Genomic DNA, 72,089 nt, shown 5'->3' on the forward strand with positions numbered 1-72,089 from the left:
ATTTAATGTGTATTTTTGAGCATTTCACTGCTCTCGAAAATGGCGGAACTCCTCAAGCTAACGTTTCTACACGGATGCTTTAGAGAGAAACACGAGAGCGGGCGCGCTGCTGCATCTATGGCTGCATCTATGGAAACGATGATGGAAACAGAGACGAGCTGGCCTGGAAACAAACAGTTACAGCTTGCGACAGCTGCTAATATTCAGAATTTATTTAAATTAGACCCTTTTTACATTTTAGTCGGAAAAATTTATGAAGAACAAAAATGTATTCCAGAACGGTTCCTAATCACATTTATATTGGGATTAAGTATCAGACATATTGGTATGTTGGATTGTTAGGGGTGGAAACACTGGTGACTGGACATGCAGACAGAAATATTGACATTCAGAAAATATTTGTGGTAACTTTTTATAAAGTGCTATCATAAATTCTAATGATACTTTATTTACCTGCACAATCCTAAAGCACATCTTTTAAAACTATTGTTCAAATACAGAACTGAGCTAAAAAAAAAAAAAAAAAAACATTATATTATAATGGGATGTCATAAAATATTAATATTTTGCTTTGACAAAATTACAAAAAAACACTTCTATATGGTAGCATATGTGCGATTGTGACAAGGGTTGCGAGAAAAGTTGGTGGATGTTTGTTAATTGTGTTGGGAATTATCTAAAATATCATGTGTGTCATAGTCTACAGAGGGCAGAAAAAGAAAGAAAAAAAATCACACTGTGCACACCTCAGCCACTGTCTCCAGCTGCTAATTAACAAAGTCTTTAATGAGCACTGTGAAAGATGCCACATGTAACAGAGAAAACAGATTGTTTGTCGAGGCATGTTTACTCAATTTAGGTTTATTATGAAGCAATTAATAATTTTTTTTGTTTGACATTTCAGATGTATAAGGCACAATAACAGATGTTTGTTTTCTTGTTTTACTGATGCATGTAATTCGTTTGTGTAATTCTACTTCTAGGGCAGGAAAAGTTGTGCTGTTGTAGTGTCTTAAAGGTTGTAGAGAAGTATTACAGAATGCTTATCATTAGGTTTCACTAATTTTTGCTTCCCTTTATATAAATAAAAAGGCTATTTTTATATATTCAATATATGGAGGATGTCACTTAGAAAAGAAATTTAACAGAATTATAAATATATTTTTAAACACTGTTGCTAATACTTCTTGACTGCTGTTGTTATTTACAGACTCTGTAGGTGTTAACGAGAAAAGATTTTGACTGGCGTACATCTAACAACACTCAAATATTACTTTAATTACTTATTGCAAACAAAGCAAACAAACTTTACCATGACATTGTGCAACTGTTCTAACGTATAATTATTTGTGCTAATTACTGTTAGAAGTTGGGAAGAATTAAACAAAGTAATTAGCAAATGGCATTCTGATTAGTTTCTGCCTTGTTCTTGTGTATTGCGTGTGATGCATAAATCCATGAAGCACTCAGTGATCAAACGAGCAAACGCATCTCTTTGAGTTCCTAAGGTCATTCATATATTAAACCTGATTATCTTTGGTTTAATAAGGAAGTTCTTCATGAACTTCTGTAGAAAAAAACATAATCCTAAGCAGTGTTGGGGATATAACGCATTAAAAGTAATGTGAGCTAAAATGTAAGCTTGAACTACAACAAAAAAATCTTAGTACTAATTTCCCCTAGCTTTTTCTTGTTGACTCAACTTTTGTAAATAACATTTATATGAACTGAAAATGTGTTATCTGTGATACAAAAAAAAAACGTTTAGTTGAGTCAACTTCACATTATTTGTTTTCTGGAGAACTGCAACTATTCTGTAACAAATCTTTTGTAGTTCAGCCAATTCAACATTTTTTGTCTATTGGAAATCATTTGGTCATCACCATTTTGGTGCTGATTTTAAAATAAATTATAAGGGAAAAATGTATTTTGACGCAAATACAGACATCAAGAATCAGGATAAGAATCTCAACAATGGTGATATGCTTCATGCCGCAATGCATGCTGGGAGCCACCATAGAGTATTAAAGGAGAACTCCGGTCAATTTTAACATTGAGCTCATTTTTTTGTAAATTTGGAGTGCTGTCAATACAGAGAACAACGACAAAAATCGGTGTTGCCTACACCGTGTTATCCTCTTTTTAAAATTTGCACCCTGTTGACTTCAATGGGGCAAGTTTTAAACCTGCTTTTAGCCTCTTAACATCCTTGATGTGTCATTACAAGTGCACAGCCATGTGAGTGATTCCTTCGGAGTGAACACGGTCAATCTGACTGCAGTAGATGTGAAAGATATGAATAAAAATGATATTTATTTAGCCAGTGCTCATACCTGTATTTACATCCTGTTTTCGGTCGAAGTCCATATCGATTGTCGAGTTCACGCGCATTGGTTTAGTACCTATGATCATGCGAGTGAATTCGACAATCGATTACTATGGACTTTGACCGAAAACAGGATGTAAATACAGGTATGTGCGCTGGCTAAATAAATATCATTTTTATTCATATCTTTCACATCTACTGCAGTCAGATTGACCGTGTTCACTCCGAAGGAATCACTCACATGGCTGTGCACTTGTAATAGACAAAAAATGTTGAATTGGCTCAACTACAAAAGATTTGTTACAGAATAATTGCACCTCTCCAGAAAACAAATAATGTCAAGTTGACTCAACTATCCGTTTTTTTGTGTCACAGACAACTTATTTTCAGTTCGTATAACTGTTATTTACAAAAGTTGAGTCAACAAGAAAAGGCTATGGGAAATTAGTACTAAGAGTTTTTTTGTTGTACGAGATTTTTACAGTGTGGATTTTTGCTGAACCAACACAACAAAATCAGTCATTTCAACTTTTTTCAAGTTGTGTTTTTTATAGTGTAATCAGATTACTTTTTTCAAGTAACTAGTAAAGTAACACATTACTTTTAAATTTCCAACAAAATATCTGAGCTCGTTTTTTCAAATATGTTACACGTTACATTGCTTTCCCATACTGACGGGCAGCTCCCATGTTGAGAAAATTGTGAATTGGTGCAGAGGTTGTGTTAACATGATGGTTATTGTTGTTCTAAATGTGAGCATTAACTCATCTCACTCGCACAATAATTAAATATGTTAAACAACACAAATATGAGAAGATGACGCCCGCAGTTGAATCATCCATCCATCCATTTTCCAAACCGCTGGTCCAATGTGGGTACAGCGTAATATCATACAGGTATGAATTCCTTTTTAATTGATTATTAAATTGTTTAATTAAGGTTTATAGTTTCACTGACAGAGTTCAAGATAAATATTTTCATGACAAGAGCAGCCAGTTTGCTAAGTTTCAAATGATTATTAAACATCAAGCACAAACATGCAAAAGTGACAGCCCTTCCAGCGCACTCAGTGTCCGAATTCACTCACTCGTTTTCAGAACTTTTTTGTTATTAAAAACAACAACAAGTGAGCCCAGCCCGGGGGCTCGTTCTTCGTACGTCGCTAACTCAGTTAGCTGGATTTGATTGTTGACGATTTGGCATGATCTTGGATTGTTTGGTTCTTCGACGCTCATCCTGGACTTGCTGTCATAGCAACAGGTGCGCAAACTTAAACCTGCTCGGGAGCAGGCTTATTTCATGTAAACAGGATTAGATCGCGGCTTCATAAGCGGAGCTGATACGGGAAGTCTAGGGCAGCGCGATAGTGCACTTTCTGAGATATATATTTTTTCTCGTGACTCGTGAGATTGTCGTTTACATTATTAATTTGTTGGAAACGCACATTTATTTTCGACTTGTCGGAGTCGGGCTTTAACTACAGCACAAACTGTACCCTAAGATTATTTGCGAGTGGCTCTTTCCTTTACACTATTGGAGATGTGGAGAACTTGATGGAAAGTGCTGTCTGTCGTGTCGTTCGGAGTTTACCTGGCGCTTTTAGGTTTAAAAAACAGTTTTAAGTTTTTTTAAAGCATTTTTTTTTTTTATGCTATAATAATTTTTTTATGAGGATCATGCAATCATGACCATGCCGATTACAGTAGCCTATATGCCACTCAGGCTTAAAGGGATATATACTCCACTTTAAAAATCTGTCATCATATAGCCCTACTCACCCTCATGTTGTTTCAAACCTGTATGAATTTCTTACTTCTGCTGAACAGGAAGGAAGATATTTAGAAGAATATCAGTAACTAACCAGACAGTTTCTGGTTTCATTGACTTCCATAGTAGGAAAAAATATATACTATGGAAGTCAATGAGACCAGAAACTGTCTGGTTACTGATATTCTTCTAAATATCTTCCTTTGTTCAGCAGAAGAAAGAAATTCATAAAGGATTGAAACAACATGAGGGTATATGATGACAGAATTTTCATTTTAAAGTGGAGGCTGCCATCAAGGCCTCAATGAAGGGGATTGTGTGAACAGAAAGGGGGTTCACAATGTAAATGTGCAGCCCAGTTACTATTGTGATTCTTAATATTCCAGATTATATCAAATAAAAAAAGGCATTTGACTAAAATCTTTCATATCACAATTGTGAAAGAAAAATGGCCAGGATCTGTGCATGACTTAAGAATTTTCAGAGATTCACATTTATGCACATTATTTGAAAGTGGTAAGAAAAGTTCCACAATTAAATATCAAGCTCACTGTATTACATACACTTATGCTGATCCTATTAGAACTGCATTTTTTCATAGGTGATTATGACATGTTCCTGCAGACAGGTGTTTTATGACCCCATTCCCTGACCCAAACCAATGCAGCTCTAGCAGGACAAGGGCACACAATGAAATGAACTTTGGCTAAAGGGAGGATTTCAGTGTCTGAAGAAGTCTGAGGGTTGCACACCTGCAGGGCCTGTGACATTGCTGCATGTGCCATATTAAAAAAACACTTTTCATTAAATGTTTAATAAAATACACATATGCTTAGTTCCTTGAGTTTTATTTCAATTGTTCTTTGTAAAGAAAAGCCAGTGATCAAGTGCCTGCAACAACAGATATTAGACACATGCCTCATGCAACAAATAAAAAGGAAAAGTTGTCTATACACTGCCCACCTGTAGGCCTATGTCTCCTCTGTCTGTGCAGACTCTTCTGTAGGCCTTTCTGTAGATGTGGAATCCTGCAACTTATATTGCAGCCATAAAGCATACAAGTATAAATTAAGTAAAGTTATTTATGCACTTGCAGGTAGGCTAGTTCCTCCATATGACAGTTATCTGAGAGGGTTTATTCGCAGTGCAATGGAAACAAATGGACATTACAAAGTCTTATACTTTCTTTCCTTTGGAAAGTTATAAAATGTCCACTTACTGCACATATTTCAGCCACTATACTTTCTTGGGAACAGATACAAGTGTTGGTGTATCATGTAAAAGTGCACAAAAGAGGAAAACACAATGTCATTACAATGAACTACACTCGGGAAAAATGTGATCAATAACTCATGGCAAAATATTTTTACATAAACATAAGTTTATCAGTTTTCACTTTCACAAGTCAAAGCAATTCATCATTACTCAAGATTTAACAGTTGAAATTACTATACAGCCTTAATTTAATGCAGCAAAAATTATTTTACAGTGTAAGATTAAGATCTTTTCTTTTTTTCTCAGCCTTTTTCTTGGTTGCTTTTATAAACAGACAACCATTTATTTAACAGTGCCTTTTATAAAAGAGACTATAATATTAAATTTCCATAATGTAGAATATTTTTGTACTTCACTTTTATTGTTCCCATGTTCTAGTGTGGTGACTCTGACATTACAATGAACAAAGTAATTATGCAATTATTAAAATACAAAAATATAGGTGATATTAAGTAATAAAAACATCTATGGCCACTTCTAACGGATTTCAATTGTCTGCTACTTTTTGCCAGCCCTCTCTCCTGGCTTTTGCAGACTTTGAGGTGTTCCCTGGCGTTTTGATTAAACATTAAAATTCCGAATAAACTTCGACTATTAGTTCTTGCTCTGCTGAGGAGAAAAACTGAGCGCGCTCTTTGGCCACGCTGAGCAGCCAATAGCAGCGTTGCTGATCAATGTTTCTACTATCGATACATATCCCCTTTTAAACCAGCGCATGAACGCGTAATTATCTCAGATAACTCAATCCAGCTATACTAATCATAAACAACAGGTGAGTTCGAAGAACCCAATTAGCCGGATCATGATTAGCACGATGATATCATCTTGGATGTGTCATTTGATCTCGGATGTAATAAGCAACGTACGAAGAACGAGCCCCGGGTGAGGAAATGTAACGCAAAAGTAACGTAATGCATTACTTTCCAAAAAAAGTAACTAAGTAACACAATTAGTTACTTTTTAGGGAGTAACACAATATGACACATAACTTTTAAAAGTAACTTTCCTCAACACTGGTCCTAGACAATGCTAACTGGTAATATAGACTTCTCCTACTGTAGAAGTCTAAAATTGTGGTTGAGCTTCATGGTTAGAGCAGATCAGTTTTGAATTGTTCGTATTTTGCAAGCCATGAAATGAAATTGACAAATAATTTCAGCCAGTTGATGTTGAAGCCAGAGATTATGAGTGATCAGTTTGTTCACTGACCCAGAGTTGAATTTCACCCTGAAATTTGGCTCTAGCAAACTGGCTGTTCCTGCTGTGTCCATAACTCTAGAGATTTATTCTTTAAAACTGTGGGCCAAAGAAGCTGTAGGTTACCTCGAAAAGTTGTTAAATGCTCAAAATAAAGAACATTTTGGTTTATGGGAAAATATGACAACCTCATAAACAGGCTTCCCAGAATCCACTACTTTCAAAATCTTTTTGAAAAGTAAAGGTTCTTTATTGGCATTGATGGTTCAGTGACGAACCTTTAATGGAAACTTTATAGTCTTATATTATTTCTTTATAGTCTTATAGTGTTTTAAAATGTTCTTTACACATTTTTTTTGTTCTTTTAAGACCTGTTCACTTAAAGGTTCTTTGGAGAACCAAAAATGGTTTTGCAAAAACTCCTCTATTTTTAATTCCTTCCTTGCCAGCGTTTCTTAAAAAAGTTGCCAGCCAGTGCCAGCATTTTTTATGCTGTTTTCACAAAACTTTCATGGACCCCATATTTCATTGTAGCCTCTGTCTTTATTAAAAAATAAAAATAAAAAAACTTTTTATTTTAGCTTTATGTCTCCCAGTAAATACAGAATGTTTCCCTAACATTATTAGGTTCCCGTTTGATTATTTTTTTGAGAACCAATAACATTCTAGGAATGTTCCTTTAAGGGTTTTTTTGTTCCCTAATGGTTATTTTTAGGTTATTATTTTGCAACCATAAAATAATGTTCCCAGAACATTGCAGGGTATTGAAAATGAAAAATAATCAAATTAAATTAATGTAAAACTAATCCATATATATATACTGAGCGGTTTAGATCGCTTTATATGATGAACAGATTGAATTTAGGCTTTTATTTCATATAAACATTCATCAACTCATACATCAGTTGTGGTAAACGGAAGCTCAAGCATGTTCGCTTGACGTGCGAGAACCAATAATGTTCATTCTTGTGTTACGCAGCACGTTTGAACTTCAACAAGAACCAATGAGGTTCATTCTTGTTTGATACGCAGCACGTTTGAGCTTCTGCAAGAACCAGTGAGGTTCATTCTCGTGTTACTCAGCACGTTTGAGCTTCAACAAGAACCAATGAGGTTCATTCTCGTGTTACACAGCACGTTTGAGCTTCAACAAGAACCAATGAGGTTCATTCTCGTGTTACACAGCACGTTTGAGCTTCAACAAGAACCAATGAGGTTCATTCTCGTGTTACACAGCACGTTTGAGCTTCAACAAGAACCAATGAGGTTCATTCTCGTGTTACACAGCACGTTTGAGCTTCAACAAGAACCAATGAGGTTCATTCTCGTGTTACACAGCACGTTTGAGCTTCAACAAGAACCAATGAGGTTCATTCTCGTGTTACGCAGCACGTTTGAGCTTCAACAAGAACCAATGATTTTCATTCTCGTGTTACGCAGCACGTTTGAGCTTCCGCAAGAACCAATGAGGTTCATTCTAGTGTTACGCAGCACGTTTGAGCTTCAACAAGAACCAATGAGGTTCATTCTCATGTTACGCAGCACGTTTGAGCTTCAACAAGAACCAATGAGGTTCATTCTCGTACACAGCACGTTTGAGCTTCCGCAAGAACCAATGAGGTTCATTCTCGTGTTACGCAGCACGTTTGAGCTTCAACAAGAACCAATGAGGTTCATTCTCATGTTACGCAGCACGTTTGAGCTTCAACAAGATCCAATGAGGTTCATTCTCGTCTTACGCAGCACGTTTGAGCTTCAACAAGAACCAATGAGGTTCATTCTCGTGTTACACAGCACGTTTGAGCTTCCGCAAGAACCAATGAGGTTCATTCTCGTGTTACGCAGCACGTTCAACAAGAACCAATGAGGTTCATTCTCGTGTTACACAGCACGTTTGAGCTTCAACAAGAACCAATGAGGTTCATTCTCGTGTTACACAGCACGTTTGAGCTTCCGCAAGAACCAATGAGGTTTATTCTCGTGTTATGCAGCACGTTTGAGCTTCAACAAGAACCAATGAGGTTCATTCTCGTGTTACGCAGCACGTTTGAGCTTCAGCAAGAACCAATGAGGTTCATTCTCGTGTTACGCAGCACGTTTGAGCTTCAACAAGAACCAATGAGGTTCATTCTCGTGTTACGCAGCACGTTTGAGCTTCAGCAAGAACCAATGAGGTTCATTCTCGTGTTACGCAGCACGTTTGAGCTTCAACAAGAACCAATGAGGTTCATTCTCGTGTTACACAGCACGTTTGAGCTTCCGCAAGAACCAATGAGGTTCATTCTCGTGTTACGCAGCACGTTTGAGCTTCAACAAGATCCAATGAGGTTCATTCTCGTCTTACGCAGCACGTTTGAGCTTCAACAAGAACCAATGAGGTTCATTCTCGTGTTACGCAGCACGTTTGAGCTTCAACAAGAACCAATGAGGTTCATTCTCGTGTTACGCAGCACGTTTGAGCTTCAGCAAGAACCAATGAGGTTCATTCTCGTGTTACGCAGCACGTTTGAGCTTCCGCAAGAACCAATGAGGTTCATTCTCGTGTTACGCAGCACGTTTGAGCTTCCGCAAGAACCAATGAGGTTCATTCTCGTGTTACACAGCACGTTTGAGCTTCAACAAGAACCAATGAGGTTCATTCTCGTGTTACGCAGCACGTTTGAGCTTCAACAAGAACCAATGAGGTTCATTCTCGTGTTACACAGCACGTTTGAGCTTCAACAAGAACCAATGAGGTTCATTCTCGTGTTACGCAGCACGTTTGAGCTTCAACAAGAACCAATGAGGTTCATTCTCGTGTTACGCAGCACGTTTGAGCTTCCGCAAGAACCAATGAGGTTCATTCTCGTGTTACACAGCACGTTTGAGCTTCAGCAAGAACCAATGAGGTTCATTCTCGTGTTACGCAGCACGTTTGAGCTTCAACAAGAACCAATGAGGTTCATTCTCGTGTTACGCAGCACGTTTGAGCTTCAACAAGAACCAATGAGGTTCATTCTCGTGTTACGCAGCACGTTTGAGCTTCAGCAAGAACCAATGAGGTTCATTCTCGTGTTACGCAGCACGTTTGAGCTTCCGCAAGAACCAATGAGGTTCATTCTCGTGTTACGCAGCACGTTTGAGCTTCCGCAAGAACCAATGAGGTTCATTCTCGTGTTACACAGCACGTTTGAGCTTCAACAAGAACCAATGAGGTTCATTCTCGTGTTACGCAGCACGTTTGAGCTTCAACAAGAACCAATGAGGTTCATTCTCGTGTTACACAGCACGTTTGAGCTTCAACAAGAACCAATGAGGTTCATTCTCGTGTTACGCAGCACGTTTGAGCTTCCGCAAGAACCAATGAGGTTCATTCTCGTGTTACGCAGCACGTTTGAGCTTCCGCAAGAACCAATGAGGTTCATTCTCGTGTTACGCAGCACGTTTGAGCTTCAACAAGAACCAATGAGGTTCATTCTCGTGTTACGCAGCACGTTTGAGCTTCCGCAAGAACCAATGAGGTTCATTCTCGTGTTACACAGCACGTTTGAGCTTCAACAAGAACCAATGAGGTTCATTCTCGTGTTACGCAGCACGTTTGAGCTTCCGCAAGAACCAATGAGGTTCATTCTCGTGTTACGCAGCACGTTTGAGCTTCCGCAAGAACCAATGAGGTTCATTCTCGTGTTACGCAGCACGTTTGAGCTTCCGCAAGAACCAATGAGGTTCATTCTCGTGTTACGCAGCACGTTTGAGCTTCCGCAAGAACCAATGAGGTTCATTCTCGTGTTACACAGCACGTTTGAGCTTCAACAAGAACCAATGAGGTTCATTCTCGTGTTACGCAGCACGTTTGAGCTTCAACAAGAACCAATGAGGTTCATTCTCGTGTTACGCAGCACGTTTGAGCTTCAACAAGAACCAATGAGGTTCATTCTCGTGTTACGCAGCACGTTTGAGCTTCCGCAAGAACCAATGAGGTTCATTCTCATGTTACACAGCACGTTTGAGCTTCAGCAAGAACCAATGAGGTTCATTCTCGTGTTACGCAGCACGTTTGAGCTTCAACAAGAACCAATGAGGTTCATTCTCATGTTACGCAGCACGTTTGAGCTTCAACAAGAACCAATGAGGTTCATTCTCGTGTTACACAGCACGTTTGAGCTTCCGCAAGAACCAATGAGGTTCATTCTCGTGTTACGCAGCACGTTTGAGCTTCAACAAGAACCAATGAGGTTCATTCTCGTGTTACACAGCACGTTTGAGCTTCCGCAAGAACCAATGAGGTTCATTCTCGTGTTACACAGCACGTTTGAGCTTCCGCAAGAACCAATGAGGTTTATTCTCGTGTTATGCAGCACGTTTGAGCTTCAACAAGAACCAATGAGGTTCATTCTCGTGTTACACAGCACGTTTGAGCTTCAACAAGAACCAATGAGGTTCATTCTCGTGTTACACAGCACGTTTGAGCTTCCGCAAGAACCAATGAGGTTTATTCTCGTGTTATGCAGCACGTTTGAGCTTCAACAAGAACCAATGAGGTTCATTCTCGTGTTACGCAGCACGTTTGAGCTTCAGCAAGAACCAATGAGGTTCATTCTCGTGTTACGCAGCACGTTTGAGCTTCAACAAGAACCAATGAGGTTCATTCTCGTGTTACGCAGCACGTTTGAGCTTCAGCAAGAACCAATGAGGTTCATTCTCGTGTTACGCAGCACGTTTGAGCTTCCGCAAGAACCAATGAGGTTCATTCTCGTGTTACGCAGCACGTTTGAGCTTCAACAAGAACCAATGAGGTTCATTCTCATGTTACGCAGCACGTTTGAGCTTCAACAAGATCCAATGAGGTTCATTCTCGTCTTACGCAGCACGTTTGAGCTTCAACAAGAACCAATGAGGTTCATTCTCGTGTTACGCAGCACGTTTGAGCTTCAACAAGAACCAATGAGGTTCATTCTCGTGTTACGCAGCACGTTTGAGCTTCAGCAAGAACCAATGAGGTTCATTCTCGTGTTACGCAGCACGTTTGAGCTTCCGCAAGAACCAATGAGGTTCATTCTCGTGTTACGCAGCACGTTTGAGCTTCCGCAAGAACCAATGAGGTTCATTCTCGTGTTACACAGCACGTTTGAGCTTCAACAAGAACCAATGAGGTTCATTCTCGTGTTACGCAGCACGTTTGAGCTTCAACAAGAACCAATGAGGTTCATTCTCGTGTTACACAGCACGTTTGAGCTTCAACAAGAACCAATGAGGTTCATTCTCGTGTTACGCAGCACGTTTGAGCTTCAACAAGAACCAATGAGGTTCATTCTCGTGTTACGCAGCACGTTTGAGCTTCCGCAAGAACCAATGAGGTTCATTCTCGTGTTACACAGCACATTTGAGCTTCAGCAAGAACCAATGAGGTTCATTCTCGTGTTACGCAGCACGTTTGAGCTTCAACAAGAACCAATGAGGTTCATTCTCGTGTTACGCAGCACGTTTGAGCTTCAACAAGAACCAATGAGGTTCATTCTCGTGTTACGCAGCACGTTTGAGCTTCAGCAAGAACCAATGAGGTTCATTCTCGTGTTACGCAGCACGTTTGAGCTTCCGCAAGAACCAATGAGGTTCATTCTCGTGTTACGCAGCACGTTTGAGCTTCCGCAAGAACCAATGAGGTTCATTCTCGTGTTACACAGCACGTTTGAGCTTCAACAAGAACCAATGAGGTTCATTCTCGTGTTACGCAGCACGTTTGAGCTTCAACAAGAACCAATGAGGTTCATTCTCGTGTTACACAGCACGTTTGAGCTTCAACAAGAACCAATGAGGTTCATTCTCGTGTTACGCAGCACGTTTGAGCTTCCGCAAGAACCAATGAGGTTCATTCTCGTGTTACGCAGCACGTTTGAGCTTCCGCAAGAACCAATGAGGTTCATTCTCGTGTTACGCAGCACGTTTGAGCTTCAACAAGAACCAATGAGGTTCATTCTCGTGTTACGCAGCACGTTTGAGCTTCCGCAAGAACCAATGAGGTTCATTCTCGTGTTACACAGCACGTTTGAGCTTCAACAAGAACCAATGAGGTTCATTCTCGTGTTACGCAGCACGTTTGAGCTTCCGCAAGAACCAATGAGGTTCATTCTCGTGTTACGCAGCACGTTTGAGCTTCCGCAAGAACCAATGAGGTTCATTCTCGTGTTACGCAGCACGTTTGAGCTTCCGCAAGAACCAATGAGGTTCATTCTCGTGTTACGCAGCACGTTTGAGCTTCCGCAAGAACCAATGAGGTTCATTCTCGTGTTACACAGCACGTTTGAGCTTCAACAAGAACCAATGAGGTTCATTCTCGTGTTACGCAGCACGTTTGAGCTTCAACAAGAACCAATGAGGTTCATTCTCGTGTTACGCAGCACGTTTGAGCTTCAACAAGAACCAATGAGGTTCATTCTCGTGTTACGCAGCACGTTTGAGCTTCCGCAAGAACCAATGAGGTTCATTCTCATGTTACACAGCACGTTTGAGCTTCAGCAAGAACCAATGAGGTTCATTCTCGTGTTACGCAGCACGTTTGAGCTTCAACAAGAACCAATGAGGTTCATTCTCATGTTACGCAGCACGTTTGAGCTTCAACAAGAACCAATGAGGTTCATTCTCGTGTTACACAGCACGTTTGAGCTTCCGCAAGAACCAATGAGGTTCATTCTCGTGTTACGCAGCACGTTTGAGCTTCAACAAGAACCAATGAGGTTCATTCTCGTGTTACACAGCACGTTTGAGCTTCCGCAAGAACCAATGAGGTTCATTCTCGTGTTACACAGCACGTTTGAGCTTCCGCAAGAACCAATGAGGTTTATTCTCGTGTTATGCAGCACGTTTGAGCTTCAACAAGAACCAATGAGGTTCATTCTCATGTTACACAGCACGTTTGAGCTTCAACAAGAACCAATGAGGTTCATTCTCGTGTTACACAGCACGTTTGAGCTTCCGCAAGAACCAATGAGGTTTATTCTCGTGTTATGCAGCACGTTTGAGCTTCAACAAGAACCAATGAGGTTCATTCTCGTGTTACGCAGCACGTTTGAGCTTCAGCAAGAACCAATGAGGTTCATTCTCGTGTTACGCAGCACGTTTGAGCTTCAACAAGAACCAATGAGGTTCATTCTCGTGTTACGCAGCACGTTTGAGCTTCAACAAGAACCAATGAGGTTCATTCTCGTGTTACGCAGCACGTTTGAGCTTCAACAAGAACCAATGAGGTTCATTCTCATGTTACGCAGCACGTTTGAGCTTCAACAAGAACCAATGAGGTTCATTCTTGTGTTACACAGCACGTTTGAGCTTCAACAAGAACCAATGAGGTTCATTCTCGTGTTACACAGCACGTTTGAGCTTCAACAAGAACCAATGAGGTTCATTCTCGTGTTACACAGCACATTTGAGCTTCCGCAAGAACCAATGAGGTTCATTCTCATGTTACGCAGCACGTTTGAGCTTCTGCAAGAACCAATGAGGTTCATTCTCGTGTTATGCAGCACATTTGAGCTTTGAGGTTTGTTCTCACGCATCAAGCAGGTTCGGTTGAGCTTCTGTTTATGTTTGCTGATCAATGTTTGTATGTGAATAAAAGCCTAAATTCAATCTGTTCATCATATAAATGATGTTTCATTAAACAAAGTTCGAGAGGAGCACGTTCAAATAATCAATCCAATCAACTCGTCATCAAAAATTACCATGTCTATCCCATCAGCATGAGAGAAAGCATATTCACTCAGTCGACTCACCTACATTCCTCGACAGTTTTTCAGCATCCCTCCACCACCCTGACTCCTCACTCTTGGCTTGTTCCTTCCACAGCCAGGAATACAGGGGTACTCTGGGTTCGGGCCGAATACCGAGCCCAAAGACCTCTCCTCGGACAGCACGCCAAATACGCATACCATTTATGCTCTCTGACTTATTTGCAAGTGTGAACTCGTAAAAGCGATTGAGTCTCTTCAGACAATTTTTGACTAAACCGCTCAATTCATATTTACGTTCTCTTTGTGAACTTTTTGAAGCATCAAAGTGGTACAGTAGTTGCATAGCTGCCAATGGAGGGACAGAAAGCTCTCAGATTTCATCAAAAAAATCTTCATTAGTGTTCCGAAGATGAACGAAAGTCTAGGGTGAGTTAAATGACAGAATTATCAACTACCTCTTCAAGAGTGTAGGAACTAAACAGAAAGGAGTCATCAGTTACAGATCAATGTGACCCTCACACACACTCTGAACATATTCATCTTCACCAGATAGTGCGTGGGTAGCTGGACTCTTGCAATGCCCTAATTAAATGGCCCTAATTAAATGAGATGAAGGCTAATCTTTTGTTTGTAATAACAGGTTGAAGATAGAGTTTACACCATTGACCCAGCTGAGGTCAAACAGTTTTAATTAAAGATAAGGATACAAGAAATGAACTGAATATGCCATTACTCTGTCATCAGTATAATCAGAAATGAACTAATTTGACATTCAAACCAAGTTTAATATTGTTAATGATAAAAGATTGTTAACGACTTATAAAGAGAAAACCAATAAATAATTTGCATTACTTGAAATAAAATAAAAATAAACTGACATTAAATATATAAAACTTAAACTAACTAAAACAACTAAAACTAAAATAACTAAAAAAACACACAAAAAAATATACAAAATAAAAAGGGGTTATACTAAAACAATATTTTATGATTGCTGGTATTGAACATTTCAGTGATTTATAATTATATAGCATATTTGAATAATAGTTGAGCATAATAGCCTCAACTGCATATCTCATAAAACTGAGTATCAACAGTACAGCTACAATAAAAACATGTGTTTTCGGGGAGTTGCCTGCATCTCCAAATTCCTTGTGAACCTCTTTGAAACAGTCACACACCAACACCTTTATACTGGTGCCATTGTTCCGCTACAAAATGTTTACAGTCCATAAAACCTTTTATTTACTTCAACTGTGACACACAAACCAGATCATATCAGCAGTTCAAGGCTTAGGTTCCTCGTCTGGTCATTAGTATGAAAATTATCCCTGTTTGTTTGCAAAGCATTCCAGTGGCTATCAGGGAAGTTTTTGAATTCCGTGTGTGTGTATGTGTGCTTGTACTCATCATTTCCATAGGTGAGGCTCTACGCTGCCCCCTGAAGGGTGCATTGAAACACCCTTTCTTCTCCATGAGTACCAACCACTTGTAATTCAAGTAGAGCGGGCAGCTTTGTCCCTCGGTTCACCAATTGTTCCCGGTCGACACGGATGCCCCCTAAATCAGTCTGAACGGAGCGCCCCCACCAACACAAGGGCAAAGACGTGAGAAAGAAAGGAAGGGAAAAGAAGATCCAGGAGAAGAAAGGGAAATACAGTCTCTATGTCTTGGCCATGACATCCTGGTAGGAGAGAGGTATTCAAGGCCTTGAATGGCTGCCAAGCTTTAGGGTTGCCGTCTCAGTCTACATGGGGGGCCCTTTGGTTCATTCTGGCTGTTAAATCAAACACGGTTTACTTTCAGGGAGGGAAGTGGTCCCGGATAATGAATGTTGTTGTGGATGCGTGTCGCACCTGAGATGACACGGAGGTACCGCGGCGGAACGCAGCGCTGAAAGGAGTTCAAGTGAATGATGACGGATTAAAGAGTTATATCTCAGCACGACACGCACTGTACTCACAAGGCCTCGCCGGTTAATGCAAATCTACCACAATGGCATCCCCCGCGAAAGGGGCTTTGACCGACAGTAGTTTGGCAGGGAGCCACAAGCGAGGCAGCACCCCTGCCAACCGTCATTATCCTTGAGGTGAATTCCCCACCAGTGGGCCGCCCAACCGACCCAATGCTCTGTGCTCTCCTGGAGGAGGTAAGCTCCGTCCAGAAGCACTCAGCGCTCGTATTTGTTTTTCAATGGGAATGCCGACCACATGGGGAAAGCAGTCAAAGAGCTTTAGAAAGCACAGACATTTGGGAGTATTCGTACTGTTTAGAAACTCTACCAAAGAAAGGGTGTTTTCTATTCAATTAAGAGCAAGTGGAAACCACATAATCCTTTTCCTCTCCAACTCGTTTTCACTTAATTGAGTTTGAATCGAGAAGTGGACACAATTATTTTGATTTTTTTTTACATTTTCATGCATACAACTGATTTGGTGTCATGGGAAGAGCTTTTCTATTATTAACAACTATTAACTATTAACAACTAAACTCACTGTAAAAAGTTATTTCCATGATTTGTTATCACAATTTTTTTTCTTTTGTCAAATCAGCTTAGATAATTAATGTGTTTTTTAGATAACATAACATTTTGAGACTCCTTCATTGTATTAACTCAAATTTTTTTATTGCAATGAACTCAAAAATTTAAAGCAACCAGGTAACTTACCTTAAGTTAATCCAACAATATTTTTTAAAGTGAGTAGGAGCACATTTTAGTCAATGTGGTGATGTCCACATATGGTATATACATTTAAATAAATATTAAACAATATATATATATTAGGGCTGTCAAACGATTAATCGCGATTAATCGCATCCAAAATAAAAGTTTGTGTTTACATAATATATGTGTGTGTATGGAGTATAACTATTTTCTATATATAAATACACACACATGCATATATATTTAAGAAAAATGTGTTATTTATACATAAAATATTTATATATAATATAAATTATATATAATATAAATATATATACACAGTATATACATGCAAATATTTCTTAAATATATACATGCATGTGTGTATTTATATATAGAAAATAATTATACACTGTACACACACATATATTATGTAAAAACAAACTTTTATTTTGGATGCGATTAATCGCGATTAATCGTTTGACAGCCCTAATATATATATATGCCTATTATACAGTATAATAATATAAAAATAGACATGAATAAGTATACTAGTGCTGGGCAACGATTAATCCCGATTAAATGAATTCTAAACAAAAGTTTGTGTTTACATAATATATGTGTCTGTCTGTACTGTGTATAAATATTTTGTATATATAAATACACACACATGTATGTATATATTTATCTAAAATATTTAAATTTATATATAATATAAATTGTGTATAAATATATATATATATACCGTATATGCAAATATATCTTAAATATATACATATGCATATGTGTGTCTATATATACAAAATAATTATACACAGTGCACACACATATTAAATATAATATAAATTATGTATAAATATATATACAGTATATACATACAAATATTTCTTAAATATAAACATGCATGTGTGTATTTATATATACAAAACAATAATACACTGTACACACACATATATTATGTAAACACAAACTTTAATTTTGGATGCGATTAATCGGGATTAATTGTTGCCCAGCACTAGTAAATATACATATACATATACAACATCTTATCATGTTATCATCTTAACACACACACACACACACACATATGACAGCACCATATATATTTAAATCAAGGTCTTCAAATATTATGTAGCCTAAATATTATTAATTTTTGTATATGTATTTATTGTGTGTGTGTGTGTGTCCTATAGCTATAGACTGAAATGTGCTCCAATTTCTTTTATAAAAAACATTACATTTTAATGCTTTAAAGAAGAAAACATATTAGTCAAGCTTTTGATGAGATACTGTACATGCATTATTTCGCATTCTCTCCCGTGCTAGTGATCTTATATTGAGTTGTTCCTCTCCAAATGGGTTGTGCAAGAGATCATGTGCTATTTATCCTGGCCCAGGAGACGCCCCAAAAATGGTGCCATCTTACAGCCATGTTTATTTATGAGTCCTTTGCTGGGTGCCAAGTTTTACGGGCCGGAACTTCTGTGCTGCAGCTGTGTTTCCTTGGCTGGCTTTCATGGCGACACGCACGGCTGTTCTCTGAGCGCCCCGACACAGAGCGTGGTTGGCACGGCCCAGCGTAACTTTGCGCTCTGGCTCTTTGCTGGATCAGCAAGCTTTACCTAGCGAAATCTGCTGCTAGCGCAATGGGCTTTGACTGATAATCAATCTTGCGTGCCTGCTCGACAGTTGTCACTGGGACAGAGAGGCGGAGCAGGTGGCAGATGGGGCCTGTCTGCTGAGAGAGGAGACGCTAGGTGAGCCCAGGCCTGGCCCAGTGCAGAGAGGTTAACCCACCACACAGATTTAGCTCTCTACTCCACAGAGGTTCAGAGGGGAAAACTGGGAACGGTATAGGTGTTGATAACCTGGGTTTAGAGCTAGTCTAACACTAAATCCAACAGAGGCCTTGTGTGAATGATCTATTTCGATTTTGGCCTTTAAAGTTGTTTCAGAACTTATATAGGGGAGAACGGTGCGACATCACACAGGGCAATAAAACCAGGCATACATTAAATCAAGGATTAGCCTATAGGCTATGATAAAGTATGAAGATTTTAACCAAAAGTTTGAAGTGTGTTGGGGCAAGTTTTCAAATGTGTTTTAAATGTTATAAATTTATAACATTCGTTGGCCAAAACAATGATGTGTTTAATAATTGCCCTATAATAGGGTGTTTAATGAAATTATATTGTGACAACTTACCCCACACTGACCACAGCATATTTAACTGGTCTTCTCTGCCTTTATATCCTACTTAATGCAGGCTGCTATATTTATGCATTAATTCTTTTTCAGGCTTTTAATAAACACAGGCACTTTTTTGCCACTGTACTGTCAAAAATAATTTGTCCTTCAGATTTAATCATTTTTAAAATAAAAAATCTCCGTATTTATTGCTCTATAAAACAAAGCAGGTTAGCCCGCATTCTGCGCACGAATAAAAACACACTTCAATACTTTCTCATGAACCACGTGGGAAGAAAACACAAGCGAGCCCACCACAGGTGCGATGTGTGAGAAAAGGCCGAGCTGTCAGTCTGCGTTTTCCACTGTTTGCTCACGGAGCTGATGTGTTGTGACGGGCTGTGATTGACACTGGGAGGTGTGACTGGCACGAGTCTGTTTTTTGGGCGGAAGAGAACAGGTTTATATCCTTCTAATTGCTGACTCCTCTAGACGGAGCGCGGGAAACTGAGGCGGAGACAGGTAGCGCGCTAACACTCCTCCTTGCGTCAAGCACGGGCTCGCGTGTAATTGCGCTGTCATTTTCTGTACTTCACGACGAGTCGGAGTTGTTGTTAAATGAACCACGGGGGAAACGGGAATGTTCCCACCCGCACAGTTCGACATGCATGTTCGGTGAGAGAAAGGCGAAGCACTCCTGTGAGGCGTGATTAAAAACACACATCAATGCACTTCACTTACAAGGCCTTTTCTTTAACAGAAGGTGCGATAAAATAAAAAAAGCTTATTTTGGTTTAAGTAGGCTAAGTATTTAAGTAAGTTTAATCACTTACTCAAATTGAGTAGTAGGCTAATTAAACAAAGATGCAAGAAAAACAAAAGAGTATGCTGAACACTTTACATTTTTATAGGCTAACACTGAATGGCTTTGGTTCATTTTATGGGATAGTTGAAAGGAAAGAAAAGACTTCAGACTTGAACCCTTTAAACCAACAGCTCCTTAGCATGTGCACATCCAACTGCACCACTTGATAGTTATTCAATTTTATGTCTAGGCAGGTCACCTCATGGTGGCCGCCATGATGAGATCACATGACCAGTCAATACTTGCTATCTCTGAATCTCTGAACAGAAAATAACTGAGTGCTCTTTTAAACTGGTAGCTGACATACTATGACTACACTGTCAAAAATGATATGATCAATAAGTTATGAAAACATTTTTTACATTGCTTTAACTCATCAAAAGTTAAGCAATTTTAAACTTTTTTTTATAAGTAATACAAGATTCAACTCATTTTTTAAGTCAGTTTAATGTAATTTAAGTTGAAGTGACTTAAACATCCAAGTTGATTGCAGCAACTTTTAGTCACAATCTTGGATTTTCACCTTTTTAATAACCTTTTAAACAACCTTTTAATAACCTTCACTCTTTTTGTTTTAAATGGCACGCCAGATTTTTTGTAGTGCAAATATTCTCGCAGTTATGTAATTATATAATTTTTTAATTGATAATATTTTTTTAAAATGTAATTATTAAAGAATAAGCAAAATGCTGCTGTGTAAAATAGTTTTAGATTCTGTATAACAGGTCACACCACAGGAAATGTCAACCCAAATACTGATTTTGAAATTTTGCCACTTTTGTGACAGATGTGAACAGATGTAGGGTTCATTACCCTAATAGAACCATAACGCATCTATATCAGTGGATTTAGTGTAGGTCACGGAATCAATAGTGTATGCAGGTTTGTACTGTAAAAGTAAATGAGTGTCATCATCTGAGAATAGGGCCTGTTTTGCATGGGACAGGTTGGGCAGAATCTGTTTAGGAATGTGCAGGAGTGTGTGTGTGGGGGTTTCTCGTCTCTGTGGAGCCTTGTCTCTGAGCTCTGACAAGCTGACTGGCACAGCTAATGGACTGATCATAATGCCTGTCTGAGGGCACTGTCTGTCACATGACACCAATGCCAAGTCATTAGATACAGCCTGGAGGCCATCAATAACACATACTACATATTAAAAGTCTTGTTGAAGCATATGCACTTTAGACCTAGATAAATAAAAGTAAATGGGGTTTGTCTTTTCATTTTTAATGTGTGTTTAATACTATTTTAACACACTGTACAAACCAAACCTAGTGCAATCTGAAATTCTACTTGACAAACGTGATTGCAAAATGGATTGCTCTGGACTATAGGCCAGTGATGGACTTATAGAAAGTATAAAAAGCAATATGTTAACTTCTTAAACCACATTTTGTAATGTCTATTCAGTATTTTTGTTAGCCACAATAATGTAATGTCTTGGAATGTGGATGCTTTTCTCAGCAAGTATTGATGCAGTATTTGATTAATTTAATCTGTATATCTTGTAATTGACTAGAATGGAACAAGGATGTAAAAAAAATGACCGACAGCCCTTTTTTTAGGGATTTACAATGATATTGGATATTTAATTACTTTTGTTATCTACCATATCAATATCAGCCAGAATTCTAATATTGGTTCGTAGCTACAGTTTTTTTTCTTCCACCAGTAGAGCATTTCTGAAGAGCATTGAGTCTTTGAACAACACAAAAACCATTGCTCCAATGTTGCTTCAGAATTGTCTTACTTGAAGCGTTTAAAAGAAGCTGGCCTTTGAGAGAATAAATGTTCAAAGAAATGACACTGGTCATTCCGAAGGGGTTAGAATCACAGTGCGTTGGTTATTACAGGGAAGACCATAGAGAGATACATCAGGAGTCATTACACATACACAGCTTAACTCCCTACTGTGTTGTTGATCATCTGTTCATATGATGTTAAAAGGTGGGAAACTGTGTTCATGCGAAGTGTCTTGAACAAACTAGCGCAGGAAAGGTCAGCAGGGCAGATGCCGGGAGCCCCGTAAGAAAACCGATATTGAATCAGAAGGAAATAATCAGTTGATAAGTGGCAGAGCCGTGCTAAGGTGAATTTTAATTATGGCTAAATTGTGAAATTATTCCCACATGCTCTCAGCATCTGTTCCCTTCAGGAGCTCTGATTTATGGTTTCTATCAGCCCAAGCAACCTGCTCCCCATACCTATGATACACAGGAGCGAGATGACCATTCAGTGCAGGCAGAAGGCCAGTCTCATAAAGGCTTGTCTGTTGAGTATTACCTATTACCCAAATATTATTAGTGTTCCGGAGAGGTTGCCAGTTGATTGGACAACCAATATACTACAACTTGGAACTACTGGCCTATAAGCTAAACCTCATACTATATGGACAATAAATCTAGTAATTATTTCCACAAGAAATCCTCCGCACCATGATTATTACTGTATATTCTTGGCCAAGAGGTATTAAATATGTGCGGAACAGATTTTGCTCATTTTGCGGGCCTTGGTGTTTGACTTTTTCACACCATTTACCCAGCCTTTGCTACACAGTAAAAAACGTTGGGTTATTTGTGTAACCCAACCGTTGGGTTACACATATTGGGTCAATATGTTGGGTTATTTTCCAAAAATATTGGGTCATTTTTAAAATCGTTGGGTAATTTCTAGAAATAACCCGACTGTTGGGTTAAATAGCCTACGGTTTCTGCAGCGACGGTTCAAATTTTAACGGTCCAGTGACAGACAGTCAACGCAGGAGCTGCTGCTGCATCCTGATTATGAAAGGTAAGTCATATCGTTTTTATGTATATATAACATTAAGTATTGTGTACTGAGACGTTGAATATAATTATTCTAAATATGAATTTTATATTTTTTAAAAACGAAGTTCCCTTTAGACCGTTTTAATGATCTCCGGGAAGTGAGATCGATTGGAAATTAATCCTAGCTATCGCCGTTAGGTCGCTAGCAGTAATAAAGTAATTAATTATAACATTATACTAGCGAAACCGTTTACTACCAGTTACCTACTACAATAAACTAAGTAGGCCTTAGTCTGAAATCACTAGCATTACGCCTGTTTTACGGATAGCAATTGTTTATTCGTGATAGCAAATGTCTTAAAGGGACTTTAAGCTGTCACAGCTGAAGCAGTGCTCCAGACTGGTAACGTACTTTTTTTGTACAGGTGCGACTACAATTGTCACTAAATGCGGAACGAAAGAGCTCTACTCATATGAACCGTAGTGCACGGACCATTTATCAGCTCGGTCCAGCGGCGCGAGCTCAGACATCGGTCACGCGACACCACAACAGCGCTGTGAGGTGCAGTGAGAAGCGTTTGAATTCGCTGAAATCTCCCGAGATGAAAGAAAGATGAAAAAGTGCAGATATTCCCAACAACATTGAAATGGGAAACATTGTGCAACAAATAAACGATTAGTTCATGATTAGTTAAAGAAAGTTGATGTTTTCCAATACACAGATTACCTTGATTTACTGTAGTAACAAGTTTTTAAGGACTAAGTTAGTTTACTTTTCTGAAAATATTATTTTTTTTCTGCTTCATTCCAACACAGAAAGGAGTAAATGAAAGTATTATGCTGCTGGATGACAATGGTTCTCAACTCTGGTCCTGGACAGTGTACAGTACACATTTTGGATGTCTTCCTTATCTGGCACCGGTCTTGGAGTCCCTCTACTAACAAGTTGGTAAGTTGAATAATGATTAGAGATACGAAATGTGCAGTGCTGGGGCTACTACAGATCCAGGTACAGATAATTACTTATGTTTTTTATTTATTTATTTTTTTTAGCTGTCTTCCGTAATTTCAATACAGTATTTTTTTATTTCAATATAGTCTGAGCTGTTTGATGACTGACAATGATTGAGTGGCAAAAGAAAGCAAGAAGTCCTCACAGCCAAGTCGAGGAGTTCGTGAGACACACACCACCTCAACAAACTGCAAGAACTGCTGAAGAAATCATTAGAGAATATCCCAGACTTCACAGTTTTCTTGGAATGGTGAGTTTAATATGTATGCACGTGACGTAGTAGTGGGAAGTTCGGATCATTTTACTAACTTGGATCTTTGCATCTCATTCATAAAAATTAATAAATATTTTTTCAAGTCATTTCGTTAATTTCAGCAGAATGTATTTAAATGTTACATGTCAATAGCCAAATTCCCCAAACACATCAAATGTTGATCACATTTAGAATAAGAAAAAAAATGCAATGCAAGGAAGAGGCCAAATTATGAGAAACAGAAACGATTAATTTATTTATCTGGGTCTTCAGGCTATGCAGTCTGTTAGTTTACCCAATCTAAGCCGTTCGTTCATCCCGTGACATCCTCATAAACTGAGCTTTGCAGTCTGTAATACCGGATAGAGAATTGATTAGTTCACGTTTCGAGTCTATCGACTTCGGGTTCGAGTCATTTCTTTCAACACGTGACTACATAAGCTGAGCTATGCAATCGGTACCGGATACAGAATTGATTAGTTTATCTCTCGGGTTCGAGTCGTTTAGTTTTATGTCACGGAACTGTTGTTATTAGACTATATATATATATATAATATATATCTTTATCAAAGTGGTTTGCCCCATCATAGATAAAGTTTAAAGCATTACCAACTCTTTAGTACCTCATCCATATGGAAAAGATCCATCATAACAGAAATTCTTAAATTATAAATTTAAAGAAATTAAAAAGCTATAATTTGAGACCAAAAATGTAGCATGTTACTGTTAAAAAATTAGTAACTCATTTATGTGTCCAGCGCTGTCATGTGACAAAAGAATGAAAGACTCAGAGAGAAGAATCAGACCCGAAGACTCGAGAGATGAACTAATCATTTCTCTTTCCGGTACTGACAGCATAGCCTCTATGGGACTGACAGGAAGAACAAAAGACTCGGACTCGAACCCGAAGACTCAAGAGATGAACTAATAATTTCTGTTTCCAGTACAGACTCAGTAGTCCCGAGTCATATTAAAGATTCGTTCAAAATAAACGAATCATTCATGACCGACCTATCACTACAGTACAGAGAAGCAAATGGAGCACATAATTGGATGTTTTTAAATAAACATTGACAAAAAACTATAAAAGTTTTAGGGCTGGACGATATAATATATATAACATTGATAGAAGTGATCACCCGGACTTATATTGTCGTTATATAAAGCGTTCACAGGCAAATTAGTGTTTTTTTTTTTTTTTTTTTTTTTGGTGTCTAAATCAGGCTCATATAAATATCAGGAAACAGGATTCCTGGCTGCATGTCAATATCCACAGATCACTGGATCTTTGTTAAGTTGTAAGGAACACTATATCGAGTCCAACCTTTAGTTTAAACTGATAATCGTTTGTTTTACTCACGTTTTCGCAGTTTCCCCTATTAAATCCAGTCACGCAACAGCTCTTCGGCGGGAAAGTGACGTCAGTGCTTACCCTCTACTGTATATGGAAGGGGTGTCTTATTTTGGAAAATTGTTTTGGCTGTGTCTAAGTGCATATGAAATTAGGTTCACACATGTGTGGTATAGTTGAAAACTGTTTTTTTCTTGTCTTTCAAAGATGATCCTGGAGAAATGGCCTGACATCCTTCCATCATCGCCATACCTCACAAATGGAAAAATGGTGTGTCCAACATATGCTGAAATGAAGCGCAGCTTAAATGACATTTGGCCTGTAAGTAAAAGCAACACTATCAAGTCAATTTTGATAAATTACACTGCTCTTCAGCTCATGTTCATCCAATAAAAGAAAATTCTGTCATGATTAACTCACCCTCATGTCGTTCCAAACCTGTAAGACTTTCGCTCATCTTCAGAACACAAAAGAAGATCTTTTAGATGAAATCTGAGAGATTTCTGTCCCTCCATTGACAGTATACACAACTACCACTTTCAAGCCCCAGAAAGGTAGTAAAGACTTCATTAAAGTAATCCATGTTTAACCTCAATTTTATGAACTGACGCGAGTGCTTTGTGCAAAAATACATAATTGTTGCTTTCACGCTCTTGTCGTCTGCTCGCGCATTAACACAACATGTTAATGTCGAGGTGCTCTCGTGAACATGCGTTTGAGTTTAATATGTTGTAAATAAAGTGATAAATTATGGTTAAGGGATAGAATATACTCATGTCACTTCATAAAATTGAGGTTGAACCACTGGAGTAACATGTATTACCTTTATGATGTGTTTGCTACCTTTCTGGGGATTAAAAGTGATAGTTGTGTAGCTGTCAATGGAGGGACAGAAATCTGTAAGACTCATCAAAAAGATCTTTATTTGTGTTCCGAAGATGAACGAAAGTCTTACAGGTTTGGAAAGACATGAGGGCGAGTAATTATTGACCGATTTTACATTTTTGGGTGAACTAACCATTTAACAGCAGGTGTAATGACTAATTAGAGTGACCATAATTTAATTCAATACAGCTCTGCTTTGATATAACTTTTTCATAATTTAACACTGTTGATGTTGTCACAGTGCATGCCCAACTGAACATTATTTATTCTTTTAAGGTTGGAGACAAGTGAGAAACAGTGAGACAAGCCCGGATCCACATGACTTGATGTGTTTCAAAAATGTTTTACATCTATGACATAAACTATTTCAAGACCTCTGCACCCATTTTGGGAGTTTTTGTAGCATGCAAATTTTAATATATCTGGAGGAGGTCCTGCCTCATTAAGAACTTTGATCATCATCATCATTAGGTCCAGTAGTCAACATATGTATTTGTAGTTTTATTACTCAAGGTATGTTTACACTAACACATCAATGCATTCAGTGTACAGTGAAGACCTTTTAATAAAGTTGTGATTAGGATTTATTGTTATTAATTTGTGTATTCTGTCCATATTTGTATAGGTTATTGAATTAAATGTATAGGTTATTAATGTGTAGTTCTAAATTTAGTGTTCATTTAGAATTTTTGTGTGCTGTATGCTGTACAATTGTATGTATGCTATGTGCATTTTTGTGTAGGTTTTGAATGTGTACTGTTTGTACATATTTGCATAGGTTTTGAATTTATTATGTGTGTTGTATACACTTGTGCATTTTGAATTTATGTACACAATTATGTATATTTACATTAAATGCTAGACTCCCCAATATATAGTTTGTAATTGAAAAATATATTTGTTGAAACATATGTATTGTTTATACAAATAAACAATCTGTATTTGAAAACAATTTGTATTTTATTTATTAAAATAAGGTCATAAATAAAAATAAATATTTAACTCAACTGTTGGGTTATTTTAACCCAACTGGAGTTTAACCCAATGCATTGGGTTAAAATAACCCACAGTTGGGAAGGTGCTATACCAATCCACAGTTGGGTTATTCGTTGGGTTATTTTTAACCCAACATTTTTAAGTGAGTAGTCAATTTTCAGGTCCTTTCTACCGCAATCCCTCAGAGAGCTTCTCCAAACACCTTTTGTGAAGAATCCCCAGCAGCATGCTTTAAAACTGAACAGAAAATCCCCCTCCAACGCGTTTCTGTTGAACGCGACTATGTGGCATGCTACATTCCTTCTGCAAGACTAGACTGTTTTTATTCTTGTGAGATGGTTTGATGGAATGTGATGCACACGGTTAGCTATTTCACTGCTCTCGTGATATGTAATTCCCTCTTTCAACCTTATATGAATTTCAAAAGATCATTGAAGTGTTTTTTATACCCTAATGCACAGACTGAATTCAGTGTTACAAGGAGTGCAGAGCTTTCAGAAGACAGGGATACTACAACTGATGCTAGCCTGTCATCTGCATCTCCATTGGGAAAGCTGAAACACATATCAATTGTTATATTGCAATAGAAACTCAATATTTCAGTCTTTCTCATGGTAACTTTTTGTCTGGTTACGGTTTCATGCACAACCACTACTGTTTGAGCTAAACAGAACAGTAGCAGAAATAATGGTCATAATCTAAAATGGTCATTTTTTTTCGAGTGGGCAAGTAAGACTTATTATAGATTTGTTTCCTAAATCTCATATTATGGTATTTTATGCCTTAGTACAGTCAAAAAAAATTACATACAGCACCTTCAAGGGAATTAGAGCAATGATCTTATAACTGGCTTTAGTTTTACACCTTCCAGCTAACAGCATAGAACGCCAATGCATAACTTTGCCACAAATGTTTTGAATGTTTCAAATAACCATGACAATATTAGCCTTCCTCTATGCATTCTATCTATCTGGATGATCTCAGCAGGGTCCAATCAGATTAGCCCTTGTCTTGATAGGTATGTTTGTGTGATATGGTATACTGTAGTGACAGGCAATGCAGAAGAGAAGACAGGGTAGACAGTTTCCACATGCTAACATGCTCGCCTCCCGCACTATTTCTTCCCTGCGGAATGGCAGCCTGCTTCTTCTTGGTGCTGGCACCTGGAGTGTAAGTGGATGCTGCTGAGGGGAATGACGGGCTTCACCCGCCGGTGCCAGGTCCTCAGAGCCACCATAATGTGACTTGGCATGTAATAACGTGAAGTGACTGACAACCCTTCATTCCTCTTTGTGTCAAAGATGTCAGTCTAATCACACAGAGATTAGTATAAGATCTATGAATCATGGTGCATCTTCTTAAAGGTTGTGTATCACAAAATGTACATATTGGGTGTAATTTGCATGTTTCGTAAAGATAATTTGAAGGTCTATGAGTTGTGAGAAAATTGTTTAAACCTTAGAAAATAAAGATTGTATATTGTATATAATCAATGTCAGTAATTGCAAGTCTTGCTATCCCTTTAACAATTTCGACGTTGGACCCATTTTCTTAGAAAGGTACATTTAGGTGAGATAAGCAACTATCGCATGATATCTTCTAATAATGCTTTAAAGGAATATTCTGGGTTTAATAAGAGTTACAGTCTATATACCACTGATCAAATATACCACAAAAAAAAAATCATTCCCTGTTTGGAAGAACAAACAGTTTTAAACTTACAGTGGAAATCCATTGGGCGAGCATATAACATTTTCCTCAGATGACCTGTAACCTGTAATATTCCTTTAACAAATTCCTTTAACAAATGCATATGCATATGCAAATTAATAATACATATATTTCAATTTTAAACAGTGTTAAATGCTAATTTCACCACAGCGTCCTGGTAAGGGCAGGCCCCATCCGTGGTAACTCATAAGCAGAAGATCTCCTCTCCGACACCTTTGCAGTGATTGCTTGGAGCACTGGGGACCAGTCTGTCACTAACCTTTACTGTGGAGAACAACACTGTAGCCAAGTGTGATTGTGGTTACCAAACCCACACTTGCGAGCATACGCACACTTCAGCACCTCTGAACCTCCTTTGACTGTCACCTGCTTTGGTCCTAAGTGTAATTCAATATTTTTTCCCTTTCTTTCCAGGCATACTTGGTTCCCAAAAAAGACAAGTCAAAGGACTCTAGTTTTATTGACACTTGGAAGTACAAAGCAGAGCCAAATTCTGTATTCTTATACAGACGCTAGCTTCACAGGACTGTTTCTGTCTCTACTGAATAATCTTATCTTGGTGGAATCAAACACAAAGCAACAAGTCGCAGCATAGCTCCCAGTTTGTACAGTAGAATGCATTATTTATGAGGTAACCTGTGCTGTGTGCATCCAAAATCAAATAAGCCTTCTTGTATTACAGCACTGTTCTGTTAACCCTCCACCCACCCCGTCACCCACCCCATTGCCAGTCAGCAGCATGCGCGTTTGAGTGGATTTGTAAAGAGTAAAGGATATAAATATGTTGGGAAAAGACCCACACATCCCATACAATTTGGGTCCCATTGGAGTTCAGGGAGCGTGTGATCGGCGGAGTGCCTCTGAATGTCCTCCTTTAGGGCCCATGCTGCTTGGAGGCTGGGCCCCAACATGTCTTTCCCCCCTTCCCTCTATCTACACAGCAAACCTCCTTCACTCTCAATTTAACCCGAAATCTGATGAACCCTCTCTGCCTCGTCTCCCCCATGCACGCATACACAGACACTAACACCGGATTTCATGGAAGAAAGAGTAGATACAGTTGCGAGTTGATCAATCAGCAGGCGTGAACTGAGGCAGAAAGGCATTAACAATTCACATCGTTCTCAGTCCACTCGCCCAAGCAGAAGATTCCGGCAGCATATCTAATGCACAGCTACCTCACTTTATATAAGGGCAGCCATGACTCACAAGCTATTCTGTAAAAGTGTGCATTGATTTAGGGGGAGGGAAAGGATGAGGAACTCTCAATTGCCTTGCCACCATCCATATTAGCGTTGCACCTTATCCAGGCAATTAAAACATCGCTCAGGATCTTGGAAGTACCTGTCTTCAGAGCTGGGGCAGCCTCTTTTGAACAGATTTTTCATATGGCCGTGGTGAAGATGTCCCATGTAAATACTTTGCTGGCCACCCCCTCAGGTGAGCGCTGTCAATTTAATGGGATCACTGCAGAGCAAAGCAGCTGTGAGAGATTTTGCTTAAAGTTCATCAGTGGTGCACTTGTCACTCTCCTCAGTACCGTGGTGAGCCAAATTCAGAGAGGCATAGATATTTAGAAGAAGAAGGGTTTAAATCAGGCCCCTGAGGGACAGAGCAAGCCTCGACAGCCAGGCCAAGTGTTGACACTTGGAAGGACAGCTGTCATATACTGTAGGACCAACTAAAAATGTGTGTGGGGTGTAGAGTCAAAAAGTTGGGTGTGGGGTAGGGTCCTCTTTAAACAACTTGTCCACAACCGCATGTAACACACATCTTGTGTGCTGTAACGTTAGTGGTTCTTGTACTGTATTAACAATCTGCATCTCATTTACAGCAAAGGCTGGCATCAGGCATACAGCCATTGCTTGTCAAAACTTGCAAATTAAATGTATGTGTGACTGATGAGTGCTGCAAGTCTTCCATAGAGAGAAACACACACCTCATTATTTTTTTTATTTTTTTGTTGTTTACATTTTAACACCGACCAAAGCTGTTGTAGATGAGCTTGGCAGGGCGTTAACTTGGCGGAAACATGCTCACTTCGCCCTATGGTTGGTTAGTGTGAAGCACTGTTGTTAAGCATCATGGTTCACTGTTACCTTTCGGGGAATCTCAATAACTTGTGAGGCTGACATAATCTTGCTTTTCACTCACATTTATTCATTACCTCTCTCTCCCTTCTTTCTCTCTTTCTCCACCTCTCTCTTTTCTTCCTCTCCACTCACCTTTCTTCCTCACCCACTCGGGGTTGACAGAAGGCCCCTTGTTCAGATGCACACCGGGCTTCACACAGTTTTTCATTCCCCAACAATGAAAGGAGCTTTCAGCAAGGCTGGTTCCAATTCATCTGTGATAAATGAGAAGATAAGGCAATCAGAGCACACCATGACACGGTGTGCAGCTAGTTAGGCACACTTCGAGCCCATTCAGGTGTGCCTGTGAGTCCTGACGTTGGGGGGGCCCTCTATATATACGTACACAGTCCTGATGGTGGCCAACACTCGGGCAGGAGCTGGATGTTGGGTTCTTAGTGTAGATTCTTTCTGTTGACAGGTCAGGTTTTGCGACGTGAAATGGATCAGAATACATGAAGTATGGGAGAGAGAAGATGCTCTTATCGCATGTCTCAGGAATGCATGGACAGTTGAGGAGGTCAGTATTTTCACTGGAGGCATTTATGGAGGCCTCTGAAATGTGAGGGGTTCACAAAGGCCCTTTGAAGAGGGTCTCTTGGGACACCAGGCACACCTGAGACAGGTAAGTGAATGGTTTGGGCTAAGGGGCATTGGCACAGTTTTACTTTAAATTGACAACCAAGTAATTAAGTATTGTTTAATTCCTTTAGACTGATGTATGTCAGTTTAGATATGGTTCACTGGCTTGACAGGTGTCTTTTTCTACTTTCTTGCCTCCCTGCAATCACACTCACCGATTATTAACGTTTTCTTCCCACACAAATAGAAAGCAGCTAAATGAATTTCAAGTTTGCAACCTAAAGGAATTCCTTAACTGTCTATTGGAATTCCTGCCGTTGACTGACATGTCTAAACTGTTATCAGCTTTCTCACGTGATGGGAAGGGCCAGGTTCACTCGAAGTTTAGAAGAACTTAAGATGGACGTCATGTTAAACTAATCAGCAATTCTGAGATTTAAATATTCTTTTGCCCAAACGGTCTTTTGATTTCTAAACGAGTTTGGTAATTACATGTGTGGGTGCTTGAGAATGAGTGTCAGCCAAGTTTGGAAATCTTTTACGTATTCAGATGGCAAAACTGTTCTTTCTAATATAATTGAAATGTTTGTGTATATGTTTGGTTTTTAATGTAGTAGTATGTAGTGGCCTTATCTATACTTTTTCTGACTTTTACGTTTCACTTCTGTTTTTTTACTGGTATACCTCAGACTCGCCTCTTACCATCATTGCATGCTGTCTTCCAAAACCAGATTTTTACCTCAAGTTCACTACTCCATTCCTGTCAGATTCATCATGTATCTTTCTTTTGTGTTTGCACATGAGTATTAGACATAATCATGCATTTAGAAGGGAAGTTCAGTTACCCTATCTGGTTGACGGGTGTGTCCTGTCAAATTAACAATAGCTTTAGAATGGTGATGCTGAGTACATGTGACTGACCAAGCATATTTGTGTGTGTGCTTATACAAGTGTGTGCATTGCGGGGTGGGGTGAAGAAGGACAGAATATTATTGTGGGGGTTGCTAGTCAGTGTTTGTAGACAAACAGGCCTGCAGCTTGGTGATGGTTCTCAGACTGAATGGTGGAGGCCAGCGCTACTAGCTCTCCGATCATTCGCACCATTAGAAAGTGAGAGCTGTTGCAGTACTTTGCTTATAATGCTTATAAATAGTTTGAACATTTGTTTTGAACTCCCAATTCTTTTTGTCTGAAATAAGTTTCACTCAGGATCACTTTGAGAATGAAATTTATTGACAATCTTTGGATTTGGCGAGAGGCTTAGGCTCTAAGTTGCTCGAGCTGCCATACAAGACAGCTTGAGATACATCCTTGAGACACAAATCCCCCAAGCCTTTTAATAACCAAATGTTTCTTAGCATATGTTTACAGAAGGAGATGCAATGATTACGTACAGAGAGTTTCTATACAGAATCCACTGCTCTATAATGAAGATGCTAGGAGGTGAAGGGGTGGAGGTGGATGTAAATGTCTGTGCTGCAGACTGTGGAGCATTCTTTGAATGAGCTTAAATACTATAGTTGATTAGAGTAGGTGGAGTAACAAATCAGGTGAGCATCAGCTGATACTGTTTAGCGATCAGTGGTCTGCCTAAACTTGCTTGAATTCCATTCAATCACTCAAGCTCTATGAGTTCAGAAATTGTATATATTCAGTATTAATTTATTTTTCACCTTGTCAAATGATCTTTGTACTATTCAAGCTAAAGCAACTAATCATGATATAATTATATATACTGTGGCTCAGAACACAAATGAAAAAAAAGAACCACGTACTTTATTTTAATGGCACAAAGCTTCACCTTCTCTGCACTAATTAGAAAGTTTTTGAATGAACTCCTTCATTAAGTATCAGGGTGTGAGATTGACAGCAATAGTGCATCTTAAACTTCTGACAGCTTTAAGTGCCATAACCCGTAGACGTCCCCACCTTGATTAAATGAAGTGAAAATTGTATTCTCGTCTCGCTTGATATGAAAATGGAATTTGCTATCATGAAATATACACAGTTGTCACTTCTTAAAAAGGTGTCAGCAATTTGCTTCACTGGGTAAGGTGAATATTTGCCATGACAGGAGAAGAAGAAAAGGTTTGAGAGAAAAAGACGGGGGGGAAAGTGTGATGTCTGTGATCAATGAAAGACTTCATTGCATTGCGCTTCGTTGCTTTTTAAATAAGAGAATATAGATCTCTAGAGTTTCTCAGGTTTGTGGCATCCATATTTCGGGTGGCATAACAACACTGCCACCTAGAGACTGATGACTATTCCTGAGAAATCTGCCTTGGTGTGTGTGGTTGTGCGTGTGTGTTTTTAGCGGAGACAGATGCACTCATTCCCACCTTTTTTTCACCCCTCTATGGACATGAACACAGAACACATTTGGATGATGTTCATTTTATGCTACAACACATGGTGGTTTTATTTGAATTCCGAATTGAATTCCTAACAAAAAAAACCTGCTTTTCTCTTTGCAGTCAAATTATATGGTTTTAGCCAATTGTCTCCCAGTGGTTCAATCCAAAATATTCCTAGAATATGTTAAACTAACAATGTTAAACTAGAAAAAAATTCAAAATGCTTGGTTAGAAGTAAATTACAGTTATTGAGCTTCAGAAGATTGAGTGAAATTTGTTTGCTGGTTTAATTCTGAAACAGTGCCATAATTTGCTCAAAACACCACTTAGAACCTTTTGTGTAGTTACTCAAAAGTTACTCTAACATATATTCAAGGTGTTCTGTTTGGTACAGTTTGAAAACCATTTAGAAATAAATAGTCAAAATTGTTGTAGATGTTGTTGTTTTTTAAAAATCCAATGAAATGCGTTTAATTTGCCAATTTACGGTTATTGCGTTTCTCTCCCATGTTTAGACCCCAAAATCAAGCCAAAACTGCTGTTGATTGCAGTCAAGATGAAGTTGCCTCGCAGGGATTCGCAGACCTGTCAGGTGTGCCAAACTACTAATGAGCGAGACTGCGCATCTAGCCATCCATCTGCGGAGGGCCTGCTGAACACCCTCAACCCAGCTGCTCCCTTCTCATGACCCAGGTGAGTCAGGCAGGGACAGGGTGGTGTGTGCAAGCCCATGATCCCCAGGAAACCTGGTCCCCGCATTGGGATCAAAGATCAGTTGGTTCAGAGAAGTGGTCTAGTCTGGTGCTTTGAAGATGGAGCAGGAGGGGATCTGGTTGTGTTGAAGCCAGGTTATAGAGCAAGAGTTATGGGCAGGAAGCAGACTAGCCACAGGGATGCTGGTGGGATTGGATGGAGTGAGATGGGCGGCACAACTGAGAGGTGTGTGCGCTGCTTTTGTGCATATCCACTGACGTTAGAATTCATTTAGAAGACCATTATTTTATTCAGAATTAATTAAATTGATTAACATTCAGAACCAGTTCCAATATTGTATCTTCAACCACTGAACACTGTTATAAAAAAACAATAGTTAATTTAGTACTTGAAACTTGAAAGTGACTTCCACTAAGGATCATATTTTAAAATGTAATTCAAAAATAATTGACATTAAATGCAATTTAAATAAAACAAATACAATTGTTTTTTAACAAGTTAAATGTACCACATGGTATTCTAGAAAATCTTCTTTGCGAGTGCACATTGGTACGTTCATATCTTTCATGTCAGTTTCTCTGATAAAATTCTATTAATTTTGGTGTTGTTAAAGTTAGATTCCATTTTGTGTCAGATGGCACAACCTGTAGTTTCTTTTCATGCGATATTGTTAGGTTTAGCACAGATGTTCTTAGTGTAACCCTGGCCTGCCCTGTCATATTGATTCACCCTCTGCAACGTAGGTGCTATTACAACTGGGGTTCAATGGTGTATCTCCAGCAATACTGTGAAATGTCACTGAACATGAGGCTGACTGTGGAGCTGATTTTCATACGTCTAAAGAGATCAGAGCTGTTGCACTTGGGAATATGGTTTAAAGCAATTGCATATTATTGTGAGCCTACCACATGTAGTTTTGTCCCCACCAGGATAGACAATCACAGTAGGTTTCTTTATTGTGAATATCACCACCTAATGATTTATGGAAATTTCTGCATTTGTATTGCATTGCATCAGAATGTCAAGGCTGTTTTGAGAGTGAGCTTTGTGTTGGAGATGTTAGTGGCTGTTGGACTGAATTCTTGATTAGTGCGTAAAAGAAAACATTACAGGAAGGAAAGTCTGGTAAACAGAAGTCCGAAATTATTCTCAGAAATTATGAGAAAATTGTATCCAGTATAATCGGTTTAGATGACTTTGACATATTTGGGGCGCTTGTTGTTTCTCTAAAAGACCTCCAAAGACAGAGGAAGAAACTTTACAGAATTTATGTGATTTATACAATTCTACAGCCTTTTGTTGTCTGGAGTTATGAAGCCCTGCAGTAATGTCCAGTACGCCCACACACAATTCACAGACAATAACACTCTGCAACCTGAGATTGTCCAATTCCAACAGGCACCTGTCAGAATGCTGCAGCCCTGTCGCCGTGTGGAAAATTCCTATTCGATTGCTCTCTCCCGAATCAGCTTATGTACAGAGAGTACCAAGCAAATGATGTCAAAGAAAGAACTTTTTCTGTCGCACAAAGATTACTTTCTGTCTTGAACTCTTACCTAAAATATTACGGAAGCCAATTTCTTCCTTGTGCAAAAAAATTAAAAAGGCAATTGTGAGATTGTGAAATGAAAAATCAAGTCACCTTATGAGATATGTAGTTGCAATTATTGATTTACTTCATTTCTCACCATATTAAGTTTATTTCTCAATTTAATTTTTTTGTTTCATAATAACTTAATTGTGACTTTTTTGTCATTTATGACAAGTTGCAAGTTACAAAATATAAAGCCCCAATTGTGAGAGAAGCCGCTATTTATTTTATTATTTATTTCACTCCAAGGCAAAAATGGCTTACATAATATATAGCTGCTATTTGGAAATATATGTAGAAAGTACGTTTTGTGGGGGAAAAAACCACAGTTTTGAGAATTATTATTATTTAACCAATTAAAGCAACTAAACCAAAAATAAATCAAAAGAAAAAAAACACAGTTACATTTTACATACCAGAAACTTATTTTCCACCAATGTTTTATCTCCAAAATCCCTTTCCCAAAGATTTTTCACATGGTTAAAAATCACTAGACAACATACTTAATACAATAATGAAGAAGGCATATTTCCTCATGTTCTAGTACACCAGGATCTTTATTTTAACATCTTGAATGAAAGCCTGTAATTCACCTCCTTGGTGTCAGCAAGACGCGTATAAAAAAGGCGTAAAGCAGTTGTGGTGTGGGGTTTTAATTGAAGCTCCCATGCACAACGAGCCGCTCTATAGGATCAATGTCAGGACCTGCGGAGGCTGGGGCATCTGAGCAGTGCTCCCTCACAGGCGCAGGATGGCTGGAGCGGTGACGAGCTTCTAATTGTGCTCCACGGAGAGCGAACACCCCTGTGGACGAAAATGAAAGAGCGCCCAGCCTGGCTGCATCTCTATTGTGTGAAAATAAATACATACAGTCGCTGCCCAGGGTGTGAAATAACACACCAGCCGTCGGATTTCACTGGTCATTTCACCCCCAGCTGCAGGGCCCAAAACAAAACGATATTGTCTTAAACGGTGAGAAGAGAGAGACTATTGTGTTTTTTTAAGTGGGGACCTTGCTAAGGTTTACAATTTATCCAGTAAAGGTTATTCATATCATAATGGACACCATAACCGGAAAACCGGAAAAGATAATACCATACCAAAATTGACAATACCATCTTTCTCTTTGTTATGTTATATGGAGTGCCTCTATATACATTTTCGGTAACATTTTAGTTTAGGGTTCATTTCTCACTATTAACTAGTTGCTTATTAGCATGCGTATTACTAGGATATTGGCTGTTTATTAGCACTTATAAAGCACATATTAATGCCTCATTCTGCATGATCATATTCTACACCCCTTAATCCTACCCAATACCCAAACTTAAAGGGATAGTTCACTTTGAAATTAAATTTTGGTATGGTTTAGCTTACCTCAAGGGCATCCAAGATATAGGTGTCTTTTTTTCCGCAGTAGTTTCAATTTTGATATTTTTAGGTCAAACCGTTCTTGTCTCTCAGTCATATTATGCAGGTATGTGGTCACTGTCTCAAAGAGCATGCACAGAGTCGAAATTAAAACAATTCCCCATTGTCCAAATTAAACAATTCCCCATCGTAAGTACACATTGATGGCCTAAGACATGAAACGAGCGGTTTGTGTGAGAAAACGAACAGTATTTATATTGTTTTTACCTCTTGTAACACAGCCATGTCCAAGTGATCTGAGGGCGCGCGCGCATCCTGCTGTGTGACGTGTACGCAGACTGGTGCATAGATATATACACTAGATGTCGCCTTGGCTACGGCATTCGTTAAGAACTGCGTAGCCAAGGCGACATCTAGTGTATATATCTATGCACCAGTCTGCACCAGATCACTTGGACGTGGCTGTGTTACAAGAGGTAAAAACTAAATAAATACTGTTCGTTTTCTCACACAAACCGCTCGTTTCGTGTCTTAGGCCATCAATGTGTACTTACGATTGGGAATTGTTTAATTTGGACGATGGGGAATTGTTTTAATTTCGACTCTGTGCATGCTCTTTGAGACAGTGACCACAGACCTGCATGAAATGACTGACAGACAAGAACGGTTTGACCTAAAAATATCAAAATTGAAACTACTGTGGAAAAAAAGACACCTACATCTTGGATGCCCTTGAGGTAAGCTAAAACATACCAAAATTTAATTTCAAAGTGAACTATCCCTTTAACAACTAACGTACTAACTATTAATAAGCAGTGATTATGAGTTTATTGAGGCAAAAGTCATATTTAATTGTTAGTTAATAGTGAGAATTGGAACCTAATTTAAAGTGTGACCAAATTTTCAAATGCAAAACTTAAAATAAACTTAAGTAAAACTTTTCAAAAATCCAGTAAATGTGGTAAACCATGACATTTTGATAATATCAAGTGAATTAGGGTTGGATGAACCACGCTAGAAGCCATTGCACAATTCCAATAAATGCACAACTTTGACCACACATTCTACTGAATGTCATCATGCCCAGTTGCTACATTGATGGGCAACAATAAACAGCTTACCTTTAGGAACTATATTACTTGTTGATTTTTGCAACAGTTTTGTAGAAGCAACAAGCCATTTGAGTCTATAGTGATTCATTAGGCTTTAACACCCGTTTCCTGTGGTGAAATTGCTGTGAAACACGTCCTTTTTGGCTTGTTGCTTTAATAGAACCTTCCTTTGCAAATTGATTTCAAACACTGGCCATTTATGTTGCCATTTTACTGAAATGGTGAAGAAGGTGTTGTTAGCATGGCAGCCAAATGCCTTTCTTGTGTCTATTTAATAGACAAGTAAAAATATGACATTTCAGATTGATTTGCTCTTCTAGTGCCAGCAGAGACATATTCTGCCCTCGCAAACCACATCTCAGGCTTCTCTAAATAACTAGCTTGTCACCCAAACAGGAGTGTTAATGTAGGTCCTACGACAACTGTCTGATTTATTGTCCGATTCGCTCAAGACGACGACAACAAAAGGCTGATGTTTCTTTTTTCCCTTACACCCAATTTAGCAGCCACCCGTTTAAGTGGCATTGTCCTGAACAGCATGGCAAGCGAAGAGATGTGGGCCGTCTGCTTCTTGTCACTTCCTATTATTAAGAAGGCGCTCCGTGGCACCTGGGGGAATGCCAGTCTCCGCTGCTCCCATCAGAAATCTGCATAACACTGCCTGATGGCTGTGGCCGACCAAACGTCCAAACACAACCTGTCATGTCTCAATGTTACCCAGTATGCCATGAGCAGCGCTGGGCCTGGGGACGCTTTCCAGCGCCCTAACGTTCGTTGTCTCCGTCAACCACACTAAACCAGCTCTACAAATCAGAGAAGTCACCAGGCATATTTTTACTGCCAGGCCAAGCACAACAGCCTCTCGCCACTACCGCCAGTCTAAACAGGAAACTACGCGGTTTCAGCAGTGGTCCGTTATATGGGGTAAGTTGTCATAGTTTCTACATTATTATTGGCTTTGCAGCTAATGGCTAACAACCTAATTAAAATCTACCTTCGTTATACAGTTGATTCTGGTCTAAATCTATACATTGTTACCATGAAATGCTACAACAACTGCAAAAATGTACAAATTTTGATTATCACAACTGGAAAGAGGAAGATAACCGGTCAAATGAGTTATAAGTAAATGTTTAAAGCTTTTTGAATTGTTGTCTGTATTGTTCTTTTCCATGTTTCTCTCGTGCACTGGTCTTCTCCCCCTCCTACATTTCACAGTAAAACATAGATTTGGGCAGAAGTGTTCCACACCACAGTTCACACAAAATATTCTCTGTTTTGTAGATTACATCCTGCCAGACTTTTTACAATCCATTAGATCCTGGAGGTACATCAGAGAGAAACGGAGCTGGAGTGGAATTCCAGGCAGACGCAGGTGTCAGGATCAAAAGTTGAAAACATTCTCTGAGCAGCAGGAGGGGGTGGCATGCTTGTTAGACTTGAAAAATAACAATTAGCATCCACCATGTGACATGGCTAATCATAACTTTGCTAAAGTTGTCTTGAAAGTTCCACCATGCTCTTTAAGAGCATTTGCTGGTGAGGTCTGGTAAAATTTTCATCATCCTACTAATTTGCAGTTTGTGATATGAAATAGTTGTCATAACGTGCTTTCTCTTTTGACCAGATGGCCTGTCGTGGCCTTGGGTACTTCAGGTCTGGCCGTCAACCAAGTGGGTCATCAATAGGAACAGAAGTGTTTTAGCACAGTTCATCTGGTAGGGTCAGATGGAACATCTCTGGTGTGTTTTACATATGTCCACTCCATCAACTGTCCACCGAGATCAGTGCCACCCTTTTTATCCTTGTCCAAACAAAACTATTAAACTAAGCCCTCCGGTAATAAGATTGATGTTCATTTAACCATCAAACGTTTGGCTAAATGCTCTGATAAATAGGTTACCTTTTGATGTCAGTGTGTTATTAATGCCTCACTTGTTAAAGAGATCAAATTTAAACTTGTACTTACCGCTATTGCCTCTCAAAGTCTTCGAATTGTTAATACCATGGGATCCATTTGCCTTTCGAACACCAAAGCTTTGTGAGCAATTATTTCTTGTAGATAGGATACTACTCATTACGAGTCAATGATATTGAAGAACGGGCGTAAAACAACCAGAATGGCACGCTAGTGTAAACACAGGTTGTCTTTGTGTGAGAGATGAAGGTGTGGCTTTTCTAATAATATACTGAGATGTCATGCCAAGAGGTCACAATCCAACCCCACTACTGCCTGACCTGCTCCGTGTTGGGTTAACAGTGGCTTTTTTGTGTATACAATAGCAGGACTTCCAAGTGTGAAGAAAGAACGTGAATATTTGCTCAGCGAGGGGTGCAAATTAAAGGGGGTGTCGCATTAGCCACACCACTATCTTCCTTTCAGTATACTTCTCTGTCTTACTTTTAAATCAAAATGCAGCCAGACGTGTGTTTTAATTGGTTCCTGTTCGGAATCCAAAAGAATTACGATGAACCTTTCAAATGGTGAGGAAGTTTGAAGTACGGCCAATTGTTTCTGTTGAGGATGTGTCATTTCTTAGGGACCTTGATGTGTATTTTGTGACATTTGTCAGTGTAAGATTGGCAGGTTATGATGATGGTGCTGCAGTAGACGTGGAGGGTTTAATTAATATGAGAGGTGTTGCTTGCTTCTCTGGAGCTCAGCAGGGATTTGCAGAGAACAAGAATATGACTGCAACATGCGGCTCCCTGAATTGAATGTTATAATAGAGTTAAACAGGTAATAATGGAACATACTGTGCAAAGAGATTTTTTTTCTGTATACACTTGGCTAAATGTACTCAAAGCACTTTATACATCTGTAATCTGTGCACTTTTTTGGGGCTTTTTTGAAAAGAAAAATTGGGGGAAGTCAGGTTTGATTGCCATGGCGATCAAAAAACTGTGCGACTGTGGTGTCAATGACCCTAATTCCTTACCCTATATTTATCTAATTGAACAAAGGGGGATAAAAAGAACAAAGCGGGTCTGGGAACCCACACTAAAGGCAGCGGAGGTGTCTTGATTGTAACATGCGACTCGGTTGCACCTGCCCCTCACGTCGGTCAGGCGCAATGACTGTGGGTTTTGGGCTGGATATCAAAGCCTATAGTGCCACTGTCCTAGGTGGGAAGGGATGGGGGAGGCTTGGGGGGAGGCTGGAGCCAGGCCTCCTGAAGGGGATTAGTGTCTCCCAGGGAGAGGAGAGAGGATGTGGAACGAACACCTGCTACGTTGTCAATAGAGTGCCGGAGAATCACGGCAATCATACACAGCACGGCCTTACTCAATGCATGCTAGTGGCGGCCGGTGGGGGGTACGGAGGAAAGAAAGCATTGAGCAATGAGCAAGCGAGTGCAAACTAATATCACAGGCACTCAAACAGACAATAGCTCAAAAAGTTGCTGAAAGCGTCAGCGCAAATTTGGACATGCTAGCAAATGCAGTAACTTGCTATGCTTGAGTAGGAATTCACACAAAAATGTTGATAGATACAGATTTCAGATTGATGTGATTTTATTCCTGACTAGATTGTGAAAAGTAGGCATTAAATACCAAAATTAATCCATATCAAATTTCAGTTTTCTAAATGGCTTTTTGGCTGTTGATTAAAGAGATAATTCACCCAAAAATTAAATTATGTCGTACTCAACCTCATGTCTTCCCAAACCAGCCCCAAACGTCCCAATACATTTCTTTCTGCTGTGAAGCTCAAAAGATGTTTCCAAGAATGTTTTTGTCCAAAAAGTCAGTGGGGTCCAAAACAACACTGGACCCCATGTGACTTTCATTATATTGACAAAAAAGGATTAAAAAAAGCTTATGTTCCACAGAAGTAGTTTTGGTTTTGATTACATTTTGAATTAAAATTATGATGTTAAACTTTTTTCCAATAATGTTGGAAGTAAACCGATTTGCTCTCATTGAACAGACACTTGCTGTCCTTCATAGTGCAACAAAAGCTTGATTTCTCTGTTTGCTTTTATTTAACTTCTTCAAAGTCCTAAATATGGCTTAACAGTACTATTGTACATGTTTTCAATAAGCCTGCGTTTCATGTATAGCTGGTCCTTTTTAATTTTCTCACTATTCAAATGACAAGAAACAGAGCTTTTCCTTTCATCCCTTTCAATTTCATTGTACGAGCATTGTATGAGCCTGTCTGTTTTTGACTGCACCAGCACAATATCGCTCCATTATTTGGGAGTTTCAATTGTTAGCACAGATAATGACCCAATGATGCTAAAAAGGGATCATATCCCCCAATTTAAAAATGGTGTGACCTCCGCACAAATTCCCCAACTGCTGTCATTACGTTAAGTTTCTCCAACACAATAATTCTAAAGACAACAGTTTGTCTTCTCTGGAAAGGTTCACCACACCCTTGTAGAGGCCTATCTTCCCATTCTCTTCCCTTTGTCAAACTCTGCACCTGAGCAGCTATTTCAGAGGGCCCTGCCTTTCATAAAGAAGTCCAAGCTGTCATTCACCCTCTTCTCCAAAATGACCTGTGTTCCTCATGCACTTCTCCTCACCCTGCTTTAAGTGTTAAGTTGAAGTAGGTTATTAAGAGCCCTTAACTCAGTCTGAGAAAATGGAGGGATTGTCAGCCTCTAGATTTTGCCAAATTGAGAGGGAAAATGGAACGGTCGGAAAGTGCAAGAGTGGAATGGTCCTTCTAGATGATGACTGCTTTGTTAAACTTGACACAAACATCTCTCACGGCTGGCCTCAATTACAGCCAGTCACCAGTAATTACAGTACTGGGTAGTTTAAGCTTGAATCAACTTGCAATGGTTGTACGTTACCTCATCTATATGCAATCTTAATTTCTTCTGTTAAGATGTAGTGTTAAATAGATATACTAAGTTTAATGCAAGTTCAGCTCAATCAACAGCATTTGAGGCATAAGTAAACGCAAAAAAATTATTATAATTCAGCCTTCGTTTTCTTTAAAAACAGCAAATGCTTTGGTTATGGTGAGCCACTTACAATGGAAGTGAATGGATCCAATGAGGGGAAGATTTAAACGCAGAAATATGAAGCTTAGCAAGTGTTTGCATTAATTCTTCTGTTAAATTATTGTTTATTATATCTGTAATCTTGTTCTCATCATTTTTAGTCTTGGCAATGGAGTTGGAGGATGTTAAAAGGATGTTACTTTTTTCCTCATTTAAATCGTGTTAACGACACATTATGTTTATCTATATATTATTTTTAATTTACAGATGGACCCCACTCTTTAAGTGGCTCATTGTAACCCTTTTTTTTAAACTTTTGCTAACACTATGGTGCAGATTCTCTAAATAGTTGCCACTTTTCCATAATGTATTTCAGTACCTTGTTTCTGTAAATAAGGCTCACTATATTCACAAAACTCACTGCACTTTATCTCCAATATTAAAGAAGCCAAAATCAGATGTTGCTTTGTGTAAATTGTGTGAGCATGCATTTGTATATTTCCTTTAGTGAATCAGGCACAAAAATCAGGGCAGATAGCAGACACAATGCATTCTTAGTGAATTGCCCCCATGCCTTGTTGAATGCATGAACTCTCACTGTAAAAATGTTCCTTGTAGGAGAAAACTCATCATCAATGTGACATTTGCACTTGACGTATGACTTTTTGAACATTGACAACCTTTTATTTTCTCAGATAACTTTCTTTTTTTAGTTGAAGAAGTTGGGTGGAGTTCCACCGTCAACAGATTTGGAGGAGACGTCTGAAACGTACCTTAGCATTGTAGGAGTTACGGGCAGGTGATCGAAAGTATATGACAGAGCGATCCTAATTGCTGTCTTGGCAGAGAGTACACTGCTTTTCTTAACAGCATAATTAAGATTCCCATTAGCCGGTGCATCCCTCTGTAATGTTTTGACAGAGGTTGTTAGACTTCTTATCTTTATCGTCACCTGGCCATCCCTTATTTTTTTCTTCTGAGCCCAACCTTATTGCCTGGCTTTCTCTTGCAATCGATCTGTTTGCCTTCCTTTCGCCGTTTAGCTGGACCATACTTTTATTTATTTACTAAATTTGGCTACTTCATTTTGACAGCCCTTAACAGCGATATCATTACCCATAACACTTCATCTTAAAGATGTTACCTCTAGAATTTGGCAAATAAGTGGAGTATTGACAGAGCGCTAAAGATGCCAGAGTGTCATTGTAAACCAAGTAGGCCCGGCGGTCTCTCTCCTTCCATTAGTTTCTGAATGGCGGTGCCAATACAGTGAAGAGAGTATTAGGATCAGAGGGCGCATGTCAGAGTTCACTGATTGAGCCTTGTGCAGAAAGCCTCGCTGACAGTGCAATCAATGCAGCGTTGGGTATCGATTCGGCAATATCACAGCTGTCTCTTAATGAAAGGGTAGCGGAGAACGAGGCAGCGGCGGAGTGAGGGGAGAAGGGCCGAATCATCGCGCGGGCTGGAATTACCTTTCGATTGGCCCGAGTCCACTGTGTTGTGACTCTCATTTTGCTGCGGCACCTTTCTCGGCTGATCAATACGACATCAGCCAGTGAGGCGGTAATTACCATCCCTCCGGCTCCACACAAAGCCCGGCAGCAAGGGCCGGGGGGAACGGAGAGGTCATGCAAAAAGCAGCCGGCCACGCTGAAGGTGACGGGAGGTGGGGGGGAAGAAAGGATCCCCTTGCGCTCAGCGGAGTACTTAGCTGCCTTTTTAATTACTGTAATTTTCCACACAAGTCAGGAGAGCGAGCTGATGAAGTCAGACACTCTCCTCCCTGCTGTTCCTGATGAGGCTTGATGGGCCTTCAAATTACGCATTGACTTTGCTGTTTCATTTCCCAGTGTTTAGTGCTAATAACCTGTAGAGCCCCCTTTTTTCTCCTTCTCTTTGCTCCCTCCCCCCTCCGCCACTGCTACACACTTTCTACAATCGCTTATATATACACACACACACACACACACTCTCTTTCTCTCTCTACCTCTGAGTCCATGGTGTCAGTGCGGTAATTACACTGTGTGAAATCTCTACCGCAATCACAGCTGTCTGGCCCTCTTCTCGCGCCCAGGTCAACCGGGCCACAGCTAATCTGCACCGCCGTCAGTGACAAGATGGTAGACTGCTCTCTTTCTCGGCTACTTTCGGAACTGTGGACTTTAAAATAAAGTCACTTTTCTCACTCTCAGTAGTTTAATATATTTGTCTACTATTAATGTCCAACAGTGAACATACTTCACAGAATTTTTTTCCCCCCATATCTTTACATTTTTTCATTTCTATCACATATCAAATTATGTGTGTTTGATAATATTATGTGGTGAAAATGACATTTTAAACATTTTTTGAATGAAATAGCAGACGGTTTTGTCTAATTTCACAGCAAGCATTTTATGTCTTAAATGCACATGATCAATATACCTATTTTTTTTGGGGGGGGGGGGGGGGGCTAAATGTAATGCTTTTAAGTCTGTTAGTTTTAAGTCTTTTAGTTTTCATAAAAAGTCTAAAATATGTTAGTTGTAAAAAAATTTTGGAATTAAATGACAGGCTGTTTTGTCTTGCTAAGGCTAATTTCATAGCTACCATTTTATGTACCTTGAAAACAATGAAATAATATTTTCTTCTTTTTTGGCAAAATTTGATTCTCTTTTAGTCTTTTAGTTTTAACAAGAAACATATCTGAATAATATTATTATAAATTGAAGAATGCACATGCATATGCGAAGTTAATTACATTTTTGGAAAGAAGCGGCATTATGTTTTGTCTTTTTAAGGGTAATTCATAGTTTTCATTTATGTATCTTTGGGTCATCATGAAATCAAAATTGATCTTATTTACCTTTTTTTTCACATATTACTAGTCCTGTGGTGAACAATTAATCTGTGCAAATGAATACACAGAAAAAATGTTTATCGTGGTAATCTTTAATCAAAATAGGAACATTTGCTTCCTCTCTGGAATGGCGTTCCCTCTCTGATGACATCAGTTTGATGGCTTGGGTTGAATATCCTTAACCACCCCCCTCCAACCATCAGTCTGCTCTGAGCAAAGGATGGAGAGGAGGTGCGCTAAAAAAACCTATTACAATATTCCGTTTCACTTGGAAAATGTCACAACACTGAAGTAAAGTCGGTTGCAACTTCCGGTTCACTGGGACTTTAAATACATGATTAAATTATAGTTTCACATGTGAGTAAAACAATATTGATTTGAAATTTGATGTTTAGTGTATAGTTTTTTGGACCAATGAGGTTTCATTTTGAGCAACGCTGTAGAAATAGAAACCGCTGTTCATTGCTCAGATTTACATGGAGGCTTTTGTCGCTTATCAGTCTAACATGCATGCCTGTCAGCAGAAACAAGGCACCATCAAATCTTTAGAAAAAATACATTGCAACTCTTTTTGTAATATGAACCGACTGAATGGTACTACCCCACCTCTCTTCAGCCCTGGGTCTTTCACAAAGACCGTGAAGTCACACCCTCAGTTTAGCAGGTTACTTGCCGCTCCCCAGGCCTCGACACTCGCTGCAGAGAAAACAGTTGGAGTTCGAGTGTGACCACTGATGCATAACATTCCAATTTCAGTGCCATCCCATACTGGAAGACTGCAAATGAGACGAGGGAAGAGATGAATCCTCTGCTCTCGACGAGATTTGGGCCTGCCGTGTGTTGTGAAATTCCGCTAAAGAGCTAGAGACAACTGTGGATAGGGGGTTCTCGGTTTCTTGCATGCCAATTATCACAGAGTGTTCATTTCAAATTTAATGGAAGAGTGTGCTTGGATTTCTTTTTAACATCCTTCGGTTGCTTTTGCAAACATATTGACAATCGTCTAGTTTTAAACTCACAAAACTAGAAATTTGAACTAATGTTGTGGTTTTCTTCAACAATACTTCATAGAGTATAACCTTCAATGCAACTTTGCCTTTTGAGCTTCAGAAGTTTAAAAAATACATTGTTCGACTCAATCAATGTGTTATTTTTGTCTATATGGCAGGAACGGAAGCCTGATGGACCTGTAGAGAAGCGTCAGTTGTCGAACTCTAGAGATGTGGCATTTCTACAGTCTTCTCTCCATTGAAAACAATGGACCTTTGGTTGCCTATTGACTTGTGTACATCACCATTTTTATCACTACGGCTTCACTCCCATCCTCAGAATGAATAATTGATTTGTCAAGGTACAAAAAAAGGTGAATAATAGGAAAAGTAGGGAATAGAATGAAGGGAAACAAAAGTGAATTGATCTCAGATGAGAGAGCAATCAAAGACCTCTCAAATACAGTAGCCCAATGATACAAAAACCACTCAAAGAACTGTTTTGGAGGCCTTTTGATGCTGCTGGGCTTTGTCCAGATATGAGGACCACACTCACGCATGCCATGTTTGATTCCAACAGTTCTGTTGTGTGGTGGCTGAGTGAACTTGAGGGGGAAATGAGGAGGCTTTGAGCAGTGGGGCCCTGTTGGTCCTGCTTTGCTCGTCCATGAAAGCAATGCTGTTCATTAGCTCGGCCAGTTCTGTCTGCCTCACTGAGCCCAAACACATACACACACACACAACAGCACACCCTCTAGACAGAGCAATTGGACCTTGCACGTAAGCCACCCAAAGACCCGTCACACAATGAGCTTATTTATCTTGGTGAGTTGCGATCTGTTCTCAGGAAGAAGCGCGCTGGACTGAAATGGTCAAGGTGAACGCTAATTACTTCTGTTGCAGAAAGAAGCCGAAAAAGGCGTTGAATAGTTCTTGTGTTTATGCAGTCTGTTATTCTGTCTACTGTCTGTCTGTATTTCACTTGTATTGTCTGTCTGTCTGTATGTTGTTTGCATAATCTGTCTATATCTCTCGATAGTTAGTATAATCTGTCTATCTAGTGTTCACATTGTCTGTCTGTATATTGAGCGATCATTTGTAAAATCGGGATGTACTGGTATTTATTGTTCATCTGCAGTATATCTATCGTTTGCATAATCTATCTATCTATCTATCTATCTATCGATCTATCTATCTATCTATCTAAAACATGTCCCCTTTTGACAGGGTTTAGTTTTTTCTTCATTTTAAAAATGTATCTGGCCTCCAAATTACAAACACATACATTTAGAATTATTATGGTATATTGCTCCTAATGAGCTTGTATAATTAAGAGTAATAAGTGTGATCGGCAAAATCTTCACCCTTTCACACACACTCATACATACAGTCTTGGCTAATATACCTCTGTCCGTGTGTGTATTTTATAGCATAATATCTTATGGCAGATTAGAAGACTTGGAGTAAACACATAAGTTCTGTGGTTTCCATCCACTTTCATTGTGTGAAGAGAGCAGCATAAACATTCTTCACAACTTCTCCTTTTGTGTTCCACAGAAGAAAGAAACTCATTCCGGTTTGGAACGACATGAGGGTATAAGTAAATGATGAACTATTGCCTAAAATGTATTGAATTTAGTTTGTAACATAATTGATACAAAATTACGTTTGCATTAAAAATTGCATGTGTATGAGTCCATAACTGCCAAGTTTGAACCTTTTCATACACTTTTGAGGCCAATTTCATAGTCATAGACCAAGTTCTAAGTCATATCTTGAAGCTGTCCACCATCTGAATGCTTTTGTATCTCCTCTCTGGCTCCAGGTGTCAGGGCGAGCGCTCACGACAACAACAACTGGAGGAGAACGAACCTTTCAGGCAACCGCTGGTGTCTTAAGCTGCGGTAGAAATAAACTATGAGCAAATTGGACAACAGCAAGACTGTCATGCTGTGCAATGCCATTTTCCTGCAGGCTCCTTCTCCTACTGTCTTCAAACACTGCTGGGGTGGTGTGTACATGTGCATGTCTGTGTGTGTATGAACAGAGCACTCACTTTAGAGTTGATCAAAGCTAGCAGGCCTCATCCTCGCACTGGGGCATCACCGAATTGCTAGTGCCGAGTTTGTCAGCCACAAGTGGCCCAGCAGATCTACGTACCCCGACCGAGACAGAGAGTGGATTAAAGAAAGTACACAGAGGGTGAGAGCTGTTTACGAGCAGGCAAATAAATCAACAAACCACGCTGCTCAAAGAAAAACACATCAAATGTGAGATTGTAAAACGTGCAAAATCTCATGGTATTCCTGTGGCCATGTGTGGCTCATTTATTTTTATTTAGCTTTATCCATTTAATTTTTATTTTAATTAGGCACTTAACTGTATAGTTTATTAATTGATCGAAAATTAAAATAAATTAAAACAATTTTTTTTTTAATTGGCACTAACTTTGTGACCTTTCTTATGGTTGCAATCCATCTGATTTGTCATATTTCTTTGCAACTCAAATAATATCTTTAGTAGTAAATGTTTTCTAACAAAATTATCTGGAAACAAAAATCATTAATCAAAAAACTAACAGTTGTTGCAGGAAACACCATTAAACATTATTAGGTTAAATTTCAAAGTTTTCGGAAATATTTAAATATATTTTATTCACAATTGTCAAATCCACATCTATATAAGAAAATAACTTATTTGTTTAAAAGTGTGTAATTTCTGTTAAAGTATTCTTGAAGTATTTATGCTTATGATCCAGGTGTGGGTTTTCAATTTAGCCCTACAAGTTTTCTCCCTGGCACCATAAAGGCAATCAAACACCCATAATCCCTTGGAACACCAATGGGAAAGAAGCTTAGTCACTAGTGTAACAAAAAAACACAGAACCGAAAGTGAAAGATGGTCAAACAAGTTCGCAGAGGGTGTCATTCTATCCCTGGTGGCCTGCAAACACCCCTGCAACCCCCAACCTCTCCTGCACACCCTTATGTGCCCTGACAGTCGATAAGAGCAGCCAGCTGGGCGGGCGGCTGGGGTGTGACCCAACTCCCACATGCATACCCATGCCAGGCAAAACTCTCCATCTTTTCCTCAGTCTCCCTCTGTTCTTCTGGGCTCAGAGGGTGTGAAGTAGGCGTTGACCTGTGCCGCTGGGTCTCCAGGGAGAGAGCTGTATGTCCGGCTTCATTTGCCACTCACCTCTCAATTAGAAGCAGAGCGGGGACGATTCCCGTCGCCTGTGTGTGGGAAGCAGAGCCCTGTCTCTTTCTGCCTTCGTGTGGTTTGATGAGTGCCGTGAGGGCTTGTATTAGTTTCACTCACTGTCTCCGTGGGCAGCTGGAGATTTCAGATGCTGCTTTGGGTTGAGCGCCGAGATGGTGCAGTGATGAGGGCCGTACAGATTTCTCCCTCAAAAAATATTGCTTATAATTCATTTAAAATGATCTATGGGGCAAAGTATTATGGAGGGTTTAAAAAATATGCAGCTCTTTTTTTTGTAATAATTCTTTCAAACAAAAATTAGCTTTATTCAAGCTACAAAGTTTCCTATTTCAGCCACTGTTCAAATCGGTGTCCTGGCGTCCATTTTAAAATGGCAGGAGTCTATGAAAATTCCTGAATTTTTAAATGGCATATTGGCATATTCCATTAAGAATCTTTAACATCCATGGAACTTTTTCATTGCACAAGAAGGTTCTTTATAGTGGGGGGAAAAATCCTTTAAAAAAACTGTTCACTGAAAGGTTCTTTTGGGAAGCAAAAAATGGTTCTTCTATGGCATTGCAGTGAAAACTACTTTTCTAGGATTACCTACTGGTTATGGGTTACCAATTTAATTTCTGTGGGTGGATTTAAACAGGCCCTTTCTGGTATTAATTTGCTATGATAACTGAGTATATTTTAACATTTATCTGGGTGAAATATCATTTATATATATTTATATTCAAAGTGATATAAATGTATATATATTTAGATTTAAAGTGATATATATATATATCTCTCTCTCTATGAGTACAATTCTGTTAATTAAATATCCTTCTGTGAGCTATTGCAAAAAGCATAGCCAAAATAAATAAAATGCTTATCAAAGTCATGTGTAAGTACAACAGTTACAGCTGTTTTCTGTAAAGTTCCATTTTTGCAGCTTTTTGTGTTATAAGACTCTGCAGGCTCATAAAATTACTTATGAGGTCAGAGCCTCGCTGAGCCCAATACTAATCCTCTATGGCCCCCTTCTGGTCAGATGTATTAAATTCGTGTAGCACGGGTTTATCACAGTGCCTGTTTTTCTGTCGCTGTCCCTGACATGATAATTCTCTGTGTCTGTCTCCTAGGTTCAAGAGCTCTTCCTGGAGCTGGAGTTGAGTGACTTCACCCTATGCTTATGAAAAGTCTATTTCCTCACTCGGATGAGTCATGTGGTCCTCCCAGCTTCCACAGATAATCCTTCATAGGCTGGGGTCACAGGCAGGCTGCAGTTCAACGGTCCCCTGACTATTTGTTTGATGAGTGGCCCTTGGTCCCCCTCGGAAAGGGTACAAGGTTTATGCAACTTAGAGGGGGGCACATGGGCCGACCATTTTTGTAATATTGCTGAATAATCGCTCATTGATGGGAGTCCTACTGTCCATGTACTGGTGATTCTTCCAACAGGCACAGACCACTGCTCTGCCAATAATACTTTGATAATGGATGGTTCGGGGCAAGGCCCACAGAGTGGCATATGAAATCATAGTGGCATCTTCCTCTCTCTCTATATCTGTCTGTGCTGTCCTGCCTGACGGCTGTGTGACAGAGAGAGTGGCGAGTGGGCTTTTTCCTTCATGTCTGACTAGTCACTGTAATGACTGCAGATGGGAGAGCTGCAGGGGGCCCGAGGCTTCGGGGCCCTGTCATTGTTTTGGGGCCGCCCTGACCCACTCCTCTCATCCTCTTCTGCCTTCTAACGCTGAGCAGTAATTGAAAAGTATATTAAAGCAAATTGCTTATATGAGAGGACGCAATTTGTCCGAGCCGGCATGTTTTTGTTCTCATATAAATAAGAGAAAGCACTTCCAGAAGTTGCAATGGGTCTCCACAGCATTCCCGTATTAGATTGTTTATAATTTGACAGCAAACACTGAAATCATTTGTCCACGGTGAAGGTCCTCCCCTGGGATGTTAGAAGGATTAACGATGATCTGCTTATTGACTTGAATTAATGTCGCACTTCGACATTTAGAAAAACACACACTCGTGTTTGTCAGTGCACAACACCTGCTATTTTGACTATTGTATATCAACAAACAGTCTTTGATCCTTCTGGTTTTAAAGTTTAGGTGTGAGGAATACGTTATTGTTTTATTATGCTCCAGACATAACAATGTTTTGCTTAGTCTGGAAATGTCTTTTGTTACGTTCTAAAAACATCACATTGCTTTCATCTGATGACTTCAGACGTAAACACTGTTACTCTTTTAGTTGCTAATTTGAATGACGGCCGGAAGTGGGCCACAGGATGGCAGGAATTGGTCTCAGGGGACCCTCGGGCTTTGCTTATGGCCCCTGAGATGAGGGTTAGTGTTCCCAAGTGAGGGGCCACGGGGAGCAGCAAGCAGCTGTGTGGAGTCTGGCCTCCATCTTGCCTGGTACATCACCTTAGGTTGAGCTGAGCAGCCATCCAGAAACAATTTGGTTTTGTCCCCTAATGCTGTTGCTCAAGCCTGGACTCTCTTCACTTTCTTCTGACTGTACATCTTTGTTTTGAATATGATGGAAAATGAGTGAAGTGTTTTTACCCGTAATATGCAAAATAATAATTATATATCTCAAGATGGGCTCTTTTGACCTTATCACCCTCACTATTTGTCCAATAAGTGGATGCACATTTGTATTCAAGAGATATTTACCTTTTTTATACCCAAGAAACACCCAACTTTGCATATAGTCTATTGATGTTCTTTATGTATTTATGCTATGTTGTTTATATTAACACATATCTGATTTTTCATGAATTTGTTGTGATCTGTATTTAAGCTATTTATTCAATGGTTCTCCCCTTTATTGTACATAATTTACAAGCTATACTTTTTATGGATGACACCTTGAGTTAGTAGCCAATAATTGAATCCATTAAATAATATTTACAAGCATTGGGCCTACAACAATTAGAACATACCAAACCTTATATGATGAGACAAGAATGTAAAGGGTTATGTTGAGTTTAGAAGATAGTTCTGGTTAAACATGATGAGTTGTTGGTCTGTGACCTTTAACAGCTCTTCAGACTCTTATAGGAAGGGTTAGTCTTTACTCCAGACCTTTACTGACATTAACCCTGATCTCTAACCTCTATTGTGCTAGCACAAGTTTAACAGACCCCTCAGGTAGATCAGATTCATGAGGTCAGATTCATTTCTCATCTGCCTTAAGTCCCTGTTTGTGGATGATCCATGTAGTAACATTTTATATAACTGAATCAACCTGATTAAATTCAATAGTCACTAAGGCTTTAGCATTTGTGTTACATTAAGTAAATGCATTTAATAATTGAATTAAATGCATTAACTTGTAATAACCGAATGAAGCCTGTAACTCATGAAGTACAACAATTGTGAAGTTGTCATGAAGTCCGCTTGGACTACGAATGAAAAAGAGAGTTTGTAAAAAGGAATTATCTTTGAAATAACAGTAATTCGCTGCACTCCGAGATTACTTCACTCTTGCTCTAAGCTCTGCAAGACTCTTGATCAAATGTTGAAAATTTCAAGGTTGACTGCTTTGAAATCAAAGCTAATTTAGGACAGATGTTGAGTGTCTTTTCAAGCAGTTAATTGATCTGATGTTTTGTCTAAATCTGAGAAGAAAACGTGGCATTAATCAAATTAGTCTCGTAAGAGAGTGTGAATGTCTTAACATTTGCTAATTAGTCTATTTCTGCTTTGGGTTTGTTAATTTGATTAATTATCTTTCTAGGAGAACACTTGTCCAATTGATAATTAGATGAAAAATATGATCTCATATACGTGGTACATGTGCTATATTGTGTAATTAAAAAGATTATGGTTTACATGAAAAATAATGAAAGTATTGTTTTGAATTAAAAGAGACTATGTACTTATTTCACATTTCTCATTATTTTTTGTACTAATATCTAAATATTACAGTCCTTATATTGTAGTTGTGTACTACTGAACCAAATGTTCAGAAAACACAAGGTTGTACTTTCTTCAAAAGTTGTTAAAAATCCTATATCCCCAACCTAATGCATGTTCTCTCTCGCTAACCCCGTAGGCCTCTGTTTCAAGCTAAGCACACAACAGTGATCGAGAGAACTACACAGCTGGAAAGAAAGGAATTACTAGACCCGAACGAGGGACACCTCTCCGGCTGGACAGGGCTCAGTGTTTGTGGGACTTAATAAGCTGCCAGCCCTAATCTCAGTTTGAGGTGACCCCTGTCACTGTCTTTTTCCCCTTTACATCAGCGCCAAAGGAGGAGAAGATGCTCTCATCACAAGAGGATTAGTCAGGACACGAGGGACCCAGCATGCAGTAATGTGCTGACCAGGGATCTGTCTTTGCACTGGCTTAAAGTAACATAGTAAGTTATATTGTCCACTGTGAAACACATGGCAAAAGCTCACCTTGTTTAAAAAGACTTTTCGATTTCAAAATTTCAGTTTACTTTATTTGTAAGTTACTTTCTTTTAAATGATTAATCAATTCACGACATGTTATTCCAAATGATTTTCCTATAAGAATTTTCATGTAGTCGTCGTAATCTTAAAAAATAACTGACACTAAAACGACTTCCTTTTCCGGTAACATTATCCAGGCCACACAGACTATTGGATAATGTTAACGAATATGCAAATTTCTCATAAACAAACATCCTGTTTCACTTGTCGCACTACGAAAGTAAAATGACTAAATCAATTTCACTGCACACCCCAAAAGACTTAAGAAAAACTTCTTTTGACATTTGAAAGTAGAAACTCCTTGTTTAAGTTTAGCGAAGCGAATAAACTTGAAGGCTTCGAATGCATGTGAACATATACATGTGAACCTAAGCTAATAATTGCAGTGTATTCGAATGAAACTTTTTCTTTCTTTGAAAGAAGATGATATGTCTTCCCACACATTATGCATTAATTAGATATGTGCAATTCTGTCTGAGGTGGCGATGCTCTCGCAGAGGGCAAGTCTTTTCGTTAACTCAACAGAAAGGTGCTGTTTAAAAGTAGCATCTGCATAACATATAATTAGACATGCTTCAACTCAAAGAAACGTAAGTTATTGTAGGGGAGGCGTACAGAGGCTCGTTATACGTGTGATATATTTTTTGTCAGGTTGGTTTGTGTTGTGTTTGTTCTTAGTATCTACAATACTTAGACAACAATACTTTTCCTAACCACATCTGCTCTCCGTTTACTAGGACATTTGTTATAGTTGGGTTTTCGGGTGATTTCTGGTTCAGCGAACCTTGTGGGGATCAGTGAGTCGAGGTACGTTCTGTTCTCTGTCCGTGTTCAAATCGACATGTGACTGGAATTGATTCAGGCTCATCTGGATTTCACACTTTCTCACCCTGATGTTCCAAGAATTATGCACTTTAAAAAATAGAAAACGAATAAAACAGCCAAACTGCTTCAATCTATCACTGCAGATCTTTCAACTTACATTTGTCTCATTATGCTACATGACTCACAAAAAATCTGCCAAGAAATGGGTTTTAGTATATGATTTAAAATTACCCAGTAGGGTTCTTACAGCCCAATGCCTCGCACAAGTAAAGGAAAGGGAGTTATTTGTGGGAAAAGGAGTGTGAAATCAATGAAGTGTGTGAGTTAGTCTAAGGCCGATACATAACAGATAGCACAGGTCAGCTCTAAGCTCTGCTGATTTGCTTGGCTTTACTCTAATACGTGTCAAGCGCAACAATCTTCTCCCTCGCTGCCTCCCCTCCAGGGCCGGAGATCCGGAGAAGGGATTGTCCTCTGAAGCCTAATCGCAGAAGATGACACCATCTCAATTGCCGGATCACTGTTGAGTAATCTAATCTTTTCCAATGAACTCGGAAACTCAAAAAAGGCATTATGCTCCATGAGTCTAGTCACTAAATTTATCTAATGAGGAAAATGATGTCAGTAGCATGGAAATAGACATGGATGGGGGCTGAGGTGGCTTTCATGTTGGTCTGTGGTTTTGCATTTGGACATTAGGTTAGCTGAAATTACACAGGCACTAAGCAATGCAGTACTGCCATTAGTTGAGCAAATGCCAATGTACTAAAACAGTAGGGTTTGCAATATATATATATATATATATATATATATATATATATATATATATATATATATATATATATATATAGCCTATGATTCTGGTTGTTTAATAGTTCTGTATGAAGAAATACATCCGTGAACGTATTTTATTGATTCACTATAGAAAACCGAACCGATTCACATTATTAATTCTTTCGAGGACTGAAGAATATTGTTTGCAGTGTACGTGTGTTTTTGATTCACTGTTGAGAACCGATTCACAGGAGTCATTCATTCTGGAATCGCACTACACTGTTTGCGCTGTTCGTATGTTTTTTTTTTAAATATAGGCCTATATTAAAGAAACGTTTCACAGCAGGAATCATCGGTTTGGGAATTGGACTACACAATTTGCGTTGTATGTTTTTGTCTGCTATAAAGAACCGATTCACAAGAGTCATTTGTTCGGGGACTACGTCTGTTTTGCACTGTAGAATAGATTCACTAAAGTAGCGTTCCGTCCTAACGCGCGAGCGAAACATTTAACGAACTCGAACGTCATAAGGTTTCGAACATTTGTACATGGAAAAAGTTCTAAATAAGAACCAGCTTTTGGTTCCCAAACCTATCAAACAAACAATGCAACGGTTTTGCTACAGAAGCAGTGTTCTCACAGCTGTTATTGAGTCCTGATGCCATTCGTTTTGAGTTGTTCCTCTTCCCTCAGGCATCAGCTCATCTACTCCTGCTGATCTACTTGTTGGATGGACTCAAAAAGTCAGAGTTGACCCCACACCAGCGGCCATTGAACAGACTGCACAGCTCAGCTTGAGATGGACGGCAGCAGAAACAAGAGTAGGTCACTCCTAAACTACTGAATTAAACATTTGCCCCGCTAACAACACTTTTCTAACGTTCTCATTAAGTTATGAAATTGTTATTTATGTATGTTCTCTGAGCTTTAAAATCGTCCTTTTTTATTTTTTAAACGTTTTTTCTTGGTTATGCAAACGTTAAGGGAACATTCCAATTTTGAAGTTCATTGAAACAAGTATTAACATTAAAAAAAACTAAGACTTTTAAGAAAAAAAAAACGTTCCATTAACAATGTTTTTGTGCTAACATTTGGATAATGTTATTAAAGAGATGACTTTAAATGAATGTTCTGTTAATGTTACTGGAAGAACGTTTGTTTAATAACTTAGAGAGATCCTTGCCAGAACAAGAACAATAGGACAGTTCTGAGAATGTTTCCTGTTTGCTAGGTTTCTCTCTTTTGCATATTAATTTTATTGTCTAGTAAAATTATGCCAATTCAGTCTGAATGAAATGTACTAACGTGTATAGCCTATGACATGACTAAAAATGAGCTACATTTAAAGGACATTTATTAAAAATATATATATGTGTGTGTGCCATGTGATACCAGAAAAAATAAGAATTTAACTTCAGCAGAGTTGCTATAGTGCTATAACAATTTAAAACCTATTAGACAATAAACGTAAGTTAAAATCCCCACAGTTACTTTAAGGTTTAAAACGTGGTTTATAGGGCTTGAGTAATCACTGAACTGTGATTACATATTCAAAACATTTTTACTGCTTCATAAGCTAGTATTATTGTTTCACTCTGATTTCATATTCATAGAAATTATGCGAGGAACCTGATATGGTCTACTACCCCTTACATCTTAAATGAAATATGCATCCAAATATGTGAGCATTTTACTATTATCAGATTCACATAAAGGGACATTATTATAATAGTATTCAAATGTCAAGTCAAGTCATGCTTCATTGTCATTCAACCACGTAGTGGACTGTTCCTCCATATAACAATATGATACAATCAAATATAAGACAGATGCGTACATAACATACGTAGGACAGTGTATCATGTGGTGCGTGTTGTTGACTCATTCCAGCCCCTGTAATGCAATTTAACAATGTTGCATTTGCCACCTCATATTTCATAACGACAGTATGTTAAATCACTGTAAGCCACCTCAACACTGCTGATGGGCCCAGATGTGTTAAAGGCACAGAACAATACTTCCACCATGTTTAATAGGTGTGTAACCTTCCAGACTCAGCTTCCCGTCACCATAGTTTCAGCATTAGAGCGAGCAGTGTCCCCTTCTGCATTTGAAGCCCAGTGCATTGTATTTGATTTGCTTATTGGCAAGTTTATGCCCCACTTGGCACCATTGATGCTAAACAGAGAAACAATACACCCACAGTTAACGTATAAATATTTGCCATGTGACCTCGTAGGGGAATCCTTGCTCGCCTTGAGTTTGTTGCATGATATTTTAACTTTCATTTAAAGGAATATCCTGCATAGTGATACAGGACAAACAGAAGTATGTAACAAAGGTGAAAGAGATGTTAAGGGATGAGAATTGTTATATGAAATTATTGCTTAATCCCACACTAAATTATAAAGAAGAATTAGATACATTATTGAATAGAGCTGTTAAGAATACATGGATAACTGAGAAAGATAACTATAAATCTACATACCCTAAGTTGGTAAATCACATAAAATTATTAAAACTTGTACTAAAATTAAAATAATAGATAATTCAAAATATGAATAAATACTAAAATAACACTGCAACAAAGTTGTAATATTGGATATAACTACACAGAAAAGGTTTTTTTCACACTAAAATCATGGTAACACATATTATTTACGTCTTTTGAATACACTATTGATACGGTGAGTATTTTAACATTTACGTATTTCCCCATTGAAAATACCTAACTGTTACTTGCTTTTTTAAAGAAAAGGGACATGTGGAAATTATCCCACAACTGTTGTCGGCTGAGCTTGTTCTAAACTGGGAATATTCCATTATAACGACTTATGTTAGTGTTTTTTATAATGTTGAGCATTCTCAAAAGATTTGTTGAGATATCAAATTATCAAGCAATTGCGTTTTGTGAAATATTATATTTAGAAAATTGCCTTAGCAATATTAATTGGAGGAGATGGCAGTCTGCTAGCACATATTAGATCAGATTAGATAGCAAATTGTTGCAAAAAACGAAGTTTCTCAAAGCTTTTGCCAGCTCTTTTGGATGGATAGCTCAGATCATGCGTAATTACATTACAGCCGAGCTAGTTACTAAGACTGACACATGCCTCATACACATTAGAGGTTCATTAATGTGTACCATGATCACCTCCCTAACACTACATGGCCTCGTTTGAAAAGGGCACATCTTCATTAGACTTCGTGTGATGGTAACACTTAATTAGAAACATGGATTTGGAACCTGGGGAGCGCTGCAAATGGAGTTGTTGCTACAAGCCAATCAGATGAGGTGGCGAACACCTTTTCCCAGTATGCCGATGGCCGCGTGTGACTGTGTGTGTGCGTGTTGGGGAGGGGGCTGTTCAGTCGAGCATGACGGCCCCTCCTGTCACCCACTGACCTGTGAGGGGGCCCCAACGAGCGGCGAGTGGTTGTCAACCTAAGCGCTAGTGACAGGCCCCACTCCGGGCACAGCTGTGCAGGACCCCGCTGTTGTTTTCCCACTGCCTGCTGGGCAGCTGCACTGCTGAGGGGGCGACACTCTCGTCCTCTCCCCCCTTTTCCCTCTCTCTATCCCTTTCCATGTCTCTTCCTCTTCTAACCTCACTCGTTTTGTCTCTTTTTCTGAATGTAAACACTAATTTTTATCTTTTTGTTAGTGTTGCACCGTAATGAATTTCTTTTAATTTAGCCAAAACCGAAAATAAAGTTTTGGAAATTAAATTTGAGTGTCGTGTTCTCAGGTGATTAATTATATCAGTCGTCAATAACAATCAAAGGCTAATTAAATTTCACTATTAAACGTCACTATTTCGGGCAATGACTCTCTCCAAAACAAAACAAATCTTTTTTTTCTTTTTTTCTTTTTTTTTTTTGCTGTTTTGGCTGAATATTTTTGTTTTTTGTTATTTTTTTGTAGTTTCCAAGCAACATGATTTTCCAGGAACTCATCCTAACCTCTAAGGTTCTGTATGAAACCAGGGTTCTGTCAGGTGCTTCATATATAAAGAACCTTTTAGGGGTTCCCATTTTATGGATTTAGTTTGAATTAATGAATTTTGTTTCAATACATTGTAGAATTTTGTATTAATTTCTGTTGAATTAAACAGCTCATAAACATATTTATCACTAGATAAAAATTGAAATAACCCAATAAACCTGAAAATATTATACAATCATTTAAGACATTTCTCCTTATATACTGTAGAACCTTTTTGGCATAAAAGGTTCTTTAAAATTCAGCTCAGAAACCTAGGGTTCTATACAGAAACCCACTGAACCTTTTTTCCTAAGCGTGAGCGTCATTTGCGTCTATCGTGAGTGATTTGCCCTGTAACCAGGCTGGGAAAATGGCAGTTGGGGTTGCAGTGACAACCCCCTGCTCTTACCCCAGGGTGGGCGACAGGCTTGTAGCCCTTGGGGAGCCACTAATCCCTTAGTCTGTCCTCGGTTCTCAGTTACTAGTTCAGGGTCATGTAAGACCTCAATAGTTCATTAAACTCTGACATGAACAGGTCAAAGGACCAGTTTTGCTGTCCTCGGTTCACCCAGTTGCCTCATTTAAAGCTGTTTGAAAGAATTTTACATAAAGATTTGTCTGTATGCACTTTTATTTATTTTTTTTTTATACATATTAGAGAAATAAATAAAAGAAATTGTCACCTACTGGATATGTTTGATAAACTATTATTTAACATTTAATTAACCTAGCATGAAAAGATGCATCAAATGCCTGTATCTTGTCCTTAAAAAGGGGTATTTTGGTCTGTCTTGACCATCTTGACTGTATCCAGAAAATTAGTGCATGCAATAATCTCATAATTTTGACATATGTTGATTAGATATTCAGTTCATTGTACTGTAGTAAAATATTTTTTAGTTTAAACTAAATAAAAATTTAGCTGTGTCCAAATGTGCGGCTAGAAAGGGCATATATTTAAAACAAAAAGTCTTTTGCATCAAGCTTGATATATTGTACTGTGATGATTTGATTTAATTCAGATTTATTTTAATTCAGATTTTTTAATTCATAATTTAATTCAGTGTGTCAGGGTTATGTTTGGTTTGTCTGTGTTTTAGGGTACGTTTACATGACAACAATGTATTATAAACAGAAAAGTTTTTCCTTCGCGTTTTTCGCGTACAGACAGCATAGTTGTAAAAAAAAAAAAAAAACTTTCACATGGATTCATGAAAATTACAAAAAATGCTGCATTATGCATGCCAGGCCAGTAGGTGGCGATGTCCCTTTGTAAAGAAACTACGCGCTTATTGACTGAACATGCGCATGACATCACCGTATTCACAAATTCGTGTTTTTGTAGTTTTCAAAAGTTTGTGTTTTCAGGCCTGCAAAAAGCCGTTGTCATAAAAAAAGAATGGCCAAAACGCATAAAAAGTTTTCCATTTTTAGTTGAGTACGAGGGAATGGAGTGGAGACCTGCCCATACTCCGGAGGCTGCTGTAAATACCAGGGATTCTAGCCCCCTTTTAATTATGAAGGAGAGTGAAAGAATTAGCAAAATGCCTGTTTCTTCACCCAGCACCATGACTGTTTCATCGTCCTGCAGCAAGCTTGTTTAGTCACCCAGAACCACGTCAGTATTGTATGTGTTCCCACCCTGCCTACCACTCCCACCTCCTCTGCCTGACTTGTGTTGACCAAGGAGGCCGTTCCTGAATTGTCTGCCTGTTCAGTGTCTGCCCTATATCGGCCAAGGAGGCCTTTTTTGAACTCTCTGCTCATGCTTCCTAGTCCTTCTGCCCTGTTTTTGCTGGCTCAGTTCAGGCCTCCGGCTCCTCCTATGCCACCTGCACCTGGTATCCTGGATCCACCTTGAGCTACCAGATCACCAGCTCCGCCCTGGAGTGTTGAACCTCTACCTACACCTAAAACCTCCAAGCCCGTCACTCCACCTCGGCCCCTCCGACCAGTCGGCTCCACCTTGGCTCCTTGCTCCCTCGGCTCCACCTAGGACCGTCGTCCCTATGGCTTCACCAGGCTTCCTCATCCCTTCAGCTCCACCTTGGTCAGTCATCACTCTGCCTTTACCATGAACTTCTGGGCTTTTGTCTGCGACTCGTCCCTCCACTCCTTTGGCTCGATGTGTTTTGTATTATTAATTAGTCAAATCAGACTTATAACATGCCTTTTGCAGTATTCGGTATCTCTTCTAAAGACATTATCATGGTTCTTATTACTGACTGAATTGACTTCACATTGTTTTTAGCAACTGTTAAGAGTATGCCAAGGTATGTAATGCATGAAATGGCCCTATTAGGCTGAAATAGTTTTTTTCCAGAACCAAATGTAGTGGAATATTTATTTATTTATTTACTAACCTCAAGATGTCTTTCTAAAGATGAAAATAGAATAGAAAGCATTTTGACATGACATCTGTCTGTCTAAATTACTGAATAATAATATTCGAGATTACGGCTTTATTACATTCAGTTTCTGAAATCAACTCAAGTCATTTATCAGTAAATAATTACGCACCATTACTGGTGCAGTCCCTGCCAAGTTTGTTACTGTCAGATTGGTTAACAACCGCTCTGCCAATAGCTGGTTTTTGGCACTTGCGCCGTTGATGTCCTTCTCTCTTGCCCTAAATAGCTTTGCATTCTCTCACAGCAGCTCTGAGATTATCCGTCTGCGCTCCGTTCACTGCGAGATTAAAAAATGAAAAAGAAACAATGTCTGATTGTCTTTGTACATGAGCTCTGGGCTCTTGGGAGACCGACTCATTCTGCTTCAGGCGGAAACATCGTCCTCAGTACAGATGTAGGCCTTAGTGACAGACAATTTAACACTGTCTCAAAATACGCACACACACTAGTTCGGTCTTCCAATTGGTACGTTTATTGCCATGTAAATACAAATTGTCTGTAAACAAAGCTAAGCTCCGATAATGAAATTATAATCATCCCAATAATGCTTGCTGTGCCGTGGATGTAATAATTATGATGTGTTTTTGTTTGTTACTGTCCTCAGTTATCATTAACGGAACATTTTAAATGTTACGTTTAAGCATTTTGCATACACTTATCCAGAGCTTTTTGCATTGCATTTTAGGTACACATTTTATCACTTCATGAGTTCCCTGCGGGAATCGAACCTGACTTGACAGTAACATGTAGCATGTAACATGTTTAAAATGTCAAAATGTTTTGGGTGCATAACCACCTGTAAAAAAGAAATATCATAAATGAGAGCACTTTATGATTCTCTCAGACAATAGACTAAATTTGCTGAAGTGTCTTGCTTCTCAGATTTGTATCCTGAGATAAAGACCCCACTCGGATTTGCTGAGATACCAAAGCAGTCAAAAGTCTGAAATCTCGTCATGAGCTCACATTTCTCATGATCAAATTATATCAAGGCTAAGTTGTCTTTAATTTGATTCTTAATTTGATACTTAAGTACTTATTACAGAGATAGCCTAATATACTTTTAAAAGAAAGTGCACTTAAGTGCAAACTAAATGTAATGTTTTCAGACACTTAATTGCAATTAATTGAAAATGTTTGATTATAGTTTAAATGTATATTAAATGCAATTAATAGAACTTTTCTTTTTTTACCCACTTAAGTACTATACATCTTTATATGTAATTGTATAATTACTTCTATTGTCTTAAAGTGTACTGCTGGTGATAAGCATTCTAAATTTGATTTATTCTAAAATTATTTTCTATTGGAACTTGTATGTCATGTATTTAAATATATTTGTTTGTAATTATAAAGTTGCCATTTAGTACATAAAAATACTAACTTTAAATGTTGGCATATTGAATAACCCACTGCAGCATCAACAACACGTCAAAATAAGACGATTTAAAGCGCACTACAAATGTGCTATGAAAAAGCAACCTTTGTGCTATAACATTCTCCTATGAGTTGTAAAGAGACTATTGTTAACCATAAAATTTACAGTGATTACTTGTTTACTTTTCCAAATGACAAGATTATTCTGTGATTGTGTAGATGCATGCAAGTGCCGTCAGGGTTGTGCCTTCGCTGTGTGTCTGCAAGGCACTTCCAGAGGTTACATTGTGCTAAGCTAATTAAGAGCTTGCCTTGCCGCTAGCCCGGAGCTAGCATAACACCCGGATCAAGCGTGTGCTTGCCAGTGACTTCAAGTGATGAGTGTACAGGCCACGGCCGAAGTTATGTAGAGCTTTTCAGAGTTGGATTGAGATGTCAACCGTCAGACAATGAAAATAACAGACGCGCAGTTGAACCACATTCACTCCATTGATCCATTTTCTACAAGAGTAAACAAATCATCAAAGCGAAGATCCGTGCCACAAGGTGGGTGGTGTAGCCGTGGCAGATTTGCGCACGTCTGAGATTTAAAGTGTAACAGGCCAATGTGGATGTTTGTATCCATGCGTTTGTGTGTTTCCCTGTGCGGACCTGTGTGTGTGACAGCAAGCGCGTCTTCGCCGTATAAGGGGGAGGGCGGCATTCTGCACCCTTTCTCACACTATCCCCAGTGGTGCGTGGCTCTGTGAGGCTGCGCTTAGTCAAGCAAGCCGCCCATGCTCACTGGCATTTCCTAAATGCGGCCCAGCTGGAGGCCGACTCTCTCGCCCGCCTGAGTGGCACACACACACTCTCTTAGCAGGAGAGGGAGGGACGGCAGAGAAGGAGGGAGACGTGTGGCGGCTGATGGAGTTCTGCCCCTCGTTCGCCATCACCGGTACCGCTACGGCTATTAGCCACTGCAGCGACGCATTTGATGCGCATTTCCTGTCACAGTGGTCTAGCTCCATTTCGAATGTGCACGAGGCGCTTAATTTTCATCATCCGACTGTGTGATGCCCTTTCTTTTAAGTAATGTCAGTGTCTTTTTTTTTAATGGTATTTCTGTCAAAAGTCTCTTAAGGTAATAAATGAAGCTTACGGGGGTGGATAGCTAGTGGGCGGGAGGGGCAGAGAGAGATAATTGACTTTCCAGAAAGCTTCTGAAATTATCTCCCGACTTCAATCATTAACATGAACGAGCATCTGTCAGGGAGGGGTTGCACATGCATATGCACACAAAATGCAGCCAAAACATCAAAAGATCTGGGGTTTTTTGGGCCACATATCCTGAATTTGTTACAGTGACCACAACAGGTTCATTCAATAACGATAAGCTTTACTTCGTTGCAAGTTCAATTTCATTCTCCGCAGATCACTATGGCTTTATTTGTATGACTTTACTATGACATTTTTCGCATTTGCACCTTCATACAGGATCTCAAATTTGCGCTTTCGTATCTCACAATTATGACTTAATTTATCATAATTGCGACTTGATATCTCACAGTTGTGACCATGCAGTATATCAGGTTTCTCACATTTGTGAGATTAATTCACGAAATAGTGACTTTATATCTCACAATTGCAACTTCACATCTCATAGGATTTTCCGATTTCACAGTTATAACTTTTGAAATCTCAATTACGACTATCTCGAATTTGTGATTTCATCGCTCACAATTACGATTTCTCAGTTGGGACTTCAAAAAAATTTTAAAATTTGTATTCCTTGTCTTATGAGTATGACTTTTTCTCACATTTGCCACTATTTCTCGTAATTGTGACTTTATATCTCACAAATTTGACTTCATATCTCACAATTGTGACTATATCTCAAATTAGCATTTTCATATTTCACAGTTATATGCACAACAATATACCTGTCTGAAATGCATTACAGAAACTGTTAATTGATCAAGCCTATTTATGACCTCAAAATAGTCATTCTTATGACTTTTCCAAGTGATTCACTTATTCAGGCGTTAATAGCAACAGCAACACTGCCTCATTTCTGCATAATATTCATATACGCTATTGGTTATAATAGAGCTGTCTAGATAATTATTAGTCATCATTAAACTGTCTCTCAAAGGTTTATTCTCAGCTCATATTCATTTCATTCTTGAAGGCATAATCACGGCTCAAAGAATAAAGGCTTGCGGTTTAACAATTCTGTGTAAATACTTAAAGACACAGGTTTTTTTTACTGCAATAATACAGCCGTACGCTAGTTAAAAACACAAAAACTTCTGTGAAACAGGCTTTGTTATCTAAATTGTGAAATTATGTTTTGTCATCTACTTTAATCACTCATTGTTCTCCTTCTAACAATGGAACCGCAAACGGAATCACATAAATTGGTGGGAAATTACAGTCGGCTCAAAACATTCCATTTGATTTAAATCCATTGTTGTGCCAGCCGAAACAAAAGAAAAGAAAAATGTTGAACCCCCCAACATGCATTCCGCATTTTGCATAAACTCTTTTAGTAATTCTCCCGGTGGACTGCATTGTCTCCGACGTGCGTTTTGAATGATCCAGCTCTAATGTGTTTTTCATTAACACAGCTCTTAAAGACCTTGCGCACTGGTGGGTGTTGTGTTGACCATGTCAGATCCAAGTAGGGAAAGAGAGAGACGAGCAACTAAAAAAAAACTTTGTAGTGCCATTTTGTTTTGTGTGCACTGTAATTAACTTGCCAGCAGTAGCACATTAGCATTGCATTAAGCTCTCAAGAGCGGAGCTCAGCCGCTAGGTAAACAACAGGAGATTGTGTTGGCCATGACTTATGTTGCTTCGGAGACTCGGTGACCCCCATTAGAGCGCTGCCCTCCTCCTGGTGCCCACAAAAGCGGGCACGGCTTTAACTGTCACCCTAGCACCAGCGTGTAATGCCCACCATTCTGGCTTGGTTAATTATTACTCATCTCTGATGAGATTGCTTACCGATGTGGCTCATTATATTGAACTTTTGTGCGGGCAAAACTAATGCTTTAAGATTTTGAAATGTTCCCCTTTTAAATCTTCGCCTTTTTACTGTACATGATGATTACTCATGATTTATGATTGATTAGATGTTATATTGGCCTCAGATTCAAAAGGATTGGATGTTGATTTCAGTCCATTGAAAGGAAAATTGTCTCAAGTGTTGTAAGTCATACCAATTTTTGCACAAATATGTTTTAGCAGTGCTTTTTTTCTCCAAACATTTCAAAACATTTAAAGCATTTAAGTTGTTGCATGTTTTATACAAATTTTGTATATAATTTATATTTATATAATTTAGCTAATAAATGATTGGTAATTGTTTTTTTGTTTTCATGTTCCCTGTGGTTTTGTATGTCGATTTCAAACATTTTGTTCAACGCATTTTGGGGAAAGTTGTCACTCAACCCCCTTTAAATTACATTTTAAACAATGTTTTGCTGTTGTTTTTATTTTAGAATGAACATTTTAGCTAGTTCGTAAATAATTTAGTGTTTCTTAATTGTTTTAATTTGTTTTCAGTGGTTTTGTATGTTGATTCTAAACACTTTGTTCAACTCTTTGTGAGTTTTTATCGGGGCAAGTTGTCACATGTGTTTTATACAAATTTTGTACATGATTTCTGTTGGCCAAAACATTTATGTTGGCCTTTTCATTTTAGCTTGTTCGTTAATTGTTTTATGTTTCATAACAGTGTGGAAAAAAAGCCTGTAATAGGCTCGTTCCATTGTGACTTATTTTTTTTTAAGTTGAATTTTGATCAAACACTGATTTGCGGTCTCAAAGAGCAACATTTGAGCAATTTGTTTTAAAGTAGCTTTTAAAATTTAGGTTGATAAAGCGTTTAACTATTGGAATGGAATAGTATAATAATGCAATAACTTATACATGTCCATTGAAATTTCATATTTTTACACAATTTCTGATAGCCAATTTCTGTCACACATTCCATTTTAGCTTGTTACTGAGTTTCTTAATTGTTTCTATTGTTTAAATTTAGTTGAAAAACTCTTTAGGCTCAATCCCAATTCACCCCTTGCCCCTAGCCCTTGGCCCTACCCCTCCGTTTTGCGCGTTTCCGTGAAGGGGCAGGGCTGTCTCGATTCTCTTTTGGTTGGAGGGGTAGGTAGGGGTAAGGGGAAGGGCCAGATAGCCCTTGAAACGAAGATTTTTCGGGACCACACTTCAAACGAAGGTGTATGAGAACTGTCTGCATACACCGGCTACAGAGGCAACATGACTGCCAATAATCATTATTTTTTTATGTCACATTGATTCAATCTAGTGTTTACGGTCATGTTCTTCAAAGAAACGGTTGCAAAAAAAATCGTTAAAGTTCGTTAACAATATGACGCGTGTAAAAAGCAAAAGTTTGAAGCAAAGTGGACGCGCGAATGAGGCGAATTCGCGTCCACCGCGCCGCGCTAAACGCCTCATTCGCGCCGCGCTAAACGCCTCATTCGCGCCGCAAGACCTCCAGACGCGCGTAAACGCGTCTTAACATTGAAATCACTCGCTCCAGACGCTATTCGCGTTTGGTGTGAACGCAGCATTAGGCGTCGAAGATATCGTCATCTCCGTTGTTTTCTGCAAACGTCATAAGAAAAATCCACAAAAATAGCTGTAACTCACGCAAGTCTACAGCTGACGACGACATCTTGGAAGTTTGTGATAAACATTGGCGCATCTCCTGTGACGTAGGCGCTAGCGACGATGTATAATGACATGTAACGGTGTAGTAGTGGTGTCCCATTTCTTAGGGGAATATTTTCACCCCTACGTAAGGGTATAAGGGTAAGGGGTAGGCGAAGGGGTATAAAATAGAATTGGGATTGAGCCTTAGAGTGTTTGAGTGTGAATGTGAATGTGTCCCAGTGCTCTCAATGCTGGGTTGTGACAGGAAGGGCATCCGACGTAAAACCTGTGCCAAATCATGTGTGTGTGAAGCGGACCCTGCAAATGAGCGGGAATAACGCAAATAAAGAGAGAAAAACTCTTTAATAGGCTGTTCCATAGTGACATCTTGCCCCACATAGTGCATTAACCTTTTTATTACATTTAGATGTTGAATTTTATTCAAATTGAGAACTTTTTTTTTTTTCGAAAAAAATGAAGAACTACAACTTCTAAGACAACCTTCTATGGCACTGTAGTGATTTTAGCAAGGTTTGGTGAACATTTCTACAGCTGTGACATTTCAAACCTCTGAAAATAGCCTTGAAGCATTTGGACACCTTCCATTCGTCCATTCTTCTCAATATGTACTCATCCATCCATTCTTTGTGTCCATTGCGTGCGGTGGCTCCTTGAGCGAAGCTCTCGTTCGCACCACACTTGTCACCCCTGATGCGCAGTGGTTACAGGAACCCAGCAGCCCCGGCTCTGCGTGTCCTGTCAGGTTGCCGTATGACTTGTGTCAGGAACAATCTGTTGCCGATTTGTCCGTCTCTGGTGGTGTCCAGCCATGCGGCAGGTCCGCGGCCTCTCTGACCTCAGGTGATGGGACACTGCCCTGTCACATGATATTTGCAGATAGACTTGCGCACCGTGTACGTGTTTGCGAAAGTGTGTGTTTGTGTGTGAGTGTTTGAACCCTGTAGGCTGTTTGTACAGTAATTAGCTACAGTAGGGAGGAGGTGGCAAAAGTAATTCGAACAGACAAGAGTTTTTACACTTGAAAGAGAGATCACACACACACTCAGATTTTGAAGTCTGTGTATGTGGGAGAGACTGAGAAACCGACTTACATCTCAAAGAAATGAGGCCTATAAACTTTTAGTCATGTGGCTTATTATCCCAAATCTTTGCTCAGAATTATGGATAGAAATAAAATACAGTGTATAATGTGCAACTCACACAAAATCTCTTTCTGGCCATAAATTCACAAGCAAAAACATGCATTTGACTTTCAGTGCATTCATGATGAACATTTTATAAGGTTGTGCAACAGAATTCATTTAATTGTTTTTAATAAATAATTAAGTATTTTTGTGTTTTATTTAAATAATGTATTTTATTAAATGTTTTTTGTAAATTAAAAATGTAAAATATAAATATTTAAATTAACATTTAAATGATTGATTAAAATATTTACTTTATATATATATATATATAATATAAATAATAAATATTTATATATATATATATATATAAATAATAAATATTGTATTTAAAATAAAAATATTAAATATATACATTTTGAAGTATTTAATAAATATAAAGTATTTAAGTAAATAGATATAAAAAAAATTCATTTAAATAAAATATTTGTTTAAATAAAATATATGAAGTTAAAAATTTTCACCGAAAAAGGAAAATTTACATTTCTGCGTAGCATGAGAACATAAGATAAAAAATATATGGCCTCTTAAATTGGAAAAGCTTGCTTTAATTCTTTTTTTTCTTACTTTGAAATTGAAATTGACAGAAAAATTTAGAGAATGTGTCTTAAAATCTACAGAACTGCAACTCTGTAGACAACGCTATAGCTCACAAGTTTGTAACATTAAAATGTAGCAAAAGAGAACAAAAACTAAAAACATTAAAACATGCATTTTCATGATGTATTTGCGGGTCACGTCAGGCCTTTGTTCTAGACTAAACACAGACACGAGACAGATCTCCTCAGTCTATCTCAAAGCATTGTATAGGATACGTCACCATGTCCCAACAGGAAAGGCAGGCGTGCCCGCAGTGACACGACCTTGTGTTTCTGCATGTGTGTGTGTGTGTGTGTGTGGACGTGAGGTTGTGTGTGAAGTGGTCACTGTGGGGCATCGACAGCAGCTGGGACCGTCCACTCAGGGGTGTGTGTCCTGGGGTGTGATGGCCACTGACGGTCAGCAGAAGGTGGTTCGGCCACAGCCTGGCAAAGTCGTCTGTTTGCTGAGGAGGTGACCAGGAACCCTGGGGGAAATGAAGAGGACACATACACACTTACACAAACACACGTGCATGCTTCATTTGAAGAGTCAAGCCGAGACACCATACTGGACATTACTGGCAAAAAACACTACGTGATATTTGCATTATCTTCCACTCCAATAGTTGAAAGCTACATCCACTTTAAAACTACTCAGTTTTATTGCTCAAATGTTGCTCTTTGAGTCGCAAGTTGTATTTATTTGAGGTATCAACTTTGGCTTTTTGCTTTTTAAGTTGTACAGTATATAATGCAGACATTAATGAGATATTTGTTTACATTGAATGAGATATGAAAGCTATAAAATGTCCATTTTATTGATCAAAGCTCAGATCATTTATTTTTGGAATAATTTGCTGAGAAATGTGTTTTTATATTTAAAAAATCTGAAAAGTTTAAGACATCTTTCAGATCTGAAATTCTTGATCAGGCCGGCAGTATGTAAAGTTTTAAACTGGATAATTTGAGTAAAATATGA

At 38.8% G+C, this 72,089-nt stretch overlaps 1 protein-coding gene and 1 long non-coding RNA gene across 2 annotated transcripts in view; one reads left to right on the top strand and one right to left on the bottom strand.

The window, feature by feature from the left end:
- Positions 1–81, bottom strand: part of dnajc24 (DnaJ (Hsp40) homolog, subfamily C, member 24) — a 12,348-nt gene extending 12,267 nt beyond the window's left edge. The window contains exon 1 of the mRNA XM_079858595.1: positions 1–81. This exon is cut by the window's left edge and continues 222 nt beyond it. The gene's annotated coding sequence lies outside the window, so the exon portion shown is untranslated.
- Positions 82–22,516: 22,435 nt separating this feature from the next.
- Positions 22,517–27,181, top strand: LOC307151864. Its single transcript, XR_013819939.1, has 4 exons — positions 22,517–23,684; positions 23,834–23,997; positions 25,559–25,672; positions 26,513–27,181. It is a non-coding gene; the product is annotated as an uncharacterized lncRNA (long non-coding RNA).
- The last annotated feature ends 44,908 nt before the right edge of the window (positions 27,182–72,089 follow it).

Source organism: Squalius cephalus, assembly GCF_949319135.1.
Source record: "Squalius cephalus genome assembly, chromosome: 23".
Lineage (NCBI taxonomy): Eukaryota > Metazoa > Chordata > Actinopteri > Cypriniformes > Leuciscidae > Squalius > Squalius cephalus.